The sequence below is a fragment of the Triticum urartu genome, chromosome 7 (assembly GCF_003073215.2).
Source record: "Triticum urartu cultivar G1812 chromosome 7, Tu2.1, whole genome shotgun sequence".
NCBI classification, from domain to species: Eukaryota; Viridiplantae; Streptophyta; class Magnoliopsida; order Poales; family Poaceae; genus Triticum; species Triticum urartu.
In genome coordinates, this window is record NC_053028.1 from 221,721,276 (window position 1) to 221,793,364 (window position 72,089).

Sequence of the window (72,089 nt, forward strand, 5' to 3'; positions counted from 1 at the left end):
GATCGAAGACTCGATGGATGAGGTGAGAAGAGATGGGTGCTACCTTGGAGTGAGGACCGCGGAGGAAGACAGCGACCGGAGCAAATCAGGCAAGGGGTCGCGCCGGAGACTGCGGCGAGCAAAGTGAGGTGGCGTCGGCGAGGGGTGCGAGCGGCGAGCGAGGAACGAGCGGCCACGGTGAGGAAACAGGGGCGGCGGCGGCAGCGGGGAGCAAATAGATTTAGGGTAAAATGACCCAAACCGCACCCCGTGTTTTATATAGATGCCCGAGAAAGGCCCGGACGACCGGAGTCCTACGGACGTCTGGTGCCTGAGCCAGGAGAGGAATTAACGGACGACCGGTTATACCGGACGTCCGAACCGATGAAACAGAGAGCTTTCTACGGACGACCGGAGTCCTTCGGCCGTCCGGTGCCTGAGAAAGTCCCGGACGACCGCCGTACTACGGACGTCCGGTGCCCGAGCCAGGAAAGATTTAACGGACGACCGGATTTCTTCGGACGTCAAGGTACCAAAGAGTTTTTTATGGACGTCCGGACAGAATCGGACGACCGACACACAAAAATTTTCTGTAAAATTTTAGATGATGACTAGGGGGGGAGATGATGATGACAATGATGAATTGGTATAATATCAAGTACTGAGTAACCTATAACAATACAACAATAGCACCAAAACACATACTGCTCATATATTGTTCTAGTGACAAGAGTAGTGGCTACGGCCACCATGTATGAGTATACGTGACATGGCTCCGCAAAGAATGGAACTTTGGGTGCATAATCACTACTCCATCATAGAAAGCTCCATAGTTAGAATAACATGATAGCTTTGAGAGTGTTTGTTATTTTTATGCATTTCATAGGGTGAGAGTACTCATTAGTTGAGTGTCTCCCCCTAAATATATGACTACATCGAGACAATACATTATGACAATGCATGCATGGGTACTAGTTTTCACATAATGTTGTCAAGCTCCAAGATACCAAGTTCACGCCTAAGTTGACAAAACCTTGCTTCATCCAATGGCTTCGTGAAAATATCTGCAAGTTGCATATATGTCCCAACATGAGCAATATCAATATCCCCTTTCCACATGATCTCTCAAGAAGTGATACCTAATATCGATGTGCTTGGTGCGGGTATGATCTTTGGGCACATGTCTATAGGTGATACCGTAATCCTTCAAAGTTTGCCTCATCCATAGTAATTGAGTTGCACAACTGGCGGTTGCAATGTATTCAGCTTCTGCGGTGGAGAGAGCAACACAATTTTGTTTCTTCGAGGACCAACTTACCAAGGAGCGTCCAAGAATCTGACAAGCACCGGAGGTTGACTTACGATCCACTTTGTCGCCAGCCCAGTCCGCATCCGTGTACCCAATGAGATCAAACTTAGCATCCTTGGGGTACCATAGACCCAACTTTGGGGTGTGAACAAGGTATCTAAGAATATGCTTAACCGCCTTATGATGACTTTCCCTAGGAGAAGCTTGAAATCTAGCACACATGCATACACTAAACATGATGTCTGGTCTAGATGCACAAAGATAAAGCAATGAACCAATCATAGAGCGGTAAGTAGATGGGTCGAAAGGAATACCATTTGTGTCTTCAGTGAGTGCAATTTTGGTTGGCATGGGTGTCTTACATGGACTAGCATCAGACATGCCAAACTTCTCTAAGATATCCTTGAGGTATTTTGCTTGAGACAAGAAAATTCCTTCTTGAAATTGTTGAATTTGAAATCCGAGGAAGAACTCCAAATCTGCATTGAGTGACATTTCAAAATTCTTGGTCATTGATGCCACAAACTTCTTGCATAAATGAATGTTAGGAGAACCAAAAATGATATCATCTACATAGATTTGGCATAAGATCAAATCACCTTTGTCCCTCTTAGTAAAAAGAGTGGGATCGATCACCCCTCTCACAAAGCCATCATCGAGTAAAAACTTCTTAAGATGATCATACCAAGCACGAGGTGCTTGTTTGAGGCCATACAAAGCCTTATGAAGTTTATACACATAGTCTTTGTGATCGGGGTCAACGAACCCAGGTGGTTGTGATACATATACTTCTTCTTGTAGAGGACCGTTAAGGAAAGCACTCTTCACATCCATTTGATGTAATGTAAAGCCATTGAAAGCAGCATAAGAAAGTAAGATGCGAATGGATTCAAGACGGGCAACAGGGGCAAAGGTCTCACCAAAGTCCAAACCTTCAACTTGTGAGTACCCTTGTGCCACTAACCTTGCCTTGTTGCGGATGATTACACCATTCTCATCTTGCTTGTTCTTGAAAATCCAATTTGTTCCAATGACGTTGTGTTCCGTAGTTGGCCTCTTAACTAATGACCACACTTGATTGCGCTCAAAACTATTCAACTCTTCTTGCATAGCAATGAGCCAATCGTTGTCTATCAACGCATCTTGTACCTTGAGAGGCTCAACACTAGACACAAAAGAGAAGTGAGCACAAAAGTTCGTCAATTGTTTACGAGTGACTCTACCTTCCGATATGCCGGTGAGGACTTTATCGACATCAACACGACCGGCCACTCGAGGCATGATGGAGGTTAAGGTTTCGCGAGGTTCAACTTCATGTCCATCATCCACGTCCTCAACATATGGATCATTAATGTGTGGTGGAAAATCTTCTTCTTATTCTTGCATTTGTTGAGGTTCATTGTCAATGATTGCACTTTCTTGTACTTGCCCTTGAGGATGATCTTGTTCTTGATGATTATCATGAAGAGGAACTTGATCATCATCTTGTACTTGGACTATGGGCATTGGTTGAACAATAGGAGCTTGAGGTGGTATGGGTGTTGAAGTAATTTGATGATGCGTGAAGCTTCCATCTTATTCTTCATCATCATGAGGTTCTTGCTCCATTGGAAGAAGTGCACCAACACCCATGGTCAAGATATCTTGAGAAAAATCTTCTTCACCTACATCACTTAGATCAACTTGCTCCCCATGAAAGCCATTAAATTCATCAAACACCACGTCACAAGTTTCTACAACACATCCATTTGATTTGTTGTAGACTCTATAGGCGTGAGAGTTTGATCCATAGCCAACAAATATGCCCTCAATGGTTTTGGATTGAAATTTTCCTAACTGTTCTCTTTTGTTGAGAATGAAACATTTGCACCCAAATACTCAAAAGTACTTGACATTCGGCGTGTTCCCAGTTAGAAGCTCATATGGAGTCTTTTCCAATATAGTGCGGAGAAAGAGTCGGTTTGATGCATGGCAAGCAGTGTTGACCGCCTCGGCCCAAAAACTATGTGGTGACTTGTATTCATCCAACATGGACCTTGCCATCTCCACAAGTGTATGGTTCTTTCTCTCTGCTACACCGTTTTGTTGGGGAGTGTATGGAGCTGAATATTGATGTTCAATCCCTTCATCACTAAGAAATTATTCCAAGGTGTAGTTCTTGAACTCGGAGCCATTATCACTTCTTATTGCCAAGATTTCTTTGTCAAACTTGCATTGTGCTTGCTTGGCAAAATCAATGAAGGTGATCTTCGTCTCGTCCTTGGACTTGAGGAAGAAAACCCATGTATACCTTGAGTAATCATCAACAATAACAAGTCCATACTTTTTCCCACCAAGACTATCCCATGAAGGAGGCCCAAAAAGATCCACATGAAGGAGCTCTAAAGGCCTTGAGGTAGACACAATATTCTTGGGTGGTTGCTTTGATTGATGTTGCTTCCCAGCTATGCATGCACTACACACACAACCTTTCTCAAAAGATACATTAGTTAGTCCAAGGATGTGATTACCCTTTAAGAGATCTTGAAGATTTCTCATGCCGACATGGGCTAGCCGGCGATGCCATAGCCACCCCTTGTCGGCATTGGCCATTAGACAAGTTGCATGGAATGTGCTCTCTTTCGAGAAGTCAACCGTGTAAAGGTTTCCATCCAACTCTCCAACAAAGGCCACTTCGAGAGTATCTCTCTTAAAGACTTTCACATCCGTCAGTCCAAAGAGTGTATCATAACCAATAGAAGCCAATTGGCGAACAGAAAGCAAGTGGTATTTAAGGGATTGGACAAGCATGACATTTGCAAGCGACATGCCATTTGAGATAGCCACCTTGCCCAACCCGAGTACATGTCCTTTTGATCCTCCACCAAACATAATGGTCATAAATGGTTGAATAGCTTCCATGAAATCATAGAGCAACTTGCTATCTCTGGTCATATGATTGGTACATCCACTGTCAATCACCCATTTTACTCCGCCGGAGAAAGCAACCTACACACAATTATGACTTGGTTAGAGGCACCCATTTTGCAATGGGACCTCTCAAGTTAGTCACAAGGGTCTTAGGGACCCAAATAGCATAAAACCGGAATGCATTTCGAGGACCAACAAACTTTGCATAAACCTCTCCATCCTTAGCCTTACGAAGTACATAGGATGGAGGCATGAACTCTTTTGGCTTGTTGAGAGTGGGCATGCCCCTCGTGGCCTTCCCACTAACAACCTACCTTTCTCCTTGTGCCCTTGTCGTACAAAAGTTTCTTTTAGAGGGGTGGTGCACAGGATGTCTTCTTCTTGCTTGTGCTAGGGTCAAACCCGAGTCCCTCTTTGGCGAGCACTCCATTGTGTTGGCTCGATACCTCATCAAGGTTCTTTTGCCCTTGAGCACACGTCATGAGACCTTTCTCGATTTGAGCCTTGAGAAAGCAATTTTCCTCAAGAATAGATGCTAGATCACTACCAGAGTTAGTAGTACAAGCATCAACATTGATAATAGGAGAAGAGTAAGCCTTGGCTAGAGTTTCAAGATAAGTAAGCTTGAGTGTCTCAAAACTCTTTGTAAGAAGGGTGAGCCCTTCTTGATTAGTCTTAAGGGACACGGATAGGAGCTCACAATCCTTAGAAAGAGAAGCATTCGACTTCACAAGCTTACTTTTATCATTCATCAACTCTTCGCAAGAGTCATTAGCCTTTTTCAAGGAGGCAAGATCTTTAGTATGAATATCAATGTTTGCACCAATTTTAAAGCATAGTTCATCATTTCGTGTTTCCTCATATTGGACTTTCCGCTCAAGGATTTCATATTTTTCCTTTTCCTCGGTGACGAGGGTTTCGAGTTCCTTAATGGTGATGGTGTGCTTACTCACCATCTCCATAAGCATACGAAACATAGTGAGCTTCTTTCCTTTGAGGGAGCACATGAACTTATTTAGTTTAGCAAGCATAGGATCATCTATATCATCATCCTCATGACTATCCTCCGCATCAAGATACTCATCACTAGGAGTAGGAGGAGTGAAAAGAGGAGGATTTGATCGTGGAGTTACCTTGACCTTGTCGAGAGAGCTTTGGTCATTTCCTTCTTCTACCACGGCCTTTGCCATTAAGCACTTGTGAGCGTTGCCCTTGTAGTCCTTCATATAGTTGTAGGTGACAACATCACCACTCTTGTTGACTAGCCTCAACGTGTTATGAGAATCTTGAGCAACTCCGGCAACACCACTAACATCATCCGGATCGGATTCTTCTTGAGCAACCATTGCTTTCCCATCTCTCTTCTTGATCTTGGAGTTCAAAGGATTTGGCAACTTCTTCTTGGGAAAGGTCTTGGGAAACCTTGATTTATCCTCCCTCTTCTCATAAGGACACTCATTGGAGAAGTGGTTGGTTTCTTCATAGTTGTAGCATTTTCTTACTTTCTTGTTTTGAAATCTTCCCTTGAATTTTCCCGCGCTAAACTTCTTGACAAAGAGAGCCATGTCTTCATATGAAGGGCCCTCATCGGATTCAACCTCATCACCATCTTCATCATCTTCTTCTTCTTCTTCTTCACTTTTCTCATCTTCACATACATGCTTGGCCTTCAATGCAAGATTGATCTTTGATGTTGGAGTACCATGCATGGCAAGATGTTTTGTGGCATTTGCCTTTGACTCTTCAAATAGTTGGAAGGTGGATATGATGTCATCTGTAGTCATTTCCTTGAAGGCATGGTGTTGTCTTATGTCCCACACCATTTGGTGGTGATATGGGGCAAGAGCATGAAGCAACTTGTCCACAAGAAATCGCTTAGTCATGTTTAATCCATCTTGTGTCTTGTCACACTCACACGACTCAATGTCAGCAGTGAGAGTCATGAGACGCTCAAGGAGTTGATTGGGAGTTTCACCTTTCTCCATACAAAAGTTTTGCAATTTCCCCCTTGGCAATTTCATATTGAGCACTCTGGAGGGTGGAGGTACCGATTTTGGATCTTATAATACTTTCCCATAGTTCCTTTGCACTTGTGATGTGTATGAAAGGTCTCCTTTGCTTTTCAACCATACCTCTCCTTATACACATGGTTGTAGTGTCATTGAGATTCTTGTCATAAATTTCTCTTGGTGTAGGATTCTTTGGATCAACCACATGGTAACCATACTCCAAGATATCCAGCATCCCATCATTTCCATATCGAAGATGATCCTACATAGCAACTCTCCACAAGGCAAAATCGGCAGTGGCATCAAGTAAAGGAGGTTTGCCTTGAGGATTATATTTTGGTTTCTCAACTTGGGGTCTTGCATAAAGCCAAGGAACACTGGAGTGATCATTGTTAGGAGGTTGTTGACCAAGTGACGGAGTAGGCACAGTTGGCCTTGAAGCCGCACCACCAGAAAGCGGTGCATGCACCATGGACAATGTGGCTAGTCTCATTTGGACCAAGGCCTCAAGAGAAGCATCATGCTCCTCTTTTTTCTTAGCAAGGGCCCGTTCCAGATCCTCAGAAGTAAAGGACTTGACTTCTGAAGAAGCCTCACCTTTATCTTTCAGATCTGTAACAAGGGGAGTCCCATCGGGGTTCATCTCGCTCTAGGGCGGTTAAGCCACAAGAATAGAGCATGAGGCTCTGATACCAATTGAAAGGATTGAGATGGACCTAGAGGGGGGTGAATAGGTCCGATTACAAATTTTAATTATTACTTAGCAATTTTAGGCAATAATGCGGAATATGAAGATGAGCCTAACAATTGCAAGTGTAGTACAAGGAGCTAAGCAGGATAAACAAGTATCACAAGTATGTAAGTAAGCAAGCACAAGATGATACAAGTAAGTGCTAAGAGACAAGTAACCACAAGTGGAGAGTTAGGGTTAGGAATAACCGCAACTCCGGGAGACGAGGATGTATGCCGATGTTCACTTCCTTGGAGGGAAGCTACGTCACCATTAGAGAGGTGGATGTTACCACGAAGGCACACCAACGCCACGAAGGCTCACCCTATTCTCTCTTTGAGACAACACCGCGAAGGCGTTTCTCAATCACTAGTGGCAGACCTTGAGGTGGTCTCCAAACCCTCACAAACTTTTCCGGGGGGTAATCACAATGGTCGATTCCTCTCCGAAAGACTCCTACCGCTTAGGAGTATCCAACCTCCAAGAGTAACAAGAACGATGGGGAAAAGCTCAAGACTTACTCAAATCACGAATTCCTTTGGTGCAAAGAAGGGGAAGGAGTGGATCTATCAATTGATTGGAGAACTTCTCTCAAGTGCTCTCAAATCCCTTGGGGATCTAAGATTTTGTGTGGAAGAGTGAGAGAGTGAGTGAAATGTGTTATTAGCAAGCTCAAAGTGAATGGTCAGCCTCATCCCGTGAGGGGGAGAAGGCTATATATAGTGGAAGTGGGAAAAGTAACCGTTTGAGCAACACAAGTGCAGGAGGCGTCGGACGTCCGGACAAGACCGGACGTCCGGTGGCACAGATAGTCCGGACGTCCGACAGACGTCGGTCGTCCGGTCGCTGGAGAAACACAAGCCATGAATTAGCATACAGCTAACGGACGTCCGGACCGTTTTGGTCGTCCGGTGACCGGACATCCGTAGAGGACCGGATATCCGTAAAAACTGTTCTGTTGAGTAAGTGTCGGACGTCCGGAGCAGAACGGACGTCCGTGGACCAGACGTCCAGAGAAGGTCGGACATCCGTGAATTTTGTCGTGTGAAGAAACACCGGACGACCGACGGGAGCCGGAAGACCGGTCAGCTGAAAGGGATCGGACGTCAGTAACGTACCGGACGTCCGGAGGAAAATGGAGTTGTGGGTTTTGAGCAAATCTTTCACTAGATCCATCGATCCCCTCTTAATAGTGTGGGATCCCTATACTCAAGAACAAACCGTAAACAAAGCCAACGCTATTGTCTTGTATCTCCAATCTTGAGCTATATGCATTTGTCTTTAATCATGATCCACACACGGCCTGATACATAATCCTGAGATATAATTGATAAACATGATTAGTCCCATACATGCATGTTGTCATCAACATCAAAATAAGATTAAGGGCATGATTGCACTTTCAGGCGGCTCGTGTGCTAGGGCAGGCTCCTGGGCACTGGCGATCTCGCAGACGAATATTAGAAAAAAAGGTGAGTTTTTTTGCTGGTAAAAAAAGAAGAAGGTGAGGTTGTATCTTGTTAGGTGGGTTTCCATTGGCCGTGGAAATCATACCTGGCCGATCTAATGGGGCTGCCTGCAGCTTCAAACTCGAGCAGATTGCTGCATAATAATCTTGTTGTAGCCTGGCTGATCTGTGAATATTTGATTGTAGGTGAAGGAGGGACGGCCGCCCACTCGATGATGTTGATCAGGGCGGCGAGGGAGCCCAACAGGGAGGCATCGATGCGGTGTAGGGCAGCCATGATCCGATGCAAGGATCAAGTTCGCCATGCAGGGCTGACGAGGAAAGGCAAGGAGAGGAGCGAAGGACACGATTAGGTTCAGTTTCCTTATTTACGAGTTGGTTAGATGGTTAGATTAGCGTGATTTTGAGGGGCTTCATAGGCGGGACGGAGAGTTTCATATTTTCATCTGGTGGAATACAGTCAGTCTATGTAAACTACTAGGCGCACACCAGATCTCGAATAAATTAATGATGACTATTAGATGATGTCGTGCGGGCTTCATCCCATGGTGGTGACGTGGGTGATGTGGTTGTGGACATTTTTCGGGATGCACGTAAGAAAGTTCTTATTTGATTGTTTAATAGTAGTGGAGATATACCATTCAGCACACTGGGAGTTCATGGGCCGGCCCACTATGGGCAGCCGTGTGCCCAGTTTGCTTTGGCGGCGCTAAAGGCGCCGATTAGGAGCACCCGACGCAATTAGCGTCCAATATGAAATTCCAGCATAATGTTCACGCAATTTATGTAAGTGTTTATTGAATTTAATAATGTTCATTAATTTGAAAAAAAGTGCTCACACGTTTAAAATTTGTCCATCACATTTTTCTAAAATGTTCATGAAAATGTACAAAGTTTTCACGTAATTTGTAGAAATTGTTCAGATCACTTATAAAATTGTCCAGGATCCTGAAAAAACATGCATTTAGTTTTGTTTCGTGAAATTTAAAAAAATATGCAATGTGCATTTTGCAAATGTTCAACATGTACCCAGATAAGAATGTTCAAAATGTATTAAAAAATATACAATGTATATCTGAAAATATAGGATATGTATATGAAAATGTTAATATATATGAAAAAGGTTGGCATGTATTTTAAAAATATAAAGAAAAGAAAAAAATGAAAATAAAATGTTATAAAGAAAAACACACAAAAATGAGTGGAACCTTCCCGAAACAGGTGGAAGGTTCCACGAACTGGTCTTGGAAGCTTCCAACGTCTCCAACGTATCTATAAATTTTTACTGTTTCATGCTATTATATTATTTGTTTTGGATGTTTTATATGAATTAATATGTTATTTTATATTATTTTTTGGACTAACTTATTAACTCAGAGCCCAGTGCCAATTTCTGCTTTTTTTCCTTGTTTTTTAGTTTAGCAAAAAAGGAATATCAAACGGAATAAAATTTTACGATGATTTTTCTTGGACCAGAAGACACACATAGGACTTGAGAACCAAGTCAGAAGAGTCCTGACGCTGCGGCAGGGTGCAGGACACGCCCTGGGGGGGGGGAGGGGCTCGGAGCTCCTCTAACCCTAAATTCTCAAATATTCCCAAACCCTCATAAGCATCCACGAAAATACTTTTCCGCCGCCGCAACCTTCTGTTCCCATAAGATCCCATCTTGGGGCCTTTTCGGGCGATCTGCGGGAGGGGGATTCGATTACGGAGGGCATCTACATCAACCCTATTGCCATTCCGATGAAACGTGAGTAGTTTACCTCAGACCTACAGGTCCATAGCTAGTAGCTAGATGGCTTCTTCTCTCTCTTTGTTCTTTTATACCATGTTCTCCTTGATGTTCTTGGAGTTCTATCCGATGTAATCTTCTTTTGCGGTGTGTTTGTCGAGATCCGATGAATTGTGGATTTATGATCAGATTATCTATAAATATTATTTAAATCTTCTCTGAATTCTTATATGCATGATTTGATATCTTTGTATTTCTCTTTGAAATATCGGTTTGGTTTGGCCAACTAGATTGCTATTTCTTGCAATGGGAGAGGTGCTTAGTTTTGGCCTTTTGGGTTCAACCTTGCGTGATTTCACCCAGTGACAAAGTAGGGATAGCGAGACACGTATTGTATTGTTGCCATCAAGGATAAAAAGATGAGGTTTTCATCATATTGCTTGATTTTATCCCTAGATGCATGTTGGATAGCGGTCGATGTGTGGAGTAATAGTAGTAGATGCAGGCAGGAGTCGGTCTACTTGACATGGACGTGATGCCTATATGCATAATCCTTGCCTTGGATATCGTCATAACTTTGTGTTTTTTATCAATTGCTCAACAGTAATTTGTTCACACATCGTATTATTTGCCTTCAGGAGAGAAGTCTCTAGTGAAATCTATGCTCCCGGGTCTATTTTCCATCATATATTTTCAGATATATAAACCCCAAAACCCAAGAATACCTTGTTGCAATTTATTTACTTTTATTTAGTTTTACATTTTAGTAATCTTTTATACATATTTCTATCAGATCACCATTGCAATTGACCGAAGGGATTGACAACCCCTTTATCGCGTTGGGTGCAAGTGTTTGATTGTTTGTGCAGGTGCATAGATTGGAGATTTGCTTGTACCTCCTACTGGTTTGATACATTGGTTCTTTAACTGAGGGAAATACTTATCTCTATTTTGCTGCATCACCCTTTCCTCTTCAAGAAAAAAACAATGCAAGCTCAAGAAGTAGCAACAGAGCCGACCCACTTTTCTCTATTTGTGTAATCGAGACATAGCCTTTGCACTTATGTTCCTTGTATAGTGAGTAGACCGACGAGAAGCGCGTGTCACCTCGTGTTGACTGATGAAAAAGCGATAAAGAAAAAAGTGTACGCGCACACGCGTTTGTGTGTTCTATATCAGCAGCTAGGTGTGCTTGTGAGACTTCAAAGCTTGAATTAACTAAGAAGTTTGTACGGATCCGAAGATCACCAATTTCGTAAATATCTACCTGAGTAAGGCTAGACCTTCATGATCATATGCAATAGTGGAATATGTTGATGTTGGTTCCTCCTTCGTGGAACCTCCCTGCGTATTGTCGTCCGTGGACCTTGCAGCCGAGATCTCCATAATCTTATAATCCTTGTGCTTTGAAGCCTCCATTAATGTTGAGCCTCTCCGTGTTGCGTTATCCTAACCCTTCCTATTTACTTTTGCAAATTATTTTTCGTTGCTTTACTCTTTGTCGACTTGCATGTATAGGAAGTCCTAGTCAACCGGTAGCTAAACTTAAAATTGTAAAGCATTTAAATCTTAAATGAAGTTCCTGTATGTTGTGATTTTAGTCTATTCACCCCTCCCCCTCTAGACATATTAAATGATCTAGTGTGGTGATCCTTCTTCTTGCTCTTTGGCCACAATGTCACCATATCATAATCACAAAAAGCTCGGGGCGATGCATGGATTGACTGATGTTCCTTCATCCGTCTTCACACAGGTCCCACACTATGGTTTTTAATGCCTTGAGTTTATCGCTTGTTTTTAGGTGGACAAGTGGATTTGCATAGCCATCGTCACTCGACGAATGCTGTGACAGGGGAGTGATGAAGTTCAAGGTTATCAACTATGATGGTAGAGCCGTGGACCTTTAGTTATCCTTTTGCTTTCCATCAGACAATCATCCACGATTGTATCCTTGTCGTATTTGTATCAGCTTCCTTAACATTTAACTAGTACAATGCCCGTGCGTTGCCACGGACTTTTGAAATATTTTGCTGGAGTAATATAAACATAATGCATGTTAAACTTCACATGCTAGAGAAAAGATAACACGGACACAATCAGGTAATAATTGAAGTACACTTTACATGCAATGTAAATTGATAACAGAAAGGCAATTTGAAGATGTATACATATGACTGATTATTCAACTAAAAATCTTTACAAATTAAGATCTACTTGATGTGCTTAAGAAATTCTCACAATATCAAAAATATTGTTTTTAGCACCATTCGCATAATATTTGAGTAAGTATAATAAAAACTTCTTCCTCGAATCATACCCATTTCACACAAGCAATATATGTAGTTAGAACAAATACTTCACGTCAAATGTCTTAAAATATGTAATAGAGAGTACTCACGGTACAAACCGGACGAACAATTCTTTACCATCCCACCATAGCATAAAATAAAAAGTAAAATAGCCGGACACATCCCTGCCATTTCCTAAATTAATTTTATCTTGAATATAGTGATAAAAAATGCCTGTATTTTGAATGTTATGATAATGAAATATATAAACTTACCAGTCTATACTCGTTGGAATACCAAGCGGAAATAACGCTGTCATCTAGATACATCTGAATGCACGTGCGTTGCCATGGAACAACAAGTTTAATACATTAATAAAAAATCATTTTAATTCACAACATGTCACTTGCAGCTTATGATTTCTTTGGAACAAATATCATTATGTATTACTGTTAGACAAAATCATGATTACTCTTAAGACAAAATCCATGACTGCATTCAAATTTGAGGTGGTATAATTTTATGACACATAACACGTATATTATCAATTAAATTTGGTGGTCAAAGTTAAATCACACAGAGAGTATATACACGCTACTTTTCTTACAAAATTTGATCTATGAATACATCTTCTCTTCCCCCTTGCAATCCATCTCCTCAGCTTTGCCGCAAGCTTTTTTTGCAATAAAAGCCACACTTTAATAAGAAAATGAGAAGTACAGCATTTGGTAATAACCACACATTCAACAATGGACTTGAATGTCACTAACTCTGCTCTGCACTACAACAGGATCTGCCTTTGCCATACACGACGCTTCCAGCAACATCACAACAAATGCTCTGTCAGCTAACAATCATAGAAACATCTGTCATAATGGTTAAATGGTGCTTTTGTTGACACTTGTATACATATCGTCGACATATTTCAATGGGCATACACTACTTGCCATGTGTTACATCAAAATATATGACCACAACATCTGCTCTCCTTCCCCTCCTTCCGTCTGCCACCGAGACAGGGACCTAGACTTTGTGCTGCTCTTATTGATTTAATGAAAAACGTTATTTATCTCGGTTAGAACACAAATGCTTAGATAGCATCTGCATGTCAGGTAAGGATAATGTGGCTTGGATAGCATCTGCAAGTTAGGGAAGAATTATGCGACCGTGTAATATTTGGACAGGAACAAAAGTCATGAAAACCTAAAAGTAAAGTTCATGAAGACACAAACGATAGTCTTATCACTTCTCAGGTTTTAACTTTCTTATTAGTGTACCAAATTGGCTCAAATATCTACCTATAGTCTGAAAAATAAGAATGAACGAGATCACGCAATCAAGATGGAGGTTGTCATGCATTTTTCTCTGTGCAGATCATCAACATGAATAAACAGGTACATAAACAGAAAAATGATGAAATGGAACTTATTCAGCCGATTGGTCTTAGAGCATTGTATAAAATTGATACTCCCTCTGATCCATACTACTTGTCTCAAACAGATGTATCTAGCATTGATATACGTCTAGATACATCCGTTTTAGCGACAACTAATATGGATCAGTGGGAGTAATAGATCATGCAGTCAAGTGAACAATGGACAAAGCACTAAACATTCCTTGGGTGCTCACACACTCGACAAGTGGACAGTACTCTTAAATAACTATGATAAAGGGATTTCATCCAAAAATACTATGTTGCAGAAGATGTTCTGGAATATATCAATCTAAAGGAGCTAAATTATCAAAGCTATAGAATGATTGGCTCGGTATCTTGTCTACAATTTAAGATTAACAATTATTTGATAGTTTCTCATCAAGCGGGGCTTTACATACTGACCGTTCCATTCTTGACGTGGAGTTCAAACGGCGCAGTGAGAATTTATACTCAAAAATTAAGATGACGTACTGACATGCAAGTTCAATTTAAAGGTTAACTTCAATGCCAACCATAAATCGACTGGAAGTGCATCTACGCATGGATGTTATGGAGCTTTCAGGTAGTAACAATAAAGTGCAGAGATAATAGTGTACCTCTAAATGTAAGACCATCCAAGTAACAATATTTTTGTTGTCAGTACAAATGCAGTTGAAGTTGCCAAAATAATTCATCTTCTTGGTCCATAAAAGAGGAGAAACTTAACACCAAAACATCTTATCATAAGTGATCCAAGTTGTTTTCTTGCGAGAGTGGGAATTCTTGGAATATCCTTTAACCAAATAGTGTGAAATGTACATCACTTTATTCAGGGGGTTCGTTTGATGGAATTTACCTTTTCACATAGCAGGAGCAGAAATCTGTGAGGATGAATGTCTCCATGATTTGTGACAGGAGAACTATAGCCCGCCAGCACGAAGCCAACATACAGCCACGAGTAAGCAAAACCTACAGAAGACATTTTAGTAGTTTAACGATCAAAGCTGCCACAAAAAAGTCTATGACATCCCAGCTTTTTTATTCTTATAAAAGAAAAGTACCAGGAACACCTGCGTTTTACAGGGCAAACTAATGGCAGAGGTAAAAACAAATCCCCACGGATCAACACAACAGCCTGCTGGGAACAAAAGAGCATGGAGCAGGCGCACACATAAAAAAATAGAAGTGCAGTCCATCATATATAGACTTGGTTTTTGTCTTGAACAACTCAAGCAGCTTCCAAGTGGACACATGTACACCTGTATTTGGAATTTAGAATTCCTTGAGATGCCATCATGAGCAAGTATCAGTTTTGATCCATAAAACACATGGTCTCTCTTTTTCTAATCATTATACATCCTATAACATCATTAAATGTTATCAATCTATATCTATAAAAGATGCAAAATATCAATCAAATTACGATCTCAAATTTGGAATGAAAGTGAAATCGAGTCATGATATCTCGCTGAATTCGACATTGCATATGTTGTCCAACTTGAGTTCAAGTAGTCACCAGCAAGACCCTGCTAACTAACCTCGTACAAAACCTTTATCTCTAGATCTAAATTGGCGAACTTGCACGGAAATTGGAACTAATTTTTAGCATAGAGGGAAAGGGGAGAGGAGCACTCACCTGCCATGTTGCATGACCTTCATCGACCCAGCAGCATTCCAAGCCAAGATATGCCCTCAGTGTTCTAAAAATCTGCAGAACATCCTGTAAAAAACATTAAGTGTATCCTACATACAGAACAGGAGCAAGATCGATGCATGCCTCTAAAATCAAGAACCACTAAATCTGATTCATACACAAAAGAACATGGGAGAGCTTATGACATCCTGCTAGGCTACATCCAGCACCACCCCTCCACCACGACCTCCTCGTCAGTCCCGTGACCAGTAGCCACATTAACGTGAGGAGACGCGGGGGTGCAGACCGGCGAATATAAACGATGCATGTAACAGTTGAGATATAGAAAAATAAAGAGAATCACTCAAACTGGGAGGGCCAGGATGTTGTTCTGTAGGCGATAATGGATTAGTGAAATAAAGCCCGGGGGGACCCTATTTCATCATAATGGATCCGTGAAATCTGTGGACAAGAAAAGAGATTCACCACGGGTGACTTTCATGTTAACTGAAACTACACAGTAACTGGCAAGCTTTATAAAAGATGCAAGCCTTAGTATTCGTTCAAGATCATAATAAGAAATTGTAATTTAAGGTAAAGACGTCTCAGCAAGTTCATGAGTTGGCCTCACCTCGGAGCATCCCAACAGAAGCCAACCCACAGCCAGGCGCATCAGCACGATCAAATGCGTGTACGACGGTGGACGTCTCATACACGGTTGTCTGATAACCGATGGACAAAGGAGGAGAGCCTCATCAGTAGCATCATGGTGGATTTCACACCTTGTGCTCCGCCCAACGAACATGGACGCCGCCGGCGGCGGCCCGATGGAGCTCGAACCCGAGAGACTCTGCTGCTTGCTAGGAGGGGTCAGGGAGGGTCGGAGCACATGAGCATTGACGTGAAGAGAGAGTATACAACTCAAGTGTGCAATCAAGCAGTATTCAACTCAAAGTCATTAGCCAACAAATTCCCTGTACCAAGCGATACGGTTTCTTAGGCTCAGACTTGCTTTCCCCAGCGTGTGTGGCGGTTGAGACATCAAACTTTTTGGAGGAAGGCCATTGTCACTGCGAGAAGACGGAGCTAGTCATGCCTCCTTTTGGCTTCTCTGGCCAGTGGCGCCATAATACGACCAAGAGTGTTATACCCAGCAGGAGCAGTCATCTCGTCCTCCAAAAACAAAGCCAATATTTATATACAATTTACAGAGATACAAAACCAAGCTTGGAGTAACTTTTATAACACATGCACTAACGATGAACAAAAAATAAAAGAAAAAAGTATATTTTTCATCCCTCAATTCTTCGTGAAGTCTAAATTTGGTCCCTTAACTCCAAAACCGGACAACATGCACCCTTAACTACTGAAACGGGACAAGATTCATCCCTGGTCACGGTTTTGACCGGTTTTGGTGTTGTCACACCCCGGTTTTGACCGTGCCGACTCAAATCCGCGTACATTTTCTAATTCCGCTTAATGTTTTCAAATTCGGGTACTTTTTCAAATACGTGAACTTTTAAAAAAATTGTGTACCTTTTCCAAATCCGCGTACTTTTTTCAAGTACACATATTTTTTTAATCCACGTACTTTTTTAAAGTTCATGTGGTTTTTTCAAATTCATGTAATTTTTTAAAATTGATGTACTTATTCATATTCGCGTACATTTTTTTGGATTTGAAAATTTTATGCGAACTTGAAAACGTACGCGGATTTGAATTTCTTTCACGCAAAATAGAAAAAAAATGTGTGGAGTTGAAAAATTATGTCAACTTGAAACAACTATCTGAATTTCAAACAAAGTTCATGGATTGGAAAAGGAACATGGATTAAAAAACTACACCAACTTTACAAAGTATGCGGATTTGAAACAAGTACGTGAATTTCAAAAACACTTCATAGATTTGAAAAAAAACTTGGATTTGATAAAATTACACGAACTTGAAAAATACACTGATTTGAAAAAAGTACACAAATTTCAAAAAGTTCATGGATATGAAAAAATTAGACGAATTTGAGTCAGCACCGGTCAAAACCGGGGTCAGTCAACACTAAAACCGGTCAAAATCGAGAGCAGGGACGAACCTTGTCCAGTTTCGTTAGTTGGGGGTGCAAGTTGTCCGGTTTCGAAGTTGAGGGACCAAATCTAGACTTCACGCAAAGTTGAGGGACGAAAAGTATACTTTTTCAAAATAAAATAACCTGCTGCAGTAGAAGTAGAACGTTGTTGTCACCGTGAAATGTAGACTGGACATCAGATTCAGCTTTGAAAACTCAGTCTTCAAACCTTGGCCACCACAGGCCTCACGAAACTACTGATAAAAGTGAAAGAAAATCCAGTGAGAACCACCGATCCGTGTAGAAAAAGATATACTCAATTATTTTAACATTTTCACAATACCTGAATTGTGGTCATATTCTGCCAGGTTAGTGTAGCTTTCAGAGCACTTGAGTAAACGTGTATCGCCTAACTAATTTAAGGTGTTCTCTTCACGTCCATATTTTCCTGAATGCATAAAGGTTATATAATTAATGTTCTGGCTGAAATTGAACTTCTCCTATTGGGTTCACCTACATTTTTTTTTGAGAAAGTTCTTTCCATTTTTCTCTCCTCTCTAATTTTTTTTGATATATTATGCTGCAAATTTCTTGATTATTCTTTGCTGCAAAATGTCAGGCTCACTTAGTTGTAACAGGATTTGGGAAAAACTGCTTATAGTGGTATTTAATCAATCTGCTTTGTTTCTTCTATGGATTTATAGCATGAAGAATCAATATGAGAAAATAGATATAACTAAATCCCATGATTTCTTCGGAAAATGAATGTTTACAAACTGCAATTCACATGTATAGGACATCATCAGACAATGTTATACTTACAGTTCTAATACCTAGTACATAGATCACGCCAAGGATCTGACAAATATTACTGGAGAAGGGCAGAAGGTGGTCATGAAAATCTAGCGTGATTGCTCAAGCAGTTCGTATCTATACACAATTTAATTTATATATGTGCTAGGAGGATCGATGCACCAGCGTGATTGCTGAAGCAACAACAATGCAGTAGGCTAGGTAAGAAATGGTGTGATGTGATTCCTGAATTTTCCTTACCGATCGGAGAGGCTCTGCTCTGTGCTGCTACAACTATGATTACACAGTACTGTAATCTGAATTCCCCTGCATTAATATGACCAAAACCAAATATTGTACAATAGCCAACTAAATACAGTTGTTTTCATTCAAATGCAGGTCCATTAATTGACGACAGGGAAGTTGTGCGAACCTGAAGAAAATGTGTCTGCCCGTGGTCGGATTGCCGGAAAGTTGTGGAGTTTGGTGCGTCCGTCCAGAGCAAGGGACGTGCAGGCCGGGACGTGGAGCAGGGGACGGGCAGGCCGACGTGTCAGTGTCCCGGCGTGGAGGGCGGTCTCGTTTGGCCGGCATGGAACATGCATGGAGTTCGACCCAGCTGGCCGCCCGCAGCTGACAATGGGCTAGGCAGACCGGCGGCGCGCGACGGTTGGTGACGTCGGTAGCCTACGGGACTCACCGGCTGTGTGAGTGGCCATGGCGAGGACCTCAATCAGTCGTCTGGCAAGCCCGTAGAGCTTGGGGATGTGGGGATTCCTCCGGCCAGGGAGGAGAGAGGAGCGGCTCTAAAAATTGTATGGAAAATCTCTACATACATAATGCAAACCCCTTTTGCAGGGACATGAAAAGGCTGATAGTAGTTCTATAGTGGCATATATCAAATAGCTTTACTGGCACAACCGTACATGCCCTAAATACAGCAGAATTCTTTCAGTCTTGAGCACATGACGAAAAAACAAACTTGCGATGGGGCTTGTGGAGTTGTGGTGGAGGTTGTTAATTACCTGATGCAGTGGCCACACGCGCGCTAGTTGAGGGCTCACGGTGCACGTTGGATTGGCGACCTGGACCTCGAGGGCCTTGGCTCTGTCAGGAGGAGGTCCCGAGTTCCTGCCGAGGACAGCCTGACGGGGGAGACGCACGGCCGCTCGTGCTGCCCGCAACGTGACCACGCCCTGCCCTAGGGTTCCGCGACGGCGGCAGCGTCGTCCACAGCCACACCCTCCCTGAGTCCTGCCCTGAACTGGGGTTGTGAGATGGCGGCAGTGGCGGAGGTCTCTGAGGTTGGAGAGGGGCAAGATGTAGGACGGCGGATGCTGGAGCTATGGCGGCGACGGCGTCATCCCACAATCACGACCTAGGAAAAGGATTGAGGAGGGATTGGATCGAGAGAGCAGTTGGATTGGCGGCGTCGTCTTCCCTGTGAGGTCCGCGGCGGCGAGATCGCCCCTCCCCTGTCAGGTTCGCGGCGGCGAGATCGCCCCTCCCCTGTCAGGTCCGCGGCGACGAGATCGCGTCTTTCCTGTGAGGTCAGCGGCGGCTAGATCGCCCCTCCCCTGTCAGGTCTGTTGGAAATATGCCCTAGTGGCAATAATAAATTAGTTATTATTATTATATTTCATTGTTCATGATAATCGTTTATTATCCATGCTAGAATTGTATTGATAGGAAACTCAGATACATGTGTGGATACATAGACAACAACATGTCCCTAGTAAGCCTTCTAGTTGACTAGCTCGTTGATCAATAGATGGTTATGGTTTCCTGACCATGGACATTGGATGTCGTTGATAACGGGATCACATCATTAGGAGAATGATGTGATGGACAAGACCCAATCCTAAGCCTAGCACAAAGATCGTGTAGTTCATTTGCTAAAGCTTTTCTAATGTCAAGTATCATTTCCTTAGACCATGAGATTGTGCAACTCCCGGATACCGTAGGAGTGCTTTGGGTGTGCCAAACGTCACAACGTAACTGGGTGGCTATAAAGGTCCACTACAGGTATCTCCGAAAGTGTCTGTTGGGTTGGCACGAATCGAGACTGGGATTTGTCACTCCGTGTAAACGGAGAGGTATCTCTGGGCCCACTCGGTAGGACATCATCATAATGTGCACAATGTGATCAAGGAGTTGATCACGGGATGATGTGTTACGGAACGAGTAAAGAGACTTGCCGGTAACGAGATTGAACAAGGTATCGGGATACCGACGATCGAATCTCGGGCAAGTATCATACCGATGGACAAAGGGAATTGTATACGGGATTGATTAAGTCCTTGACATCGTGGTTCATCCGATGAGATCATCGTGGAACATGTGGGAGCCAACATGGGTATCTAGATCCCGCTGTTGGTTATTGACCAGAGAGTTGTCTCGGTCATGTCTGCATGGTTCCCGAACCCGTAGGGTCTACACACTTAAGGTTCGATGACGCTGGGGTTATAGAGAAAGTATGTACGCGGTTACCTAATGTTGTTCGGAGTCCCGGATGAGATCCCGGACGTCACGAGGAGTTCCGGAATGGTCCGGAGGTAAAGATTGATATATAGGAAGTATGGTTTTGGCCACCGGAAGTGTTCCGGGCATCACCGATAGTGTACCGGGACCACCGGGAGGGTTCCGGTGGTCCACCAAGTGGGGCCACCAGCCCTGGAGGGCTGCATGGGCCAAGTGTGGGAGAGGACCAGCCCCAGGTGGGCTGGTGCGCCCCCCACCAAGGCCCAAGGCGCAAGGGGGAGTGGAAGGGGGCAAACCCTAGGCTTAGATGGGCCTAAGGCCCACCTAGTGGTGCGCCCCCCTCTCTCCCCCCTTGGCCCCCCTAGATGGGATCTAGGGCTGGCCGCCACTCCTAGGGGTGGAAACCTAGGTGGGGGCGCAACCCCTCCCCTCCCCTATATATACTTAAGGTTTTGGGCTGCCATAGAGACGATTTAATCTCCTTCTTGGCGCAGCCCTACCCCTCTCCCTCCTCGTCTCTTGCGGTGCTTGGCGAAGCCCTGCTGGAGTACCACGCTCCTCCACTACCACCACGCCGTCGTGCTGCTGCTGGATGGAGTCCCGTCGTGCTGCTGCTGGATGGAGTCTTCCCTAACCTCTCCTTCTCCCCTTGCTGGATCAAGGCGTAGGAGACGTCACCGGGCTGTACGTGTGTTGAACACGGAGGTGCCGTCCGTTCGCCACTAGGATCATCGGTGATTTGGATCACGACGAGTACGACTCCATCAACCCCGTTCACTTGAACGCTTCCGCTTAGTGATCTACAAGGGTATGTAGATGCACTCTCCTTCCCCTCGTTGCTAGATTACTCCATAGATTGATCTTGGTGATGCGTAGAAAATTTTGAATTTCTGCTACGTTCCCCAACAGTGGCATCATGAGCCAGGTTTATGCGTAGTTTCTATGCACGAGTAGAACACAAAGCAGTTGTGGGCGTCGATATTGTCAATTTACTTGCCGTTACTAGTCTTATCTTGATTCGGCGGCATCGTGGATGAAGCGGCCCGGACCGACCTTACACGTACTCTTACGTGAGACTGGTTCCACTGACTGACATGCACTAGTTGCATAAGGTGGCTAGCAGGTGTCTGTCTCTCCCACTTTAGTCGGATCGGATTCGATGAAAAGGGTCCTTATGAAGGGTAAATAGAAATTGGCATATCATGTTGTGGTTTTGCCGTAGGTAAGAAACGTTCTTGCTAGAAACCTATAGCAGCCACGTAAAAACTTGCAACAACAATTAGAGGACGTCTAACTTGTTTTTGCAGCATATGCCTTGTGATGTGATATGGCCAAAAGGTTGTGATGAATGATATATGTGATGTATGAGATTGATCATGTTCTTGTAATAGGAATCATGACTTGCATGTCGATGAGTATGACAACCGGCAGGAGCCATAGGAGTTGTCTTAATTTATTTATGACCTGCGTGTCAACTTAAACGTCATGTAGTTACTTTACTTTATTGTTAAAGCGTTAGCCATAGTAGTAGAAGTAATAGATGACGAGACAACTTCAAGAAGACACAATGATGGAGATCATGGTGTCATGTCGGTGACAACGATGATCATGGAGCCCCGAAGATGGAGATCAAAAGGAGCAAAATGATATTGGCCATATCATGTCACTATTTGATTGCATGTGATGTTTATCATGTTTTACATCTTATTTGCTTAGAACGACGGTAGCTTAAATAAGATGATCCCTCACTAAAATTTCAAGAAAAGTGTTCCCCCTAACTGTGCACCGTTGGGAAGGTTCGTTGTTTTGAAGCACCACGTGATGATCGGGTGTGATAGATTCTAACGTTCGAATACAATGGGTGTAAGCCAGATTTACACAGCAAAAACACTTAGGTTGACTTGACGAGCCTAGCATGTACAGACATGGCCTCGGAACACGGAAGACCGAAAGGTCGAGCATGAGTCGTATAGAAGATACGATCAACATGAAGATGTTCACCGATGTTGACTAGTCCGTCTCACGTGATGATCGGACACGGCCTAGTTGACTCGGATCATGTTTCACTTAGATGACTAGAGGGATGTCTATCTGAGTGGGAGTTCATTAAATAATTTGATTAGATGAACTCAATTATCATGAACATAGTCTAAATTGTCTTTGCAAATATGTTGTAGATAAATAGCTCACGTTGTAGCTCCCTGTTTCAATACGTTCCTAGAGAAAGACCAAGTTGAAAGATATTGTAAGCACTGATGCGGACTAGGTCCGTAGTCTGAGGAGTGTCCTCATTGCTACACAGAAGTCTTACGTCTTTGATGCACCGCTCGATGTGCAAACCCCTACAACGTCGTCTGTGGATGTTGTGAACACCTGACAGACACGTCCTGATGACTACTTGATAGTTTAGTGCACCATACTTTATGGCTTAGAATCGGGATTCCAATGACGTTTTGAACGCCATAGAACATTCGAGATGTTCCAAGAGCTGAAATTGGGATTTCAGGCTCATGCCCGTTTTGAGAGGTATGAGACCTCTGCCAAGTTCTTTTACCAACAAGATGGAGGAGAATAGCTCAGCGAGTGAGCATGTGCTCAGAATGTCTGGGTGCTACAATCACTTAAATCAAGTGGGAGTTAAACTTCCAGATAAGATAGTGATTGATAGAGTTCTCTAGCCACTATCACTAAGCTGCTAGATCTTCGTGATGAACTATGACATGCAAGGGATGGAGTTGATCCCGAAGCTGTTCGCGGTGCTTAAGACCGCAAAAGGTAGAAATCAAGAAGGAGCATCAAGTGTTGATGGTTTAACAAGACCACTGGTTTCAAGAAGGGCAAGGGTGTAACGCCACGAGACCGATGTGCCAGGTGTCCGCCAGTTATTCGCTGTTGTTGCCTTGTCATTTGCTTGCGTGTCATGCATCTCATATCATGTCATCATGTGCATTGCATTTGCATACGTGTTCGTCTCATGCATCCGAGCATTTTCCCCGTTGTCCGTTTTACAATCCGGCGCTTCGTTCTCCTCCGGTGGTCATTTCTACCTTTCTTTCATGTGTGGGGATTAAACATTTCCGGAATGGACCGAGACTTGCCAAGCGGCCTTGGTTTACTACCGGTAGACCGCCTGTCAAGTTTCGTACCATTTGAACTTCGTTTGATACTCCAACGGTTAACCGAGGGACCGAGAAGGCCTCGTGTGTGTTGCAGCCCAACACCCTTCCAATTTGGCCCAAAACCCACCTAACTCTGCTCCATCATCTCGGTCGTTCGATCACGATCGCGTGGCCGAAAACCGCACCTCATTTGGACTCTCTTAGCTCCCTCTATGCCTATATATACACCCCCCCTCCGAAATTCGCGGTTCATTCTTCCCCTAACCCTAAAAATTCTTAGATCCGCGCCGCCGGACATTTCTCCCACCACCGGCCGGACATGTCCGCTGCCTCCGCCACCTCTCTCCGCCCAATGAGAGCGCGACACGTCACCCCGCCGCCGCTTCCCCTCCACTCACCGCGCGCCACGTCAGCGCCCAGCCTCCCCACTTCGCCGTCGGGCCCGGAAAGCCCGCAACCGGCCCGCGCGGGTCCATCTCCTCGCGCCGCCGCCCGGGAGGCGCCGCCTTCGTCCTTCTCGACGCCGTCCGCCGCCCGCCGCCTGTCTCCACCGCGCTTCGACCCCGCCGTACTTCTCCCGTGCCGCCACCTACCAAGCTCCCCGTTGGCCCCGTCTTGCCGCGTCATCGCCGGATCCGGGCCTTCCCTCGTCGGATCCGCCTCTCCCCATCCCCGCTGCTTCCCGTGCCGCAGCCGGGGAAGCCCCGCCGTCCCTCGCCGGCTTCACCATCGGGCGCCGCCGCCCCTGCCTCCCCGATCCGGTCGGGATCGAGGGAGACGAGCCCCTCCTCGTGGGCCTCCGCACCAGCCCAGCTCGCCCGCGCCCCCGCGAAGGCCCAGCTCCCCGCGGTCCAGCCTCCCACGCCTCCAGGCCCAGATCGCCCGCGCCCGAGTGGGCCACCTCCTCCGAACCGGGCCAGATCCATCTCCCACCGGCCTGCTTCCCCAGCGCGAGCGCCCCAAGGCCCAGCTCCAGCCGGCCTCGCCTCGGCCTCCGTCCTCTTCATTTTGGGCCGCGCCTCCAAGGCCCAGGGTGAGCAGCCCCCGATTTTCCTTTGATTGGGCTTCATGATCTAGATGCAGCCCGATGACGTTTTTTTTTCAGATATGTGAATTTGTCCAATTATCCGCAGGATTGCAGTTTTACAGAAAAGACCCTCATGTTCATGCATATTATAACTCACAATTCGTGCATCGGATTAAAATGAATTTTATATGAAACTTGCTCAGAATTTTGTGTAGATTAATAGTATCCAACTTTAATCTATGTTTAAAATGATTAAAATGTTGTTTGCATTAATTTGCTCCTATGCCATGTTAAAATGATTTAATTCATAACTAATTAACCGTAGCTCCGAATTAAACAAACTTTATATGTAAATGGGGTAGAAAAATGCCTAGTTTAACGTGGTGGCATCATCTTGCATGTTTAACAACTCTAAAATATTGTTTAGGGCAGAACAGTACCAAACCTAATTTATGCTCATGAGGAGTTTCCGGATTTGTTGTTCGTTGCTTCCGGCCTCATTTAACCTTGACTAGATAGGTAGTTTTCATTTGCTTCACCATCTTGCCATGCTTAACAACATTTAATATTGTTGGGTACATAAACGAGAGAGAACTAAATAATTGATGTGGTGTTTTGTCAATATGCATCCCGATGCATATTGAGCTTCCACTTAATTTGTAGTTTTGCTTGTGCACTTTGCCATGCCATGCATATTTAAATCGGACATGCATCATACTCGATTGTGCATCATGCCATGTTGATGTGTTGGTTGTTTACCATGTTGTTTGCTCTTTTCCGGTGATTGCTTCTTCGGGTTGGTTCCGTTAACGTCGTGATTGTGAGGATCCGTTCGACTACGTCCGTTTGTCTTCTTCATGGACTCGTTCTTCTTCCTTGCGGGATTTCAGGCAAGATGATCATACCCTCGAAATCACTACTATCTTTGCTATGCTAGTTTGCTCGCTCTTTGCTATGCCAATGCTACGATGCCTACCTTTTGCTTGTCAGCCTCCCAAATTGCCATGTCAAACCTCTAACCCACCATGTCCTAGCAAACCGTTGATTGGCTATGTTACCGCTTTGCTCAGCCCCTCTTATAGCGTTGTTAGTTGCAGGTGAAGATTGAAGTGTGTTCCTTGTTGGAACATGGAGATGTTGTTCCTTGTGGGAACATGTTTACTTGTTGGGATATCATAATATATCTTTTTAATTAATGCATCTATATACTTGGTAAAGGGTGGAAGGCTCGGCCTTATGCCTGGTGTTTTGTTCCACTCTTGCCGCCCTAGTTTCCGTCATATCGGTGTTATGTTCCCGGATTTTGCGTCCCTTACGCGGTTGGGCTATAATGGGAACCCCTTGACAGTTCGCCTTAAGTAAAGCTCTTCCAGCAATGCCCAACATTGGTTTTACCATTTGCCACCTAGCCTTTTCTTTTCCCTTGGGAGTCGCGCTCCCGAGGGTCATCATTATTTTACCCCCCGGGCCAGTGCTCCTCTGAGTGTTGGTCCAACTTGTCAGCTGCCGGTGGCCACCAGGGGCAACTCTGGGCTGGCCTACCGGAAGTTTGGACGATCCGGTGTGCCCTGAGAAAGAGATATGTGCAGCTCCTATCGGGATTTGTCGGCACATTCGGGCGGTGGTGCTGGTTTAGTTTTACCCTGTCGAAATGTCTTGTTGTACCGGGATACTGAGTCTGATCGGAACGTCTCGGGTGGAGGTCTATTCCTTCGTTGACCGTGAGAGCTTGTTATGGGCTAAGTTGGGACACCCTGCAGGGATTTGAACTTTCGAAAGTCGTGCCTGCGGTTATGGGCAGATGGGAATTTGTTAACGTCCGGTTGTAGAAAACCTAAACTTGACCTTAATTAAAATGAATCAACAGCGTGTGTAACCGTGATGGTCTCTTTCCGGCGGAGTCCGGGAAGTGAACACGGTTGTTGGAGTTATGCTTGACGTAGGTAGTCCAGGATCACTTCTTGATCATACTTTTATCGACCGTGCTTTGCCTTCTCTTCTCGCTCTCATTTGCGTATGTTAGCCACCATATGTGCTAGTCGCTTGCTGCAGCTCCACCTCATACTTTTACCTTACCCATAAGCTTATATAGTCTTGATCGCGAGGGTGCGAGATTGCTGAGTCCCCGTGGCTCACAGATACTTCCAAAACCAGCTTACAGGTGCCGATGAGTCCGTGCAGATGACGCAACCAAGCTCAGGAGGAGCCCGATGAAAATCTTGTCCTTTGTGTTATTTCGTTCTAGTTGATCAGTAGTGGAGCCCAGTTGGGGTCGATCGGGGACCTTTGTCGCATTTGGGGTTCTTCTTTTATTTTGGTTCCGTAGTCGGACCATGAGTGTATTTGATTGATGTAATGTTTATTCATGTAATTGGGTGAAGTGGCGATTGTAAGCCAACTATGTATCTCTTTCCCTTATGTATTACATGGGTTGTGTGAAGATTACCTCACTTGCGACATATGCCTTCAATGCGATTATGCCTCTAAGTCGTGCCTCGACACGTGGGAGATATAGTCGCATCGAGGGTGTTACAAAGGGCTAGAAGGGAAACTTCATGGATGGCAAATCAGTTGCCGCTCCAGTGAAGGAACCCAAGGTTGAACCTAAACCCGAGACTGAGTGCTTCTATTGTAAGGGGAACGGTCACTGGTAGCGGAATTACCCCAAATGCATGGTAGATAAGAAGGCTGGCAACTTCAACAAAGTATATACGTGTTATTAATGTGTACCTCACTAGTACTCCTAGTAGCACCTGGGTATTGGATACTGATTCAGTTGCTATTATTGGTGACTTGAAGCAAAAGCTACGGACTAAACGGAGACTGGCTAAGGGCGAGGTGACGATGTGTGTTGGAAGTGTTTCCAAAGTTGATGAGATCACCATCGCACGCTCCATCTACCTTCGGGATTAGTATTGAACCTAGATAAATGTTATCAGGTGTCTACGTTGAGCATGAATATAATTAGATCATGTTCATTGCAATACGGTCATTCATTTAAGTTAGAGAATAATGGTTATTCTGTTTACATGAATGACACCTTTCATGGTCATGCACCCTATGTGAATGGTTCATTGAATCTAGGTCATGGTAATACACATGTTCACGCCAAAAGATGTAGAGTTAATAATGATAGTACCACTTTCTTGTGGCACTGCTGCTTAGGTCATATTGGCGTAAGATGCATGAAGAAACTCCATGCTGATGGATGTTTGAAGTCACTTGATTTTGAATCGCTTGACACATGCGAGCCATGTCTCATGGGCAGGATGACTAAGACCCTGTCTTCAGGTACAATGAAACGGGCAAGTGACTTGTTGGAATTCATACATGCTGATGCGTGTGATCCAATGAGAATTGAAGCGTGCGGTGGATATCGCTATTTTCTCATCTTCACTGACGATTTGAGTAGATATAGGTATATTTACTTAATGAAGCACAGGTCTGAAACATTTGAAAAGTTCAAGCGGTTTCAGAGTGAAGTTAAGAATCATCATAACAAAGAAGATCATGTTCCTACGATCTGATCAAAAGGGATTTTCTGAGTTATGAGTTTGGCAATCACTTAAGACATTGTGGAATTGTTTCATAGTTGAAGCCACCTGGAACACCGCAAGGTAATGGTGTGTCCGGACGTCGTAATCGAACCCTATGAGATATGGTGCGAACTATGGTGTCTCTTACCAATCTACCGTTTTCGTTTTGAGGTTATGCGTTAGAGACAGCTGCATTCACTTTAGATAGGACACCATCTAAGTCCGTTGAGACGACATCGTATGAACATTGGTTTGGCAAGAAACCAAAGTTGTCGTTTCTTAATGTTTGGGGCTGCAATGCTTAAGGCTTCAGCCAGAGAAGCTCGAACCCAAAGTGGACAAACACATCTTCATAGGATACCCAAAGGTGAAAGTAGGGTATACCTTCTATCTCAGATCCGAGGGAAAATTGTTTGTCGCTAAGAACGGGTCCTTTCTCGAGAAGGAGTTTCTCTCGAAAGAATTGAGTGGGAGGAAGATAGAACTTGATAAGGTTGTCAAACCTTTATTTCAACCAGAGAGTGATGCAACACAGAAAGATGTTTTCTGTGGAGCCTACATCTGTTGAATAAGAAGTTAATGATAGTGATCATGAAGCTTTGAATCAAGTTGCTATCGAACCCCGTAGGTCGACAAGGATATGTACTACTCCTAAGTGGTACGGTAATCCTGTATTAGATATCATGTTGTTAGACAACAATGAACCTACGAGCTATGGAGAAGCGATGGTGTACCCGTATTCCGACAAATGGTTAGAAGCCATGAAATCCGAGATAGGATCCATATATCAGAACAAAGTATGGACTTTGGTGGACTTGCCCGATGATCGGCAAGCCATTGAGATAAATGGATCTTTAAGAAGAAGATGGACGTGGGCGGTAATGTTACCATCTATGAAGCTCGACTTGTGGGAAAGAGTCTTTTCACAAGTTCAAGGAGTTGACTACGATGAGAATTTCTCACCCGTAGCGATGCTTAAGTCCGTCGGAATCATGATAGCATTAGCTGTATTTTTCGATTATGAAATCTTACAGATGGATGTCAAAATAAGTGTTCTTACCAGTTTTCGTAAGAAAAGTTGTATGTGATACAATCAAAGTTTTGTCAATCCCAAGGATGCTAAAAGGTATGCTGGCTCCAGCGATCCTTCTATGGACTAGAGCAAGCATCTCGGAATCGGAATATATGTTTTGATGGAGTGATAAAAGCTTTTAGGTTTATACAATATTTGTTAGAAACTTGTATTTACAAGAAACTGAGTGGGAGCACTACAACATTTCTGATAAGTATATGTGGATGACATATTGTTGATCCGAAATAATGTAGAATTTCTGGAAAGCATAAACGGTTTGTTTGAAGAGTGATTTTCAAAGGAAGACCTGGATAAAGCTGCTTACATATTGGGCATCAAGATCTATAGAGATAGATCAACACGCCTGATGATACTTTCAAAGAACGCACACCTTGACATGTTTTTGAAGGAGTTCAAAATAGATCAGTCAAGGAAGGGGTTCTTACCTGAGTTGTAAGGTGTGAAGTTGAGTAAGACTCAAAGATTAACCACGGCAGAAGAAAGAGGAAGGACGAAGGTCGTCCCCTATGCTTTTGTCATAGGCTCTATACGGTATGCCATGTTGAAGTACCGCGCCTGATGTGTGCCTTGCCACATGTCTGGCAAGAGGGTACAAAGGTGATCTAGGAGTAGATCACCAGATAGCGGTCAAAATTATCCTTAGAGGAATAAGGAAATGTTTCTCGGTTATGGAGGTGATAAAGAGTTCGACGTAAAGAGTTACGTCGATGCAAGCTTAACACCTATCCGGATAGCTCTGAGTAGAGATACCGGATACATATAATGGAGCAACAATTTGGAATAGCTCCAAGTGGAATGTGGTAGCAGCATCTACGATATAAAGTTTTTGTGAAATACATAGGGATCTGAATATGGCAAGACCCGTTGACTACAACCTCTCTCACAAGCATAACATGATCAAACCCAGAACTCTGTGAGTGTTAATCACATGGCGATGTGAACTAGATTATTGACTCTAGTGCAAGTGGGAGACTGTTGGAAATATGCCCTAGAGGCAATAATAAATTAGTTATTATTATTATATTTCATTGTTCATGATAATCGTTTATTATCCATGCTAGAATTGTATTGATAGGAAACTCAGATACATGTGTGGATACATAGACAACAACATGTCCCTAGTAAGCCTCTAGTTGACTAGCTCGTTGATCAATAGATGGTTACGGTTTCCTGACCATGGACATTGGATGTCGTTGATAACGGGATCACATCATTAGGAGAATGATGTGATGGACAAGACCCAATCCTAAGCCTAGCACAAAGATCATGTAGTTCGTTTGCTAAAGCTTTTCTAATGTCAAGTATCATTTCCTTAGACCATGAGATTGTGCAACTCCCGGATACCGTAGGAGTGCTTTGGGTGTGCCAAACGTCACAACGTAACTGGGTGGCTATAAAGGTCCACTACAGGTATCTCCGAAAGTGTCTGTTGGGTTGGCACGAATCGAGACTGGGATTTGTCACTCCGTGTAAACGGAGAGGTATCTCTGGGCCCACTCGGTAGGACATCATCATAATGTGCACAATATGATCAAGGAGTTGATCACGGGATGATGTGTTACGAAACGAGTAAAGAGACTTGCCTGTAACGATATTGAACAAGGTATCGGGATACCGACGATCGAATCTCGGGCAAGTATCATACCGATGGACAAAGGGAATTGTATACGGGATTGATTAAGTCCTTGACATCGTGGTTCATCCGATGAGATCATCGTGGAACATGTGGGAGCCAACATGGGTATCCAGATCCCGCTATTGGTTATTGACCGGAGAGTTGTCTCGGTCATGTCTGCATGGTTCCCGAACCCGTAGGGTCTACACACTTAAGGTTCGACGATGCTAGGGTTATAGGGAAAGTATGTACGCGGTTACCGAATGTTGTTCGGAGTCCCGGATGAGATCCCGGACGTCACGAGGAGTTCCGGAATGGTCCGTAGGTAAAGATTAATATATAGGAAGTATGGTTTTGGCCACCGGAAGTGTTTCGGGCATCACCGATAGTGTACCGGGACCACCGGGAGGGTCCCGGTGGTCCACCAAGTGGGGCCACCAGCCCCGGAGGGCTGCATGGGCCAAGTGTGGGAGGGGACCAGCCCCAGGTGGGCTGGTGCGCCCCCCCACCAAGGCCCAAGGTGCAAGGAAGAGTGGAAGGGGGCAAACCCTAGGCTCAGATGGGCCTAAGGCCCACCTAGTGGTGCGCCCCCCTCTCTCCCCCCTTGGCCGCCCCCCTAGATGGGATCTAGGGCTGGCCGCCACCCCTAGGGGTGGAAACCTAGGTGGGGGAGCAGCCCCTCCCCTCCCCTATATATACTTGAGGTTTTGGGCTGCCATAGAGACGATTCAATCTCCTTCTTGGCGCAGTCCTACCCCTCTCCCTCCTCGTCTCTTGCGGTGCTTGGAGAAGCCCTGCTGGAGTACCATGCTCCTCCACCACCACCACACCGTCGTGCTGCTGCTGGATGGAGTCTTCCCCAACCTCTCCTTCCCCCCTTGCTAGATCAAGGCGTAGGAGACGTCACCGGGCTGTACGTGTGTTGAACACGGAGGTGCCGTCCGTTCGGCAGTAGGATCATCGGTGATTTGGATCACGACGAGTACGACTCCATCAACCCCGTTCACTTGAACGCTTCCGCTTAGCGATCTACAAGGGTATGTAGATGCACTCTCCTTCCCCTCGTTGCTAGATTACTCCATAGATTGATCTTGGTGATGTTGGGGAACGTATAATTTCAAAAAAATTCCTACGCACACGCAAGATCATGGTGATGCATAGCAACGAGAGGGGAGAGTGTGATCTACGTACCCTTGTAGATCGACAACGGAAGCATTTGGTTGATGTAGTCGTACGTCTCCACGGCCCGACCGATCAAGCATCGAAACTACGGCACCTCCGAGTTCTAGCACACATGCAGCTCGATGACGATCCCCGGACTCCGATCCAGCAAAGTGTCGGGGAAGAGTTCCGTCAGCACGACAGCGTGGTGACGATCTTGATGTACTACCGTCGCAGGGCTTCGCCTAAGTACCGCTAAATATTATCGAGGATTATGGTGGAAGGGGGCACCGCACACGGCTAAGAATATGATCACGTGGATCAACTTGTGTCTAGGGGTGCCCCCTGCCCCCGTATATAAAGGAGCAAGGGAGGAAGGCCGGCCGGCCCCTATAGGCGCGCCAGGAGGAGTCCTCCTCCTAGTAGGAGTAGGACTCCTACTAGGAGGGGGAAAAAGTGGGGAGGGAGAGGGAAAGGGGGGCGCGCCACCCCTCTCCTAGTCCAATTCGGACCAGGGGGAGGAGGCGCACGGACCACCCTGGCTGCCCCTCTCTCTCTCCACTAAGGCCCATATGGCCCATTACTTCTCCCGGGGGTTCCGGTAACCCTCCGGCTCTTCCTTCTCCGAAATCACCCGGAACACTTCCGGTGTCCGAATATAGCCGTCCAATATATCAATCTTTATGTCTCGACCATTTCGAGACTCCTCGTCATGTCCGTGATCACATCCGGGACTCCGAACTAACTTCGGTACATCAAAACTCATAAACTCATAATATAACTGTCATCGAAACCTTAAGCGTGCGGACCCTACGGGTTCGAGAACAATGTAGACATGACCGAGACACGTCTCCGGTCAATAACCAATAGCGGAACCTGGATGCTCATATTGGCTCCTACATATTCTACGAAGACCTTTATCGGTCAGACCGCATAACAACATACGTTGTTCCCTTTGTCATCGGTATGTTACTTGCCCGAGATTCGATCGTCGGTATCTCAATACCTAGTTCAATCTCGTTACCGGCAAGTCTCTTTACTCGTTCCGTAATACATCATCTCGCAACTAACTCATTAGTTGCAATGCTTGCAAGGCTTATGTGATGTGCATTACCGAGAGGGCCCAGAGATACCTCTCCGACAATCGGAGTGACAAATCCTAATCTCGAAATACGCCAACCCAACATGTACCTTTGGAGACACCTGTAGAGCACCTTTATAATCACCCATTACGGTTGTGACGTTTGGTAGCACACAAAGTGTTCCTCCGGCAAACGGGAGTTGCATAATCTCATAGTCATAGGAACATGTATAAGTCCTGAAGAAAGCAATAGCAACATACTAAACGATCGGGTGCTAAGCTAATGGAATGGGTCATGTAAATCAGATCATTCACCTAATGATGTGATCCCGTTAATCAAATAACAACTCTTTGTTCATGGTTAGGAAACATAACCATCTTTGATTAACGAGCTAGTCAAGTAGAGGCATACTAGTGACACTCTGTTTGTCTATGTATTCACACATGTATTATGTTTCCGGTTAATACAATTCTAGCATGAATAATAAACATTTATCATGATATAAGGAAATAAATAATAACTTTATTATTGCCTCTAGGGCATATTTCCTTCAGTCTCCCACTTGCACTAGAGTCAATAATCTAGATTACACAGTAATGATTCTAACACCCATGGAGCCTTGGTGCTGATCATGTTTTGCTCGTGGAAAAGGCTTAGTCAACGGGTCTGCAACATTCAGATCCGTAGGTATCTTGCAAATCTCTATGTCTCCCACCTGGACTAGATCCCGGATGGAATTGAAGCGTCTCTTGATGTGCTTGGTTCTCTTCTAAAATTTGGATTCCTTTGCCAAGGCAATTGCACCAGTATTGTCACAAAAGATTTTCATTGGACCCGATGCACTAGGTATGACACCTAGATCGGATATGAACTCCTTCATCCAGACTCCTTCATTTGCTGCTTCCGAAGCAGCTATGTACTCCGCTTCACATGTAGATCCCGCCACAACGCTTTGTTTAGAACTGCACCAACTGACAGCTCCACCGTTTAATGTAAACACGTATCCGGTTTGCGATTTAGAATCGTCCGGATCAGTGTCAAAGCTTGCATCAACATAACCTTTTACGATGAGCTCTTTGTCACCTCCATATATGAGAAACATATCCTTAGTCCTTTTCAGGTATTTCAGGATGTTCTTGACCGCTGTCCAGTGATCCACTCCTGGATCACTTTGGTACCTCCCTGCTAGACTTATAGCAAGGCACACATCAGGTCTGGTACACAGCATCGCATACATGATAGAGCCTATGGCTGAAGCATAGGGAACATCTTTCATTTTCTCTCTATCTTCTGCAGTGGTCGGGCATTGAGTCTTACTCAATTTTACACCTTGTAACACAGGCAAGAACCCTTTCTTTGCTTGATCCATTTTGAACTTCTTCAAAACTTTGTCAAGGTATGTGCTTTGTGAAAGTCTAATTAAGCGTCTTGATCTATCTCTATAGATCTTAATGCCTAATATGTAAGCAGCTTCACCGAGGTCTTTCATTGAAAACTCCAATTAGTAATATGTCATCCACATATAATATCAGAAATGCTACAGAGCTCCCACTCACTTTCTTGTAAATACAGGCTTCTCCAAAAGTCTGTATAAAACCAAATGCTTTGATCACACTATCAAAGCGTTTATTCCAACTCCGAGAGGATTGCACCAGTCCATAAATGGATTGCTGGAGCTTGCACACTTTGTTAGCTCCCTTTGGATTGACAAAACCTTCTGGTTGCATCATATACAACTCTTCTTCCAGAAATCCATTCAGGAATGCAGTTTTGACATCCATCTGCCAAATTTCATAATCATAAAATGCGGCAATTGCTAACATGATTCGGACAGACTTAAGCATCGCTACGGGTGAGAAGGTCTCATCGTAGTCAATCCCTTGAACTTGCCGAAAACCTTTTGCGACAAGTCGAGCTTTGTAGACAGTAATATTACCGTCAGCGTCAGTCTTCTTCTTGAAGATCCATTTATTCTCAATTGCTTGTCGATCATCGGGCAAGTCAACCAAAGTCCATACTTTGTTCTCATACATGGATCCCATCTCAGATTTCACGGCTTCAAGCCATTTTGCGGAATCTGGGCTCACCATCGCTTCTTCATAGTTCGTAGGTTCATCATGATCTAGTAGCATGACTTCCAGAACAGGATTACCGTACCACTCTGGCGCGGATCTCACTCTGGTTGATCTACGAGGTTCAGTAGTATCTTGTTCTGAAGTTTCATGATCATCATCATTAGCTTCCTCACTAACTGGTGTAGGTGTCACAGAAACAGGTTTTTGTGATGTACTACTTTCCAATAAGGGAGTAGGTACAGTTACCTCGTCAAGTTCTACTTTCCTCCCACTCACTTCTTTCGAGAGAAACTCCTTCTCCAGAAAGTTTCTGAATTTAGCAACAAAAGTCTTGCCTTCGGATCTGTGATAGAAGGTGTATCCAATAGTTTCCTTTGGATATCCTATGAAGACACATTTCTCCGATTTGGGTTCGAGCTTATCAGGTTGAAACTTTTTCACATAAGTATCGCAGCCCCAAACTTTCAGAAACGACAACTTTGGTTTCTTGCCAAACCACAGTTCATAAGGCGTCGTCTCAACGGATTTTGATGGTGCCCTATTTAACGTGAATGCGGCCGTCTCTATAGCGTATCTCCAAAACGATAGCGGTAAATCAGTAAGAGACATCATAGATCGCACCATATCTAGTAAAGTACGATTACGACGTTCGGACACACCATTACGCTGTGGTGTTCCGGGTGGCGTGAGTTGCGAAACTATTCCACAATTTTTCAAATGTACACCAAACTCGTAACTCAAATATTCTCCTCCACGATCAGATCGTAGGAATTTTATTTTCTTGTTACGATGATTTTCAACTTCACTCTGAAATTCTTTGAACTTTTCAAATGTTTCAGACTTGTGTTTCATTAAGTAGATATACCCATATCTGCTTAAGTCATCTGTGAAGGTGAGAAAATAACGATATCCGCCACGAGTCTCAACGTTCATCGGACCACATACATCTGTATGTATGATTTCTAACAAATCTGTTGCTCTCTCCATAGTATCGGAGAACGGTGTTTTTGTCATCTTACCCATAAGGCACGGTTCGCAAGTACCAAGTGATTCATAATCAAGTGGTTCCAAAAGCCCATCAGTATGGAGTTTCTTCATGCGCTTTATACCGATATGACCCAAACGGCAGTGCCACAAATAAGTTGCACTATCATTATCAACTCTGCATCTTTTGGCTTCAACACTATGAATATGTGTGTCACTACTATCGAGATTCAATAAAAATAGACCACTCTTTAAGGGTGCATGACCATAAAAGATATTACTCATATAAATAGAACAACCATTATTCTCAGATTTAAATGAATAACCGTCTCGCATCAAACAAGATCCAGATATAATGTTCATGCTTAATGCTGGCACCAAATAACAATTATTTAGGTCTAATATTAATCCCGAAGGTAGATGTAGAGGTAGCGTGCCGACTGCGATCACATCAACTTTGGAACCGTTTCCCACACGCATCGTCACCTCATCCTTAGCCAATATTCGCTTAATCCGTAGTCCCTGTTTCGAGTTGCAAATATTAGCAACAGAACCAGTATCAAATACCCAGGTGCTACTGCGAGCATTAGTAAGGTACACATCAATAACATGTATATCACATATACCTTTGTTCACCTTGCCATCCTTCTTATCTGCCAAATACTTGGGGCAGTTCCGCTTCCAGTGACCAGTCTTCTTGCAGTAGAAGCACTCAGTTTCAGGCTTAGGTCCAGGTTTGGGTTTCTTCTCTTGAGTAGCAACTTGCTTGCTGTTCTTTTTGAAGTTCCCCTTCTTCTTCCCTTTGCCCTTTTTCTTGAAACTAGTGGTCCTGTTGACCATCAACACTTGATGCTCCTTCTTGATTTCTACCTCGGTAGCTTTCAGCATTGCGAAGAGCTCGGGAATAGTCTTATTCATCCCTTGCATATTATAGTTCATCATGAAGCTCTTGTAGCTTGGTGGCCGTGATTGGAGAATTCTGTCAATGACGCAATCATCTGGAAGATTAACTCCCAATTGAATCAAGTGATTATTATACCCAGACATTTTGAGTATATGCTCACTGACAGAACTGTTCTCCTCCATCTTGCAGCTATAGAACTTATTGGAGACTTCATATCTCTCAATCCGGGCATTTGCTTGAAATATTAACTTCAAATCCTGGAACATCTCATATGCTCCATGACGTTCAAAACGTCGTTGAAGTCCCGATTCTAAGCCGTAAAGCATGGCACACTGAACTATCGAGTAGTCATTAGCTTTGCTCTGCCAGACGTTCATAATATCTGGTGTTGCTCCAGCAGCAGGCCTGGCACCCAGCGGTGCTTCCAGGACGTAATTCTTCTGTGCAGCAATCAGGATAATCCTCAAGTTACGGACCCAGTCCGTGTAATTGCTACCATCATCTTTCAACTTTGCTTTCTCAAGGAACGCATTAAAATTCAATGGAACAACAGCACGAGCCATCTATCTACAATCAAGCATAAACAAGCAAGATACTATCAGGTACTAAGTTTCATGATAAATTTAGGTTCAATTAATTTACTTAAAGAACTCCCACTTAGATAGACATCCCTCTAATCCTCTAAGTGATTACTTGATCCAAATCAACTAAACCATGTCCGATCATCACGTGAGATGGAGTAGTTTCATTGGTGAACATCACTATGTTGATCATATCTACTATATGATTCACGCTCGACCTTTCGGTCTCCGTGTTCCGAGGCCATATCTGTATATGCTTGGCTCGTCAAGTATAACCTGAGTATTCCGCGTGTGCAACTGTTTTGCACCTGTTGTATTTGAACGTAGAGCCTATCACACCCGATCATCACGTGGTGTCTCAGCACGAAGAACTTTCGCAATGGTGCATACTCAGGGAGAACACTTCTTGATAATTAGTGAGAGATCATCTTATAATGCTACCGTCAATCAAAGCAAGATAAGATGCCTAAAAGATAAACATTACATGCAATCAATATAAGTGATATGATATGGCCATCATCATCTTGTGCTTGTGATCTCCATCTTCGAAGCACCGTCGTGATCACCATCGTCACCGGCGCGACACCTTGATCTCCATCGTAGCATCGTTGTCGTCTCGCCAATCTTATGCTTCCACGACTATCGCTACCGCTTAGTGATAAAGTAAAGCATTACAGCGCGATTGCATTGCATACAATAAAGCGACAACCATATGGCTCCTGCCAGTTGCCGATAACTCGGTTACAAAACATGATCATCTCATACAATAAAATTTAGCATCATGTCTTGACCATATCACATCACAACATGCCCTGCAAAAACAAGTTAGACGTCCTCTACTTTGTTGTTGCAAGTTTTACGTGGCTGCTACGGGCTTAAGCAAGAACCAATCTTACCTACGCATCAAAACCACAACGATAGTTTGTCAAGTTGGTGCTATTTTAACCTTCGCAAGGACCGGGCATAGCCATACTCGGTTCAACTAAAGTTGGAGAAACTGTCACCCGCAAGCCACCTATGTGCAAAGCACGTCGGGAGAACCGATCTCGCGTAAGCGTACGCGTAATGTCGGTCCGGGCCGCTTCGTCCAACAATACCGCCGAACCAAAGTATGACATGCTGGTAAGCAGTATGACTTATATCGCCCACACTCACTTGTGTTCTACTCGTGCATATAACATCAACATATAAAACTTAGGCTCGGATGCCACTGTTGGGGAACGTAGTAATTTCAAAAAAATTCCTACGTACACGCAAGATCATGGTGATGCATAGCAACGAGAGGGGAGAGTGTGATCTACGTACCCTTGTAGACCGACAGCGGAAGCGTTAGCACAACGCGGTTGATGTAGTCGTACGTCTTCATGGCACGACCGATCAAGCACCGAAACTACGACACCTCCGAGTTTTAGCACACGTTCAGCTTGATGACGATCCCCGGACTCCGATCTAGCAAAGTGTCGGGGAAGAGTTCCGTCAGCACGACAGCGTAGTGACGATCTTGATGTACTTCCGTCGCAGGGCTTCGCCTAAGCACCGCTACAATATTATCAAGGATTATGGTGGAAGGGGGCACCGCACACGGCTAAGAATATGATCACGTGGATCAACTTGTGTGTCTAGGGGTGCCCCCTGCCCCCGTATATAAAGGATCAAGGGGAGGAGGCCGGCCGGCCCCTATGGTGCGCCAAGGAGGAGTCCTCCTCCTAGTAGGAGTAGGACTCCTACTAGGAGGGGGAAAGAAGTTGGGAGGGAGAAGGAAAGGGGGGCGCCGCCCCCCTCTCCTAGTCCAATTTGGACCAGGGGGGAGGAGGCGTGCGGCCCACCTTTGGCTGCCCTTCTCTCTCTCCACTAAGGCCCATATGGCCCATTACTCCTCCCCGGGGGTTCCGGTAACCCTCTGGCTCTTCGGTTTTCTCTGAAATCATCCGGAACACTTCCGGTGTCCGAATATAGCCGTCCAATATATCAATCTTTATGTCTCGACCATTTCGAGACTCCTCGTCATGTCCGTGATCACATCCGGGACTCCAAACTAACTTCGGTACATCAAAACTCATAAACTCATAATATAACTGTCATCGAAACCTTAAGCGTGCGGACCCTACGGGTTCGAGAACAATGTAGACATGACCGAGACACGTCTCCGGTCAATAACCAATAGTGGAACCTGGATGCTCATATTGGCTCCTACATATTCTACGAAGATCTTTATCGGTCAGACCGCATAACAACATACGTTGTTCCCTTTGTCATCGGTATGTTACTTGCCCGAGATTCGATCGTCGGTATCTCAATACCTAGTTCAATCTCGTTACCGGCAAGTCTCTTTACTCGTTCCGTAATACATCATCTCGCAACTAACTCATTAGTTGCAATGCTTGCAAGGCTTATGTGATGTGCATTACCGAGAGGGCCCAGAGATACCTCTCCGACAATCGGAGTGACAAATCCTAATCTCGAAATACGCCAACCCAACATGTACCTTTGGAGACACCTGTAGAGCACCTTTATAATCACCCATTTACGTTGTGACGTTTGGTAGCACACAAAGTGTTCCTCCGGCAAACGGGAGTTGCATAATCTCATAGTCATAGGAACATGTATAAGTCATGAAGAAAGCAATAGCAACATACTAAACGATCGGGTGCTAAGCTAATGGAATGGGTCATGTCAATCAGATCATTCAACCTAATGATGTGATCCCGTTAATCAAATAACAACTCTTGTTCATGGTTAGGAAACATAACCATCTTTGATTAACGAGCTAGTCAAGTAGAGGCATACTAGTGACACTCTGTTTGTCTATGTATTCACACATGTATTATGTTTCCGGTTAATACAATTCTAGCATGAATAATAAACATTTATCATGATATAAGGAAATAAATAATAACTTTATTATTGCCTCTAGGGCATATTCCTTCAGGTGATGCGTAGAAAATTTTGAATTTCTGCTACGTTTCCCAACAAGGTCGTCGGCGGCGATCTCGTGCGCCCTGTGAGGTCGGCGACGAAGTTCTCGTGCGCCCTGCTGTAAGATCCGCGGCGGCGAGATCGCACCTCCCCTATCTCGTGCGTCTGCAGCGATCGTATGTCGAGGGGAATCGGGATCGAGAGGAGTCTACGTGGATTTTTTTAGCGCGTGGGTAGGAGGGAAGACGAAAAAAACCAGCGAAATAAAACCGACGAAAATGGTGGGACGAAAATAAATCCGAAACGGAGACTACCAACTGAGACATGTTTTCCTTGGGTTTTCGCGGCTGAGGGGGAGGTGGGAGGAAATACCAAAGAAGTAACAAAAAAGACCGGGTGGGACGAAAATAAAACCCGAAACACGGACTACCAACTGAGACATTAGGAGTAGAGATAAATAACATGTATTATTTATTAAATACCAAGGCTGGAGCTAGGGGCCGGTCGGCTGGGCCAAAATTTTGGTTGGTTGCATGTGAGCCATCCAGATCGAGTATTGTTGGTCGTCTGATCCTTTCCCCTTTCTTCCCAAACGTGCATTATATCTCGCACACGCTGCACGAGAAATCGCCGCCCAACTGGTGGGATCCTGAGGGTCGTTGCCTCTGTCATCCATCTCCATCGATATTTGCCCTCCTACAACACCCGTCTTCGACGGGCGTGCTCAGCCATGGCTGCTTGCAGCTCCTGCTGTGAATGGTCGGAGTTGTGCCAACGCTGACATGAAGCCTCGTCCGGCAACGATTTCAGCTCTGCTCAATGCAGTTGCAGCATCGGGTGCACAGCCCCTGTCGCACTCGCCGTTGACGCTCACCACACTGGTTGCAGCACAGATTGTGCGCTACTCGCCCAAAAGTATAACTCCCATTGATGTAGCAAAAATTTCAGCTGGTTCCAACAATTCTGCTTGCCAGTTGCAGCTTTTTGCCCTTGCCAGCGGTGTGGTCGATTCCATAAAAAATGCAGTCAATTCTAGAAAAAAATGTCGATTGCAGGAAAAACGACCTTGCTGGCTGGCTGGTTCCGGCAATAGTCGTGTGTGGTCGCAACTTCTCGTCCGCCAGTTCCAGCAAAATGACATGCCGGTTGCACATCGGTGGCCGGTAGCTACTGGTCGTTGTCGACTCATGCAACATGGGTACGGCCGGGTCCTAGGAACCATGGCCACCGGTCGCAACATCTGTAAATGACAATATTCCCTATTATTTCAATAAGTCTTCCGTTGGTTGTAACTAATCCCGCTGCTGTGGAATTCCTGGTCACCAATTTGTTGCCTCTGTCGAGGAGGCGGCGACCATGGAGGAGAGCTCGTATGGACGGGGCACGTCGAAGGGGTTGCGATTGCGGCGTGGCTGGGCTAGATCTGTGTGTGTGTGGGGGGGGGGGGGCTACCAGAGAGAGAGAGAAAATCGAGAGGAGGAAGAGATAATAGGGGTAAGGAGACGTGTTTGGGCCCGTAACTCACGTGAGCGAGCGCTTGGGCCGGTCGACAATCATTTACCAAAAAAAATTCACAGATTCCAACATCTAGTTTTGTTTCTATCATGACAAGAATGTGTGTACAACACAAACTATATCAATTAGTAACAGTAGCCGCCAGTGCAGTTAAGTCACCTAAGGCCACAGCCACCTTGTTATCCAAAACGAGTGGAAGAACATACAACTAGGCATGATGGCATATGCTCATCATAATCTCTAAAAAACATGCTCATGCTCACAGACACGAAGCATCTAGGAGTAGATTCTAGACGTACGTTTGACGATCCATGCAACAAAGTACTGCTAGTAGAGTAGTGCTAGTAACATAAAAGTAAAAGACCAGCATCAGTAGCACATCCTATCAATGCCCATTTGCTAAACCCACCGATCACACACTGACACTTACTCCCGCCTCGGCTGCCCGCCGGGGAGTAGAGTTCTTCCGGCGGCTTCCGTTTCGCCGGAACCCGTTCGATTTCGTCCTCACGTCGTCACCGTCTTTGTCGCCGACGTCCTCAACCGACTCGGAGCTTCGCTTCACCTGCAGACGCCGCTGGCGCCGCCGCGGCCTCTTCATCGCTCCGTCAGGAACTTTACCGCCAACCGTGCCGTCGGCACCCTTGGTTGGCACGACCGGTTTCACGCTGTCTGCGGCCTCCGCGACCTTGGCGATGTCCTCCACTTCTTCGCCGGCTCCGTCGTCCCCGAGAGGCTTCAGAGGACTGCCGCTCCTCTTGTGGTCGGTCGGAGCGGCCTCTTCGCTGCCACTGCCGTCGTCGTCGTCCCTCGCATCCTCAGCGGATTTCTTGGCCTTCCCTCTAGGCTTACCCATGGCAGGGCAGAGCGAAAAAACCAACTTGAGAAGGGGACTTGCTGGTTGGTCAGGGGCACTAGAACTGCAAAGTGGCCAAAGAAATCAAGTCAAGAGCAGGTGGAGACGTTTATCTGAACATGCCGAAGGAAGTGTCCTTTGATCAACCAGCTGGTTTCAGTGCCCATTCCAGCATTTAGCAGAGCATATATACTGAGATGCGAGAGCTGAAAGTGGAGCTACAGGATATGAATATCGACCCAATAATGAAGCTAAGAATCAACGGCACATCAATCCTAGAAGAGCGCAAGGACATGTACACCGAGAGAATCTCATAGCAAGGCACACCGGAGCAACAGGAACAAGAACACGGAACGCTGAGGTAAGAACAGACCTCTGTTTTACGATGCCCGAGTCCCAGGCGACATCAGCTTATCTCGAGAAGTCCCCGGCTCCGGTGGCTCCGAAACAATCCCGCACGGGCACAGCTACACGAAGACGGGGTGGATACTACTAGTACCAGTGGGAGATGGTGCGGTGAATCTTCAGGTTGGTGGGCATTGAGATATTGGCAGCAGCAGGTGAGAGGGAGAGCACGCAGGAAAGAGTGGCAAAGCAAACAAGCGGCGGCAGCGGGAGGGCGCACTGTTGTGGGTGAGGGAGTAGGTTCTCTTCACTCTTGAGCTCTCCCTACAACAGGTCCATGTCATCGGAAAGGCGAGGTGGCTCCCCCAGCCGGCAATCCCGCGACAAATCTCACCGGATTTTTAACCACTTGCTGCCGTACGCCCCCTTGCTGTTACGTACGCCGATCACTCACACTCACGCTCACAGGCAGCTGCGCTCGCTTCCGACACACGGAAAGGCAGAGCCCAGCGCGCGCGCGGCGACCGGGTCGTGCTCGTGCCTGGCCTGACCCCTTGTGGTATAGACTTCGCCGTCACTCCACCGGTCGCCGGTGCGCCACAACGACGCGTACTCACCGGTCAGTGTACAAGTGGCTTTGCTCTGCCGCTGTCAGAGTCGCCTCACCTGGCTGGCCAGCAGCGGGTGCTAGATGCTCGATCTCCGTCGTGCTTACACGAGAAGTTTGAGAGGGTGGAGGGTTTCAGTTGAGTTCACCGTGGACTGGAACGGGGGATGGGCAGGCCACGCGTTGTCTGCTGCTGTCGCCGACAGCCGCAGCAGCAGCAGAATCACGTAGCTTTGCTCTTTTCTCGTTCGTGATGCACTGATGCTACATTTTCAGACGGCCACACGTGCACGAAGGCGATATCTCGCTTTTCATTTTCAGCGTAGCGGATCGCGCACGCCAGCAGCGGTGGCAGAGGAACACGATGCCTGCCTTGGACGCGGCCCATTCGCCTGCGGCGCTGCCTCGTCCGGGACGCGGCCCATGAGAGGAGAGCCGGTACGGCAGGCAGGGTCGCTGCGTTTATGTCTTTTGTCCCACATCGGTTGGCGACCGAGGAAGGAGAGGTGGAGGAGGTGATAAGACCACGGGGTGGGCGCACGTTGGGAAGCATCTTTGCGCTTGGGGCAATGACGCAGTTAGTGAGGTTATACACAGGTGTGTCAATTGCTGGTTGAAAACTATTTCCAAACCCCCTCTTTGGCCCTTTGGGGCCATTGAGAATTTCTGAAAGGGCTCCTTTCCTTTGGGGAGGGTAAAGTCCTACAATCCTAAATTATAATATTTTAGGTGCTTTTGAATATATATTTTAACGATAAATTGCTGAAATCCAACTTCAGATTTTTTTTAGGCATGGCAAATCTAATGTTATTGATGTTTGATGATGACAAGTTTATATTGATGTGGGATGATGACAGGTTTAATTTGCAAGCATGATAATTTTCTGATAAAAATTAAAATAAACTGAAATAGATAGTCATGCTCATCAACTAAAATTGCCATAGTTTGTCATGAAAAACATTTGATTTGCCATGTCTTAAAATCTGACGTTTGCTGGATATTAGAGTCCTATTTAATAAAAGGTCTCTCAACCAGCAAATGTCAGCTGAGAAATATGGCAAATACAAACAATTTGCATGGCAAATTATGTCGGACGAAGATGACAAGCATGGCAAATTTGTTTCAGTTCATTTTCTTTGTTAGGATTCGATGTGCTCGCAAACCGAATTTGTCGTCCCGTGACAATATAAGGTGCCATAAAAATGTTCGATTTGCCATCCTCTCCCAACAAAAGTCAACTGAATAGCATTACTGTTCAATTAAATATATACAATGTTACACTTGGAAGAAACAAAATAAACATTGCACTTTGAGGTTCTCTGTTATCAATTGAGCACCACTCAAATAGAAAAACAACAGTTCCAGTGATGATAAATCACATTTATAAATAGAAAAATGACCAAATTCATGTTAATTTGCGAGCTCATGTCAATGCTTTGCCTCCAACCATAGTAAGCCAAAAGGGAAGGACATTTCGTCTCCTGGTGGAGCTTGTTCCGCCGTTACTAAGAGCTTGTAAGTACGGATGACAATTGTCTCGTTCCTGCAAAAACATCATGCAGTACAAAAAACGTTTTTTGTACTGCATGATGTTTCATGAATAGATACAAAGTGTTTCCCTAAAGAAAGGTATGAACATATTTGATCCTCGCAATCTAATGCGGGGATGGGGTTGGGAAGGTCTACCCCATCCCATCCCCTGCTATGCCCCAAAATCATACGTGTATATGTAATGTTGTCTCTAGCGCATTATTGTTTGTGATTTGGCGTATAAAAGTTATTTTATTTTTATTATGCTATGTATATGTTACAAAAGCCAGGTGTTTTTGCATGTCCAAAAGATCATGAAAATATCACAATGTTGTTTCAGTTTGTCTTCTGAATGGGAACCTAATCCCTGAACCTGATGGGGATGGGGACGAGAAAGAAAGTGTCCCTGATTGCTAAATGGGGATGGGGATGGGAAGGCACTCTCTGGTGGGGAGCAGCCCCGCTGCCATCCATACTTGTAAGTTTTATTCCCATTGTTCTTCGTGACTACGGGTTGGTTTTGGGTTATGTCCAAGAACGTTGCTCTGCGTCATCCTCAGTGACAACGTTGTTTTCTTCGGCAGTCCCTTCTTTCAAGCATTTACGAGAAAGATCATCGCCCTAGTGTGGCAATGCCGGTACAATTGCCTGTCTAGACTAGGGTGAAGATCTACTATTACAATACTTTAACGCGATTTAGTCATTACATATATTGTAGGTATTTCAGTGCATGAATTTCTCAACGTTGACTATCGTTGATGAGAGCTATGATTGTGCAAAGATGATGAGTTCAACTACAACTTTTGAGATTTTTTTAGCCCTGGAGTTTTTTTTTGGTGATTTCTACTTAGTTTAACATTATCTTTTTGTGATTTCTACCATATTGTTATCCGGCTGTAAGAGCAATTCTAGCATAAATTGTCGAATTGGGGGTCACTAAAAACAATATGCAGTGCGCTTCGCAACATTTGGGAAGTTGTAGGGCCTGTGTGTAAACACAAAATCATAAAACCACAAACTTTCTTTTGCATTTTCTTGAAATTTGAAGTTAACATTAAGCCATTCATACAGTGGCTACACCGAAAGCAAACACGGAAACTAAACTAGAAATAGGCAGATTTTCAATAGGGGCCGAAATGCCTTCTGTTTACATATAATTTGTGACTTAAAAATGTCGTTAGGTGGCATTTGAAAATACTAAACACATGCAAAGTCGTTATTCGACATTGCTAACTATATACTAAATCAAGGCGGTTGTACCCCTCCTCATCGTCGTCGTTGAGGAGCTCGTCTAGGTCAGTGGCGGAGCCAGGATTGGAGCAAGCCCCGGGCCAAAAAAAAGATTTTTGCCCAAAGTTAAAAACTTGACGTTTATAAGGCTTTTAGCTACCACAAAAGATACCCAGACAAAATATGGCTCAATTGCATGAAAAATTAAGAATTTTAGCTCAATGCTTAACGATACAACAAAATAGGTAAAAACACATGAAGAACTACAAAGAATAGTATGTGATAAAAAAGAGTATCGAATCGATGGTTTGCTTCATCAGTGCCTCACATAACCTCATCATCGGTGGAAGAAGGGCCAACACCTTCAAGACATTAAAAGCAAAATTTCATAAGAGAAGGAGTAAACATCAAGTGAAACAATTATGATTGATATAAATCTAAAAACTCACCCCCTCAGTTGCTTGATTCCCTCCATCTGAAAAGATAAGTGTAGACACACTCGTTCCGGAGACCGGTGAAAAAATCTTTTCATCTTCTCTTTCTACAATATGAAATGAAATGGGCAATTAGATTAATATGAGTTCAATAATACACTAGATATATGACTTGATACATACACATTATTGCAATTAAATTTTACTTTGGAGTGATACACACTAAGACAGATTTCACACCGACATTGTAGAACATGATACAAGTGGAAGCATGAGGGGAAACCATCAAAAAAATATCAAGGTAGGTATGGCAGTCAAGAAGCTAGGCGCGTCGGGCGATTGGGCGAACAGCGCAGAGCCACACAGGAGGGTGGTACGGCGGTGGCCGAGACGCCGGTGGACGGCGGCGTCGGCGCAAGCGCTGGAGTTTGGACTTTGCAGATTGATCTTGTGTGTGTCGCGTGCGAGTTAGGTCAGCGGCGGCTACGCGGTCGTTGGCGTCTCCTGACAGATTCATGTGGGTTTTTCTTTCTTTGAGAAATCGACAGGTTCGTGTTGTGCGTGCGTCCGTCAGTTTCCTATTTTCCTGTCACATGCGTGCGCGAGTGGGAGGTCTCCTCGTGCGTGCGTCCCTTGGCATGCGGTGAGACAGCCCATGACGCTCTGGCCCTTCATTTTACTGGGCTGTACCCCGGGCCTGCAGAGTATCATACATATATAATAGCCTAGCAGAAATTCCATGCCCCGGGCCTGGGCCCTGGGTGCCCGGGGCCCAGCTCCGCCCCTGGTCTAGGTCATCACTATAGTAGGTTCGTCAGCTTTTCAATGACAGTTGAGCTCTTTTCTCGTGCTCGGCCTCCCCAAAGGAGCGGAGTGTGACGATCTCAATCTACACCTTTCTCCCCAAGCTCGTCAACTGGGGGCGTGGCGCTCGTAGCAGCACTCTTTGCGGGTGGGGATCTCGAATAGGACCTTGATTGGGTCCTTGGGCTTAGGCTCGACCTCAATGGGAATGGGGAGAAGGGGGCGATGGCTTCCTCCTCCTAATTAGAGTGCCACAACACAGATGTAATGAATGGGGGGGGGGGTATGTCGACATGGACGATGGCGCCCGAAGCACCGATCCAGCGCACCCTGCGCCGTGAGAGCCCCAAATCTTGCGCGCCCACTGCCACAAAAGCCGCCAGCACCACACGAGCGACGACGGGATGCGGAACCTTAGGCATGACTGGTGCGCGTGAAGAAAGGTGACACCGTTGGTGGGTAGTGTCTACGGAGAAAGGTTTTGGTCGGCCAACACAGAGGCATTGTTGCAGAGAGGGGAGGTGGCGGGTAAAGGAGGAGGAGGCCACTATGGGGATGAAAGTGCAACTATCCCTGGGTGGTTTTGGTAATTCCTAACAACATATACCTCATTGAGCTAATGCTACTTGAAGATAAATATTTCAGAAAAAGCTCAATGATTGGCATGGCATGGATTAGAAAGTGGACCTATTAAAATGGTAAGGACAAAAGGATTGGCTCAAGCTCAAAGCAAAAGACTCTACATTTCATTTTTAGTGATCCAAGATCACATTGAGTCCATAGGAAAAGCCAGTACTATTAAGAGGGGGTGGAGTGTTGCTTAATGAGGTTCTTGCTCAAAATGCTTAGTGATATGCTCCACAACCCTCAACCACTTTCTCATATCCAAATATATCCCAAACCAAAAGTCAAACTCATCCCCACCGAAACTTTCTATCCGACGCCACCGAGTTCACTTGACATAGCCAGTGCCACAAACCCTAGTCTTTTCGGTCCTACCGATAGGGATCTCGGTCTCACCGAGATGGGATTGTAATCTCTCTGTTTCCCTTCGTAACGTTTCGGTCCAACCGAGATGAGCGATCGGTCCCACCGAGATTGCAATGCAAACTCTCTATTTCCCTTTCGTAACGTTTCGGTCCTACCGAAAGAGCGAATCGGTCCCACCGAGAATGCCTGACCAACTCTCTGGTTAGTCTATTACCAAAATCGGTCTCACCGAGTTTGCGTAATCGGTCTCACCGAGATTACGTTATGCCCTAACCCTAATGATATCGGTCCCACCGAGTTGACATGTCGGTCCCACCGAAAACCCTAACGGTCACATTATGAACTAAATCGGTCTGACCGAGTTGTATGATTTGGTCCCACCGAGTTTGGTGATTTGTGTGTAACGGATAGATTTTGTGTCGAGGCTATATATACCCCTCCACCCACTCTTCATTAGTAGAGAGAGCCATCCGAACATGCCTACACTTCCAACATACATTTTCTGAGAGAGCCATCAGAACATGCCTACACTTCCAACATACATTTTCTGAGAGAGAACCACCTACACTTGTGTTGAGGTCAAGATATTCCATTCCAGCCACATAAATCTTGATCTCTAGCCTTCCCCAAGTTGCTTTCCACTCAAATCATCTTTCTACCAAATCCAATCCTATGAGAGTGAGTTGAGTGTTGGGGAGACTATCATTTGAAGCACAAGAGCAAGGATTTCATCATCAACACACCATCTATTACCTTGTGGAGAGTGGCGTCTCCTAGATTGGTTAGGTGTCACTTGGGAGCCTCCGTCAAGATTGTGGAGTTGACCCAAGGAGTTTGTAGGGGCAAGGAGATCGCCTACTTCATGAAGATCTACCCTAGTGAGGCAAGTCCTTCGTGGGCGATGGCCATGGTGGGACAGACAAGGTTGCTTCTTCATGGACCCTTCATGGGTGGAGCCCTCCGTGAACTCGCGCAACCGTTATCCTTCGTGGGTTGAAGTCTCAATCAACGTGGATGTACGATAGCACCACCTATTGGAACAACGCCAAAAATCTTCGTGTCTACATTGCGTTTGCTCCTTCCAAACTCCTCCATTTACCTTCATATGCAATTTTTTTACATTCCGCTGCTATACTCTTAGAATTGGATGTGTAGGTTGTTTGCTTGACTTGTGCTAAGTTGCTTAAATCTACCAAGAATTAAAATTGGGAAAAGGCTAGATTTTTATTTGGTCAAGTAGTCTAATCACCCCCCCTCTAGACATACTTTCGATCCTACAAGTGGTATCAGAGCTTTGGTCTCCATTTGCCTTGATTTCCATAGCTTTGGTGATCATAGCCTTGGTTTCATAACCTAGGAGAGTATGGCATCTAGTGAGGGAAATTACCACCGTAGAGGTCCTTACTTTGATGGTAATAATTTTGCTAGTTGGAAGCATAAGATGAAAATGCATATTCTTGGACATAACCCCGCCGTTAGGGCTATTGTGTGTATTGGCTTGCAAGGTGAATTCTTTGACGGGAAGGAACCGAACCGTGAGGCTAGCGCGGAAGAGTTGAAGATGTTGCAATACAATGCTCAAGCTTATGATATTCTCTTCAATGGATTGTGCCCCGAAGAATTCAACAAAATCAGCCGTCTTGAGAATGCAAAGGAAATTTGGGATACTTTGATTGATATGCATGAAGGTACCGACTCCGTCAAGGAATCCAAATTGGATGTGCTTCAGAGTCAACTTGACAAGTTCAAAATGAAGGATGGTGAAGGTGTCGCTGAAATGTACTCTAGGCTAGCTCTCATCACAAATGAGATTGCCGGCTTAGGAAGTGAAGAGATGACCGATAGATTCATCATCAAGAAGATCCTAAGAGCCTTGGATGGAAAATATGATACCGTGTGCACATTGATCCAAATGATGCCCAATTACAAAGATCTCAAGCCAACGGAATTCATTGGAAGGATTGTTGCTCATGAGATGTCACTCAAGGATAAGGAAGAGCTTCACAACAAGTCAAGTGGTGCTTACAAAGCCTCATGTGATGCTACCACATAATCAAGTGAGAAACAAAACTTCAATGAAGAATTGAGCCTAATGGTGAAGAACTTCAGCAAGTTCTACAAGAGTAGAAGCAAGGAAAGAAGTTCCAAGTCAAGGTCCTACAATGACAAAAGATCTTCAAGTCATGAACGTAATTGCTACAATTGTGGAAGACCCTGGACACTACTCAAATGAGTGTACGGCTCCCTACAAAAGAAGAGAAGATTCCCCTAAAAGAAGAAGTAGGAGAGAAGAATCACCACCAAGAGAGAGAAGGATTAGAAATGACCGTTATGAATGAAGAACATCACGGAGAAGCAAGGATTCAGGAAGGAAGGAAGGACAATTCATCAAAGAGCTACACAAAACGAAGACATCAAGCTCACGTTGGTGAATGGGTATCAGGCTCCGACTCCGACGATCACTCCGAGAGAAGTTATCACCCCGACTCCGAATATACTCAAGATGAAGGTGTTGCCGGTCTAGTACTTGTGTCAACCAACTCCTATGACATATTTGAGTCACCAAATGAAGGAATTGGAAGATGCTTCATGGCTAAAGGCCCAAAGGTATCACACCCTGAGTATGTTGATTTCAATAGTGATGAAGATGACTTGCTAGGTGATGATGATTTACTTGTTGACAATTCTAGTGATGAAAACTATGATGAACTTGCTATTAATTATGCTAATCAAGACAAAACGGATGATGATGATAAGAAGGAGATTGAGCGTCTAACTAAAGAGCTAAACACTCTTAAGTTAGCTCATGAAACTACCTTGGAAAATCATCGAGAGCTTTTAAAGACTCATGAGAAGCTACGCTTTGAAAATCTCAACCTTGAGCAAGAGCATGAGTTCTTAAAGACAATAAATGATGATCTTCGCAAGAAAAGTTCCTCTTACATTGCCAAGCGTTTACTCTTGTCTACTTACATGCCACAAGTTAAATCTAGCAACAAGAACAAGAAAGATTCTTCTTCTAGTAGTAACAATAATCATGCTAAACCCAATGATGTTGCTTATAGTAGTTCTCTTGATTCCACTAATGATTCTCTTAGCCAAGTTACACTTGAGCAAGAAAATAGCTTATTGAAGGGAATTATAGAGAAAGGTGTTTACAAGAGCCTTGCCAGAAGTAAGCAATTTGAGGAAATTGTACACAAGTAAGGAAGACACGGGAGAATCAAGGTGTTGGTTTTGAACGAAAGTTCAATGCCAATGGAGTTGAGTGGGAAGAAGATCAATACCCCAAGACGAAATTTGTTCCTCAACAAGAGAAGTATGATCCTACTTATTTCCAAGGAACACAAGCTCAAGATGATCTTCCACCACAAGACCACAAGCAAAAAGGCAGGGACAAGCTTCAAGAGGAGATTGATGCATTTGAAGAAGATCGCAAAGCCTTGGTCAAGTGGGTTCCCAAGACTACATCAAGATCTACTTCATCAAGTACAACTACAACTCCAAGGATTCCCATCAAGATGGTGTGGATCCCGAAGAAGAAGAACTAGAGAGTTCTTGAGGGTGACTTCGCCAACACACTTCACTCATATCATTTTGGCGAGGACAAGTGCAAAAAAATCCCATATCTTGCACTAGTTCAAGGAGTAACAAACCCTCTTGTTGGTAAGACAAGGGACAAGGTAACCTAATGCATTCATAGACATCATCTCATGTGAACATCACTCTATGTCTACGGATATCCTTGTTTGTTCCTTGTGGGACTAACCCGTGTAGGTACTGAAAGTGCAACTCACTCCAATGGATTGCTCTGAATGATCTACGTCAACATTGAGCGTCCACATCTTCAACACGTACATCAAGTCATCATCGACAAAACCCAAGATTAGTTCATCCCTCTTAGGGGGGATATCACATCTAGGGGGAGCTTTACTCTAATCAATTGAGCTAAAGCAACTCTAATGGTGTGAACACAACAATGCTTTATGTAAAGTGGCAACCCCACTTATGCTTAAACAATGAGTATGACCTATGATCAAATGTTCTCATTTGACTCCTAAGTCAATATACTCATATATAGATGACCTAGTCATCGCCAAATTGCTTTATAGATGTTAGAGTGTTTGTGCATGCTTTGTCACATATTTCATTCGTCATCTTATTGTGTGAGCATGTTGGTTGCATATTTTACTCATTCGAGGACATCCATTTGTTGCTTTGATTGTTTGGTTTTTTTTCTCTTTTGCCAAATGGATGGACAAGAATGCCTAAGAACTCCATCTAGCTATCTATGCTTTCCTTGTCTCAAACTCTATTCATGCTACATCACAAAGTTTGATCAAGTCAGATTCGAACCACTCTGTGTGAGGAGCACTCGGAGTCCCCGATTCATCATAGACTTAAACTTCCAAAACCTCTTTGTGCATTTGGGTATGACCGAGTCATACATTTCGATCACACCGAGATCACTAAGTTGATCTAGGTTTTCAATCTCGGTGCAACCGATTAGAACTTTTCGGTCACACCGAGTTGCAGTTACCGCTTGCAGTTCTGCATCTCGGTGCCACCGAGTTGTTCCACTCGGTCACACCGGCAGGGTAAGGTTATATATACTGACGGGTCAAATTTTGGAATTTTTTTCCAAAACCTTTCACCCACGCGTGACCTGCTCTACCTCCTCGGGTCTCTGAATCGTCCTCTCGCCGCTGGTCTCCGCCACCGTCAACGGCAATCTGCCCTGCCGTTGCCGCCGTAGCAAGTTCACCGCCGAAGTAGGGTATGAACTTGCTCTTTGTGCTATTCCTTAACTCCGATTCGTAGCACATTGCTTTGCCATGATTCTTGCCACGTATGAAATTATCCTGTCCAGCGAAAGCATCCAGTAGATTAGATTTGATTTGAAAAATTAGGGTTAGGTCTCCGCCGAACTCATCTTGGACTGACCGGGTTGTAGAAATTGGTCTCGCCAATTTGGCTTAGGCCATTGTACATGCGTTTTCGGTCTGACCGAAAATTGCAAATCGGTGTGACCGAGTTCGATTCTCCGTGAAACCCTAGCAGTCTCGGTGCCACCAAACTGTGACTCGGTCTGATCGAGTTCACTAGTTTAGGTTCCAAAAGCTGCTTCAGTATCACCGAGTTTACAAATAGGTAGATCCGAAATGCTTTCTATGAAGAACTAAAACTGAGTTTTTTTAAGTCATCTGTTTTGCAAAAATTCTGCACTTTGTGATGCTCATCTACTCTACCTCATCTACAACCTATTCACAGGGTCTGTTGACAGTTTGCCTGCAAGATGTCTGATCAAAGTGACAGCCATAACAAGTCTGAGGAGCAGGTTCATATGAGTGAGGACACTAGTCCCTCTAGCACTTCTGATGAGGGCAGCAGGAGCACACCAAGCAACTTGCCCAAGGTAGCCACCAGAACAAGGAAGAAGAAGACCTCAGATTCTGAGGATGAGGATTATGTGGCTGTTGAGGAAGAAGTCAGCTCCAGGAAAAAGGTGCTGAAGAAAGAGTATGGCTCAGCTGCTATAACAAAGCCAGGGATGCACAAGAAGGCTCCAGCAAAGAGGATTCCCATGTCAAAGACCAGAGCCTCAACTACTGAAACCTCCAAGCCAACTGAAGAGGCAGTTGGAGAAGGAAAGAAAAGGAAGGAAAGGGTCAAGAAGACCAATGCTAGAGTACTTGGTAGATCCTCCATTATTAGAGATTCAGAAGAAGATGAGGATGAAGAGGATGCTGCACCAGCTCCTAAGGCTCAGAAGCTTATGGGAGATGCAATCAAGTCAGGGGCTGCTCCATCTAAGCCCAAGTCTGCTCCCAAAGCTGCTGCTCAGAAACCCCCGAAGCCCAAGAGGAACACCAGGAGTATACCTGCTGAGGAGAAGAACAAGGCCCCAATGCCTGAAGCTAAAGAAGAAGAAGATGATTCTCATGTTTTGAGGAAGTTGAAGCCCAAAATTCCTGACCATAATGATGCTCACCCAGTCGCTGAGGACATGCACATCAGGAAAGATGTAGGACTGAGGTTGTGGAGACAGTCTGATCCCTATGCTGTTAGGAGGAGGACTGCAGTTGACTACAGGTTCCATACAAAGGAACAACAAGATTTCTACGAGACTATTCTGCTTGACAAGAAGCCCATAGTGTGTGACATGAAATGGGTGGACTGTGAGTTCATCCGGGAGAATGAAGATCACTTCCCTGGAGTGTATGACAGCTTTAAGGCTTGTGGAGTAGATGAATTCATTGGGCAAAAGCTCACCAAATGGAATGATGAGTTGATCATGCTGTTCTACTCCACTGCCCACTTCTATCCAGATGGGAGGATAGTTTGGATGTCTGAGGGTACCAGGTACCAGTCCATAGTTGATGAATGGGCCAAGCTAATCAATGCCCCAGAGGAACATGAAGATGACTTGGATGTGTATGCCACCAAGAAGAAAGACCACAACTCAATGGCAAACATGTACAAGGAGATCCCTGATAAGGCTTTAGAAACTCACAAGCTTGCATGCCTGCAGGTCGACTCTAGAGGATCCCCGGGTACCGAGCTCGAATTCGCCCTATAGTGAGTCGTATTACAATTCACTGGCCGTCGTTTTACAACGTCGTGCAATTTTTTTATGTTCCCCAGAAGTTCAAAGTTATGAGCTTGATTGTAGAAACGATCAAAAGGACTGTTGCTGATCAAAAGAGGAGTTTTGGATATGCTTCACATATTCAGGAGCTCATCAACTCTAAGATGGGCATAGGGACTTACTTGCTGGACAAGGAGCATCTACCTATATATCCTGAGTTTGAAGACAACACTGAAAGTGCAACTATCCCTAGGTGGTTTTGGTAATTCCTAACAACATATAGTTCATTAAGCTAATGCTATTTCAAGATAAACATTTCAGGAAAGCTCAATGATTGGCATGGCATGGATGAGAAAAGTGGATCCCTCAAAATTCTAAGTACAAAGAATTGGCTCAAGCTCAAAGCTCAGGACTCTACATTTTTCATTTTAAGTGGTCCAAGATCACATTGAGTCCATAGGAAAAGCCAATACTATTAAGAGGGGATGAGGTGTTGCTTAATGAGTTTCTTGCTCAAAGTGCTTAGTGATATGCTCCAAAAGCCCTCAACTACTTTCTCACATCCACATATGTCCCAAACCAAAAGTCAAACTCGTCCCCACCGAAATTTTCTATCCGGGGCCACCGAGTTCAGTTGACATAGCCACTGACAGAAACCCTAGTCTTTTAGGTCTCACCGATAGGGATCTCGGTCTCACTGAGATGGGATTGTAATCTCTATGTTTCCCTTCGTAATTCGGTCAAACCGAGATGAGCGATCGGTCCCACCGAGATTGCAATGCAAACTCTCCATTTCCCTTTCGTAACGTTTCGGTCCAACCGAGATGAGCGAATCGGTCCCACCGAGTTTGCCTGGCCAACTCTCTGTTAGTCCATTACCAAAATCGGTCTCACCGAGTTTGTGTAATTGGTCTCGCCGATATTACGTTATGCCCTAACCCTAACGAAATCGGTCCCACCGAGTTGACATGTCGGTCCCACCGAGAATCCTAACGCTCACATTTTGAACTAAATCGATCTGACCGAGTTTCATGATTCGGTCCTACCAAGTTTGGTGATTTGTGTGTAACGGTTAGATTTCATGTGAAGGCTATTTATACCCCTCCACCCACTCTTCATTTATATAGAGAGCCATCAGAACATGCCTACACTTCCAACATACATTTTCTAAGAGAGAACCACCTACACTTGTGTTGAGGTCAAGACATTCCACTCCAACCACATAAATCTTGATCTCTAGCCTTCCCCAAGTTGCTTTCCACTCAAATCATCTTTCCACCAAATCCAAATCCTGTGAGAGAGAGTTGAGTGTTGGGGAGACTATCATTTGAAGCACAAGAGCAAGGAGTTCATCATCAACACACCATTTGTTAACTCTTGGAGAGTGGTGTCTCCTAGATTGGTTAGGTGTCACCTAGGAGCCTCCGTCAAGATTGTGGAGTTGAACCAAGGAGTTTGTAAGGGCAAGGAGATCGCCTACTTCGTGAAGATCTACCCAAGTGAGGCAAGTCCTTCGTGGGCAACGGCCATGGTGGGATAGACAAGGTTGCTTCTTCGTGGACCCTTCGTGGGTGGAGCCCTCCGTGGACTCGTGCAACAGCTACCCTTCATGGGTTGAAGTCTCCATCAACGTGGATGTACAATAGCACCACCTATCGGAACCACGCCAAAAATCTCCGTGTCTCCAATTGCGTTTGCACACTCCAAACTCCTCCCTTTACCTTCATATGCGATTGTTTTACTTTCCGCTGCTATACTCTTAGAATTGCATGTGTAGGTTGATTGCTTGACTTGTGCTAAGTTGCTAAAATCTGTCAAAAACTAAAATTGGGAAAATGCTAGATTTTTATTTGGTCAAGTAGTCTAATCACCCCCCTCTAGACATACTTTTGATCCTACAAGTGGTATCAGAGCTTTGGTCCCCATTTGCTTTCATTTCCATAGATTTTAGTGGTCATAGCCTTGGTTTCACAACCTAGGAGAGTATGGCGTCTAGTGAGGGAAATTACCACCATAGAGGTCCTTAGTTTGATGGTACAAGTTTTGCTAGTTGGAAGCATAAGATGAAAATGCATATTCTTGGACATAACCCCGCCGTTTGGGCTATTGTGTGTATTGGCTTGCAAGGTGAATTCTTCGATGGGAGAGAACCAAACCGTGAAGCTACCACGGAAGAGTTGAAGATGCTACAATACAATGCTCAAGCTTGTGATATTCTCTTCAACGGATTATGCCCCGAAGAATTCAACAAAATCAGCCGTCTTGAGAATGCAAAGGAAATTTGGGATACTTTGATTGATATGCATGAAGGTACCGAATCTGCCAAGGAATCGAAATTGGACGTGCTTCAAAGTCAGCTTGACAAGTTCAAAATGAAGGATGGTCAAGGCGTCGCTGAAATGTACTCTAGGCTTGCTCTCATCACAAATGAGATTGCCGGCTTAGGAAGTGAAGAGGTGACCTTCAAGTGAGAAGCAAACCTTCAATGAAGAATTGAGTCTAATTGTGAAGAACTTCAACAAGTTCTACAAGATTAGAAGCAAGGAAAGGAGTTCCAAGTCAAGGTCCTACAATGACAAAAGATATTCTAGTCATGAGCGTAATTGCTACAATTGTGGAAGACCCAGACACTACTCCAATGAATGTACGCCCCCCTACAAAAGAAGAGAAGATTCTTTGAAAAGAAGGAGTAGAAGAGAAGACTCGCCATTAAGAGAGAGGAGTAGAGATGATCATTATGAACGAAGACCCTCTCAAAGAGGCAAGGACACGGAAAGGAAGGACAAGTCATCAAGGAACTACACACAAAGAAGACATCAAGCTCATGTGGGTGAATGGGTATCCGGTTCCGACTCCGACAATCACTCCGAAAGAAGTTATCACTCTGACTCCGAATATACTCAAGATGAAGGTGTTGCCGGACTAGCACTCGTGACAACCAACTCCTTCGACATATTTGACTCACCAAATGAAGGAATTGGGAGATGCTTCATGGCTAAAGTTCCAAAGGTAACACACCCCGAGTATGTTGATTTCAATAGTGATGAAGATGATTTGCTAGGAGATGATGATTTAGTTGTTGACAACTCTAGTTATGAAAACTATGATGAGCTTGCTATTAATCATGATAATCAAGATAAAACGAATGATTTTGATAATAAGGAGATTGAGCACCTAACTAAAGAACTAAAAACTCTTAAGTTAGCTCATGAAACTACCTTGGAAAATCATCGAGAGCTTTTAAAGACTCATGATAAGCTACGCTTTGAAAAGCTCAACCTTGAGCAAGAACATGAGTTTTTAAAGGCAATCAATGATGATCTTCACAAGAAAAGCTCTTCTTACATTGCCAAGCGTTTACTCTTGTCTACTTACATGCCACAAGTTAAATCTAGCAACAAGAACAAGAAAGGTTCTTCATCTAGTAGTAACAAAAATCATGCTAAATTCAATGTTGTTGCTTCTAGTAGCTCTCTTGATTCCACTAATGATTCTCTTAGACAAGTTACACTTGAGCAAGAAAATAGCTTATTGAAGGGAATTATAGAGAAAGGTGTTTACAAGAGCCTTGCCGGAAGTAAGCAATTTGAGAAAATTGTACGCAAGGAAGGAAGACATCGGAAGAATCAAGGTGTTGGTTTTGAACGAAAGTTCAATGCCAATGGAGTTGAGTGGGAAGAAGATCAATACCCCAAGACGAAGTTTGTTCCTCAACAAGAGAAGTATGATCCTACTTCTTTCAAAGGAACACAATCTCAAGATGATCTTCCACCACAAGACCACAAGCAAAAAGGCAAGGACAAGCTTCAAGAGGAGATTGATGCATTCGAGGAAGCTCCCAAAGCCTTGGTCAAGCGGGTTCCCAAGACTACATTAAGTTCCACGTCATCAAGTACGACTACAACTCCAAGGATTCCCATCAACATGGTGTGGATCCCGAAGAAGAGGAACTAGAGAGTTCTTGAGGGTGACTCTGCTAACATACTTCACTCATATCATTTTGGCAAGGACAAGTGCAAACAACTTTCATATCTTGCACTAGTTCAAGGAGTCACAAACCCTCTTGTTGGTAAGACAAGGGACAAGGTAACCTAATGCTTCCATGGACATCATCTTGTGTACACATCACTCTATGTCTATGGATATCCTTGTTTGTTTCTTGTGGGACTAACCCGTGTAGGTATTGAAAGTGCAACTCACTCCAAAGGATTGCTCCGAATGATCTACATCAACATTGAGCATCCACATCTTCAACACCTACATGAAGTCATCATCGACAAAACCCAAGGTTAGTTGATCCCTCTTAGGGGGGATATCACATCTAGGGGGAGCTTTACTCTAATCAATTGAGCTAAAGCAACTCTAACGGTGTGAACATAACAATGCTTTATGAAAAAGTGGTAACCCCACTTGTGCTTAAACAATGAGTATGACCTATGATCAAATGTTCTCATTTGACTCCTAAGTCAATATACTCATATATAGATGACCTATTCATCGCCAATTGCTTGATAGATGCTAGAGTGTTTGTGCATGCTTTGTCACATATTTCATTTGCCATTTTAATTGTGTGAGCATGTTGGTTGCATGTTTTTCTCATTTGAGGACATCCATTTGTTGCTTTGATTGTTTGGCCTTTTCTATTTTTGCCAAATGGATGGACAAGAATGCCTAAGAACTCCCTCTAGCTATCTATGCTTTTCTCGTCCCAAACTCTATTCATGCTACATCACAAAGTTTGATCAAGTCAGATTTGAACCACTCTGTGCGAGGAGCACTCGGAGTTGCCGATTCATCATAGACTTAAACGTCCAAAACCTCTTTGTGTATTTCGGTCTGACCGATTCATCCTTTTCGGTCCTACCGAGATCACTTAGTTGATCTAGGTTTTCAATCTCGGTGCAACCGATTAGAACCTTTCGGTCACACCGAGTTGCAGTAACTGCCTGCAGCTTTGCATCTCGGTGCCACCGAGTTGTTCCACTCGGTCACACCGACAGGGTCATGTTATATATACCGATGGGTCAAATTTTGGAAATTTTTCTGAAACCTCTTCGCCCGTGCATAACCTACTCTGCCTCCTCGGGTCTCTGGATCATCCTCTCGTCGTCAGCGACCTCCCGCCGCTGGTCTCCACCGCCATCAATGGCAATCTGCCCCGCCGTTGCCGCCGTAGCAAGTTCTCCACCGAACTAGGGTACGAACTTGATATTTGTGCTAATCCATAACTCTGATTCTTAGCACATTGCTTTGCCATGATTCTTGCCACGATTGAGATCGTACTGTCCAGCGAAAATGTCCCGTAGATTAGTTTTGATTTGAAAATTTAGGATTAGGTCTCCGCTGAATTCATCTCGGACCGACCGAGTTGTAGAAATCGATCTCACCGATTTGGCTTAGGCCATTGCACATGCGTTTTCGGTCTGACCGAAAATTACGAATCGGTGTGACCGAGTTCAATTCTCTATGAAATGCTAGCAGTCTCGGTGCCACCGAACTGTGACTCGGTCTGACCGAGTTCACTAGTTTAGGTTCCAAAAGCTGCTTCGGTATCACCGAGTTTACAAATCGGTAGCCCCGAAATGCTTTCTGTGAAGAACTAAAACTAAGTTTTTAAGTCATCTGTTTTGCAAAACTCCTGTACTTTGTGATGCTCATCTACTCTACCTCATCTATAATCTATTCACAGGGTCTGCTGACAGTTTGCTTGCAAGATGTCTGACCAAAGTGACAGCTAGAACAAACCTGAAGAATAGGTCCAGATGAGTGAGGGCACTGGTCCCTCCAGTTCTTATGATGATGGCAGCAGGAGCACACCAAGCAACTTGCCCAAAGCAGACACCAGAACAAGGAAGAAGAGAATTTCTGATTCAGAGGATGAAGATTATGTGGCTGTTGAGGATGAGGCCACTTCAAAGAAAAAGGTGCTAAAAAGGAGTATGGCTTAGCTGCTAAAGTCAAGCCAGGGATGCATAAGAAGGCACTAGCAAAGAGAGTCCCCATGTCTAAGGCCAGAGCATCCACTCCACTGCTGAAACCTCCAAGCCATATGAAGAGGCAGTTGGAGAAGGCAAGAAAAGGAAGGAAATGGTCAAGAAGACCACTGCCAGAGTGCTTGGTAGATCATCAATTATGAGAGATGATGATGAAGAGGAAGAGGATGCTGCACCAGCTCCTAAGGCTCAAAAGCTCATGGGAGATGCAATTAGATCAGGGGCTGCTCCATCTAAGCCCAAAGTTGCTCCCAAGGCTACTGCTCCATCTCAGAAGCCTAAACCCAAGAGAAGCACTAGAAACATTCCTGCTGAGGAAAAGAACAAGGCCCCAGTGCTTGAAGCTGCTGAAGAAGATGAAACTCAGGTGCTAAGGAAGCTGAAACCCAAGATCCCTGACCACAATGATGCACATCCAGTTGCAGAAAATATGAAAATCAGGAAGGATGCACGATTGAGACTATGGAGACAGTCTGATCCATACGCTATCAGGATAAGACTGTTGTGGACTACAGGTTTCACACCAAAGAACAGCAAGATTTTTATGAGACAGTGTTGCTTGACAAGAAGCCCATCATGTGTGACATGAAATGGGTTGACTGCGAATACATCCAAGAGAATGAAGATCACTATCCAGGTGTCTATGACAGCTTCAAGGCATGTGGAGTTGATGCCTTTGTGGCCCAGAAGCTCACCAAGTGGAACGATGAGTTGATCATGCAGTTTTACTTCACTGCCCATTTCTATCCAGATGGGAAGATCGTTTGGATGTCTGAGGGTACCAGGTACCAATCTTCTGTTGATGAATGGGCTCAGTTGATCAAGGCCCAAAAGAAAGTGAGGATGACTTGGATATTTATGTTGAGAAGAAGAAAGACCACAACACAATGGCCAACATGTACAAAGAGATCCCAGATGCTGCTCTGGATGCTCATAAGTTTGGATCTGTCCACTACTTGTTGTCTGGTCTGCCTACCATAAACTGGATTCTAAGGCACACATTGCTACCCAAGTCAAGTGATCACAAGATTGATGGGGAACATAGTAATTACAAAAAAAATTCCCTACGCACACACAGGATCATGGTGATGCATAGCAACGAGAGGGGAGAGTGTGTCCACGTACCTTCATAGACCGAAAGCGGAAGCGTTAGCACAACGCGGTTGATGTAGTCATACGTCTTCACGATCCGACCGATCAAGTACCGAATGCACGACACCTCCGAGTTCTACACACATTCAACTCGATGACATCCCTCGAACTCCGATCCAGCCGAGCTTTGAGGGAGAGTTCCGTCAGCACGATGGCGTGGTGACGATGTTGATGTTCTACCATCGCAGGGCTTCGCTTAAGCACCGCTATAATATTATCAAGGTGGACTATGGTGGAGAGGGGCACCGCACACGGCTAAAAGATCCAAGAGATCAATTGTTGTGTCTCCAAGGGGTGCCTCCCTCCCCGTATATAAAGGAGCGGAGGAGGGGGAGGGGGCCGGCCACCCTAGGCGCGCCCCATGAGGAGTCCTACTCCCACCGGGAGTAGGACTCCCCCCTTCCATGTGGGAGTAGGAGAGGAGAGGGAAGGAGAGAGGGGGGGAAGGAAAGGGGGGCGCTATAACGCCCTCGATGCGGCTATAGCTCCCACGCGTCGAGGCACGACTTAGAGACATAACCGCATTGAAAGCAATGTCGCAAGTTAGACAATCTTCACAACATCCCATGTAATATAAATAATAAAGGGGATATACATAGTTGGCTTACACTCGCCACGTCAATCAAAGTGCATAAATAACATTACAACATTCAAACACTCATGGCCCGACTACGGCGCCAAAATAAAAGATAACCCAACATGCGACACGGTCCCGATCACCCCCAACTGGGCACCACTACTGATCATCAGGGAAAGACATGTAGTATCGTTGAGAGCCCTCGTCGAACTCCCACTCGAGCTCAAGCGCGAGATCTGGAGCGGAATCATCCGGCCCTGCATCTGGTTTGGAAGTAATCTGTGAGCCACAGGGACTCAGCAATCTCGCACCCTCGCGATCAAGACTATTTAAGCTTAAAGGTAAGGCAAGGTAAATATGTGGAGCTGCAGCAAGTGACTAGCATATATGGTGGCTATCCTGTTCGCAAAAGAGAGCGAGAAGAGAGGAGGCAAAGTGCGAATGAGAAACTAGAGAACAACCTACGCAAGCATTACTCCAACACCGTGTTCACTTCCCGGACTCCGCCGAGAATAGACCATCATGGCAACTCACATAGTTGATTCATTAATTAAATTAAGGTTCAAGTTATCTACAACCGGACATTAACAAATTCCCATCTGCCCATAACCGCGGGCACGGCTTTCGGAAGTTCAAATCCCTGCAGGGGAGTCCCAACTTAGCCCATGACAAGCTCTCACGGTAAACGAAGGAATAGACCTCCTCCCGAGACGTTCCGATCAGACTCGGTATCCCGGTTCCTCGACACACTTCGACAAGTTAAAACAAAACCAGCAACACCGCCCGAATGTGCCGACAAATCCCGATAGGAGCTGCACATATCTCTTTCTCAGGGCACACTAAGATTGTCTTAGGTACGGGTAGGCCAGCCCAGAGTTGCCCCTGGTGGCCACTGGCAGCTGACAGGTGGACCAACACTCAGAGGAGCACTGGCCCCGGGGGGGGGTTTAAATAAGATGACCCTCGGGCTCCGGAAACCCAAGGGAAAAAGAGGCTAGGTGGCAAATGGTAAAACCAAGGTTGGGCATTGCTGGAAAAGCTTTAATCAAGGCGAACTATCAAGGGGTTCCCATTATTACCCAACAGCGTAAGGAACGCAAAATCCGGGAACATAACACCGATATGACGGAAACTAGGGCGGCAAGAGTGGAACAAAACACTAGGCGAGAGGCCGAGCCTTCCACCCTTTACCAAGTATATAGATGCATTAAGATAACATGGCAATATAATGATATCCCAACAAGTAAAATAATGTTCCAACAAGGAACGGTCTCCAATCTTCACCTGCAACTAGCAACGCTATAAGAGGGGCTGAGCAAAGCGGTAACATAGCCAATCAACGGTTTGCTAGGACATGGTGGGTTAGAGGTTTGACATGGCAATTTGGGAGGCATGATAAGCAAGTGGTAGGCACCGTAGCATAGGCATAGCAAAAGAGCGAGCATCTAGCAAAGCAAAGATAGTAGTGATTTCGAGCGTATGATCATCTTGCCTGCAAAGTTGTCAGAGTTGACTGGATCCTCGAAAGCAAACTCAACGGGCTCCTCGTTAGCGAACTTGTCTCCCGGATCTACCCAAACAAGACAAACAAGCAACAAGGACACAATCAACCACGTGCAAACTCAAACAACATGATGCAAAGATGGTATGCTATGCGGGATGCAATATGTGATGCATATGCAAGATTTGGCAAGGTATGAATGAACCTGCCTCAACATGGAAATCAAAGTGTGCCACTAGAAAGGTTAGATGAAATCGCTTGAAAACGATATAAAGAACGCCGGAATCGGAGTTACGGTTTGGAAACGGCAAGCAATTCAAATATGACAACGTTCTGCGATTTACAGCAAGTAGCCATCTAAATGCAACAAGATGAACATGCTACAGCAGCCAAACATGGCATCAAAATACATGGCAGGGATCCACTCAAGATGCTTAACAAAAGTCTAGCACTGAGCTACGGCCAAATCATCCATTAACAGGTCCAAACAAGCATGGCAAAAATGCATTTGGCAAACAGATTTCAGACTTAGTGAAATTAACACTTGCCTGGAATTTCAGATCAGATAGCACTCTTTGGGGCATGAAAACAATATGCTACAGGACCTGAACATGACAAAGTAAAGCATGGCATGGAGCTACTCATAGATCTTAACAAAATCCCCTTAGTTACCTTGAGCCAAAAGGGATCAAAAAATACAATTGCAAGCATGTGAACATGGCAAAAACATAATCAGTTCTCACACTTAGTGAAAACTGGAGCATGCTGAAAACAGATATCAAGTAGGCATGTTTACGAGCTCGATGCACTCACTATAGAGCAAGTCATGACAATCTAAGCATACAACCATCAAGAATACACAAAATACAAGCTAGACATGTCAAGAACAATAGCATAGCATGCACGGATCAACTACAACATCCTCGGCAAAATCGCTAACAAGTAGACAATCTGCCCAGATTCACGAAATAGCAAAAGTAGAGCTCGATTGACTCAAGCTAGGATGCTCCATAATTGAAAACAAAGACATGGATGGATAGAGCACTACAATATCAACAAAACACCCTTACTGATCATCCTCAAAAGAGGCACGGATCACTAGGAAACAACAAGAATATATGGCATATTGAGATAAACAGCTCAAGGACTTAGTGGAAATACTAAGTCCCTGAAATCAGCATTAACGAATACTCCACTTTGCAAGCTTGTGCTAGTCACCACACACATCACAAAAATACATGGGTTGCACCTCTGAATAGATGGCAAAACATATAACAAAACACATGTAGAGCTCATGGGCATATCATGCACACAATAATCATGGCAAAAATGACAAATATCTAATTGGAGCAGCAGATCTGACAATTATCTCAAATAGCACTCTTCTAACAGCATTTCAGGCATCCAGATGAACTCAAATGAAAATGATGCAATGAGATGAAATGATGTGCTCTCCGAGACGAACATTTTGATATGCTATATGCCCAAAACGGAGCTACGAATGAGGAGTTATGGCACAATGAACAAGGGCAAATAAATTAGGGTTAGGGACGGAAGTCAACCCCGAGATTCAAATCTCAGATCCAGATCGGGATCCGGGAGCGATTTACGAGGTCCGCCGGAGCTGTTCGCTGGAGACGACCGGAGAGGAAGAAGAAGACCGGGGGGCGGCCGGACCCGAGGTCGCCGATGAGACGCCGGCGGGGAGGAGGCGCACGCCGGCGCGGGGCGGACGGCGGCAGCTCGCCGGCGCATTGGACGGCGGGGAGGAGCGCCGGCGACGGCGCGCCCTGGTGGCGGCACTCACCGGCGACGGTGGTGTGGCGGCTTGGCCGAGCAGGCGCGGAGGAGGGAAGGCACCGGGCGGCGGCTGGGCGAGTGGGCCGCGGGGGCCGGAGATGGGCTTCCCCGGCCGGCAGCGCTGAGGCGGCGATGTGGGGCGCCGCTCGCCACGTGGCGCGCCCCGATTGGCAGCGGAGGCGGCGGACGTTGTCCGGCGCAGGCCGGACACGTCCGGTGCGGCGGATCTGGGATTTTTAGGGTTTGGACGGGGGAGAGATCCGGATTTTCGGAGGAGGACCTATTTATAGGCATAGAGGGAGCTAGGAGAGTCCAAATGAGGTGCGGTTTTCGGCCACGCGATCGTGATCGAACGCTCTAGATGATGGAGAGGGTTTTGGTGGGTTTTGGGCCAACTTGGAGGGGTGTTGGGCCGCAACACACACGAGGCCTTCTCGGTCCCTCGGTTAACCGTTGGAGTATCAAACGAAGTCCAAATGGTACGAAACTTGACAGGCGGTCTACCGGTAGTAAACCAAGGCCGCTTGGAAAGTCTCGGTCCAATCCGGAAATGTTTAATCCCCACACATGAAAGAAAGGTAGAAATGACCACCGGAGGAGAACGAAGCGCCGGAATGCAAAACGGACAACGGGGAAAATGCTCGAATGCATGAGATGAACACGTATGCAAATGCAATGCACATGATGACATGATATGAGATGCATGACAACGACAACAACACACGGAGACAAATCCCGAACCCGAGAAAATAAAATAACTTAACGCCGGAAACGGCAAGAGTTGGATTGCATATTGGGAAAATCATATCCGGGGTGTTACAACACTCCACCACTACGAAAGGATCTCGTCCCGAGATCTAGGACTGAAAAAACACCGGGTACTCAGAACGGAGGTGATCCTCGCGTTCCCAGGTAGCTTCACGGTCGGAATGGTGTGACCACTTGACTTTGAGGAATTTGATTGACTTGTTGCGAGTCTTGCGTTCAGTCTCTTCAAGAATAGCCACGGGGTGCTCACGGTAAGAGAGATCTTCTTGGAGCTCAATGTCCTCGAAGTTGACGGTGCGGTCAGGAGTCTTGAAGCACTTTCGGAGCTGAGAGACATGGAACACATCATGAACATTTGCAAAGTTTGAAGGAAGCTCGAGTTGATATGCGAGATCGCCTCTCTTGCTGACAATCTTGAAAGGTCCCACGTATCTAGGGGCAAGCTTCCCTTTGATACCGAAGCGACGAGTACCTTTCATTGGAGAGACGCGGAGGTAAACATGATCTCCGATCTCGAAAGCCAAATCACGGTGCTTACTATCATAGTAGCTCTTCTGGCGGGATTGGGCTGCTTTGAGGTTATCTCGAATGACTTTGCACATTTCCTCTGCCTCTGTGATTAAGTCATTACCCAAAAGATGACGTTCACCGGTTTCAGACTAGTTGTGAGGGGTACGGCACTTCCTGCCATACATAATTTCAAATGGGGCCTTGCCCGAACTTGCTTGAAAAATGTTGTTGTAGGAGAATTCATCATAAGGAAGACAATCCTCCCACTTCATGCCGAAGGAGATCACACAAGCCCTAAGCATATCTTCAAGAATCTGGTTGACACGCTCGACTTGAACGCTAGTTTGAGGATGGAAAGCTGTGCTGAAGCGGATGTTGGTTCCCATGGCCTTCTGAAAAGAATCCCAAAACTTGGAGGTAAAGATGCTGCCACGGTCTGAAGAGATCACCTGTGGAATGCCGTGCAGTGAGACAATCCGAGAGGTATACAGCTCCGCCAATTGAGCTGCAGTGATAGACTCTTTGATAGGCAGAAAGTGAGCCACTATGAGTTTGTCGATGACAATGAATATAGCATCATTGCCACGCTTGGACTTTGGAAACTCAGTCACGAAGTCCATCTCAATGTGGTCAAACTTCCATTCTGGAATGGCAAGAGGTTGGAGGAGACCAGCCGGCCTTTGGTGTTCTGCCTTCACTCTTCTGCAGACATCACACTCATTCACAAACTAAGCAATCTCGCGCTTCATTCGAGTCCACCAATAAGCCTGCTTGAGGCCCTGATACATCTTCGTGCTCCCAGGGTGGATGGAGAGGAGTGAATTGTGAGCCTCGTTCATGATAACCTTACAGAGGTCTCCTTTGGGCACAACAATACGATCCTCGAAGAAGAGAGTATCCTTGTCGTCAAGGCGGTCGCATTTGTACTTGGGTTGACTCTTGGCAATCCCAATCTTCACCTTCTTCACCATAGCATCAAGAAGTTGAGCTTGGCGAATCTGGTCTTCCAAGGTAGGAGAGACTTGAAGGTTGGCTAGGAAACCTTGAGGAACAATTTGCAGATTAAGTTTGCGGAAAGCTTCACAAAGCTCGGGTTGATAAGGCTTGAGAATAAGACTGTTGCAGTAAGCCTTCCTGCTCAATGCGTCAGCAATCACATTGGCCTTGCCTGGAGTATACTCGATACTTGGATTATACTCTTGAATCATTTCGACCCATCAAGTTTGCCTGAGATTGAGATTAGGCTGAGTGAAGATGTACTTGAGACTCTTGTCATCAGTGAAAATGTCCACTTTTCTTCCCAATAAGAGATGTCTCCAAGTCAAAAGAGCATGCACAACTGCTACCAATTCGAGATCATGGGTAGTTCTTCTCGTTGGGCTTCAACTGACGAGAGGTATAAGCAACAACTTTATTCTCTTGCATCAACACTGCGCCAAGACCTTGGAGAGAGGCATCGCAAAAGACCTCGTACGGTTTGGATTCATCAGGCGGAGTCAGAACTGGAGCGGTGACCAATTTCTCTTTCAAAGTGTTGAAAGCAATGTCACACTCCGGAGACCAAATGTACTTGACGTGCTTCTGGAGAAGATTTGAGAGAGGCTTTGCGATCTTAGAAAAAATTTCAACGAATCTTCGACAGTAGCTTGTGAGACCGAGGAAGCTACGGAGTTGCTTCACGTTCTGAGGAGGTTCCCAATTCACAATTGTAGACACCTTCTCAGGATTCACCGCAATGCCCTTGGCAGAGATGATATGACCAAGATAAAGAACCTCATCGAGCCAAAATTCGCACTTGGAGAACTTGGCGTAGAACTGGTGTTCTCTCAGCTTATCGAGTACCAAACGCAAGTGCTTGGCATGATCTTCCTTGTTCTTTGAGAAAACCAGAATGTCGTCGAGATAGACCAAAACGAAGTCATTGGTGTATGCGTTGAAGATGAAGTTCATCATGCGAGAGAAAGTCGGAGGAGCGTTGACGAGGCCAAAAGACATGACAGTGTATTCATATGAACCATAGCTTGTCCTGAAAGCTGTCTTGGGAATATCTTGCTCACGGATGCGAATCTGATGATAACCCATACGGAGATCAAGCTTGGAGAATACTTGGGCACCTTTGAGTTGTTCGAACAGCTCGTTGATGTTGGGAAGTGGGTATTTGTTCTTGATGGTCTTCTTGTTCAATGGACGGTAGTCAACACAAAGTCGGTCCGTTCCATCCTTCTTCTTCACAAAAAGAACACCACAACCCCACGGAGAAGAACTAGGCCGGATGAGACCCAGTCTCTCTTGAATATCGAGTTGCTTCTTCAGCTCCTTCAACTCTTCAGGTCCGAGCTTGTAAGGACGCTTGCACACTGGTTCCGTGCCAGGCTCAAGATCGATGACGAATTCAACTGGCCGGTGCGGAGGCATTCCTGGAAGCTCTTTTGGAAAGACGTATTGATATTCACAAATGACTAGAATTTGCGAGATAGCATCCAGTTCACCCTTCTCATTGAGAGAAAACAGACGGATGGTATTATCCCGAGCGGCAAAGACAATTACATCCTCAGACGAATGAGTCATTTGAATCTGCCTGGCAGCACAATCAAGATGCGCCTTGTGCTTAGAAAGCCAATCCATTCCGAGAATAAGATCAATATCCGAATCACCAAGAGCCGTTGGAGAAGATAGAAATTTGTAGTCACCCAAAGTGATAGTAACATCCGGAGCAATGGAGTTAGCATGCATGTGCCTACCGGGAGAGACAACTGCTAATGGACTAGGCAAAATTTGCAAAGCCAAACCATGCTTAGATGTAAACGGTCTCAAGATGAAACAATGCGATGCACCTGTGTCAAAAAGAACTTTTGCAGGGATATCGTTAAGAGGAAGGTTACCCATGATGACATCTGACGAGTCCTCTGCCTGAGCTGCATTCATCAAGTTGACCTTGGCGTGCTTGGGGTTATGCTTGACCACAGCTGTACTTGCCGATCTCACAGGAGGAGGAGGAGGAGGGAGGCGCCTCTGATTGAAGCATTTGTTGGCATAGTGACCCTTCTGTTGGCACTTGTTGCACATGACCTCTGAAAGCGGATGATGGTACAGAGCACTCGATCTTGGAGCTTGAGACGAAGTCTTGTTCTGAAAGCCGGGGTTGGGGGGGGGGGAAGATCCACTGCCACCTTTGCTCTTCTGATACGGCTGACGAAACAGAGGAGGAGGAAGCCAATACTTCTGCTGCTTGGCCACTTGAGTAGAGGAAGAAGGAGTAGTGTCTCTGACTCGCTTCTTGGAAGCATCACACCTCAGTTGAGCGGCCTCTTGTTTCAATGCCATGTTGTAGAACTCATCGTACCTCAAGGGCTCAAAGAGAACAAGAGCTAGCTGGATTTCTTCTCTGAGACCACCCCTGAACTGGTATATCATGCTCTTCTCGGTAGGGATGTCCTGCTTAGCAAAGCGGGCGAGCTTCTCGAACAACTTGTTGTAGTCATAGACAGACAAAGAGCCTTGCTTCAGGTTGCGGAATTCCTCACGCTTGCTTTCAACCACGCTCTGAGGGATATGGTGAGCTCTGAAATCTTGACAGAATTCATCCCAGGTAATAACACGTCCACCTCTGGAATCCTTGTACTGCTGGAACCATTCTGCAGCTTGATCTTTGAGTTGGAAGGAAACGAACTTGACGAAGTCCTTAGGCCTGACGTTACTGCACTCGAAATGCTTGCACAGATCCACAAGCCAATCGTCAGCATCAGTTGCTTCAACACAATTGCTGAAAGTCTTTGGCCCGTTAGCAAGGAACTGGTTGAGTGTAGCAAAGTGATTCTGATTGTTGCCTTGGTTGCCTTGGTTCGCTTGATTGCGCCCTTGAAGAATTTGCATGATCAACTGTGTGTTTGCATTGGTTGCGGCCATCACAGCTTGCCATGCCTCCGGAGAAGGTGGAGGTGGTGGCGGATCCTGATTCTGATTCTGATTGGTGCTCTTAGCGGGAGCC

General features: G+C 45.1%; 2 protein-coding genes, 1 long non-coding RNA gene and 1 other non-coding gene across 6 annotated transcripts; 1 reads left to right on the top strand and 3 right to left on the bottom strand.

The window, feature by feature from the left end:
* Positions 1-13,102: 13,102 nt before the first annotated feature.
* LOC125521334 lies at positions 13,103-16,573 on the bottom strand. Of its 3 annotated transcripts, none has more exons than XM_048686394.1 (4): positions 16,107-16,573; positions 15,479-15,562; positions 14,699-14,811; positions 13,103-13,567 (listed from the first exon to the last, which is right to left on the bottom strand). In XM_048686394.1, the coding sequence occupies exons 1-4, from the start codon at positions 16,278-16,280 to the stop codon at positions 13,537-13,539; spliced, it is 402 nt and encodes a 133-aa protein (XP_048542351.1). In that variant the 5' UTR covers positions 16,281-16,573; the 3' UTR covers positions 13,103-13,536. The 3 variants fall into 3 exon arrangements, with proteins under 3 accessions (XP_048542351.1, XP_048542350.1, XP_048542349.1); XM_048686393.1 differs by lacking the exon at positions 13,103-13,567 and adding an exon at positions 13,574-14,563; XM_048686392.1 differs by lacking the exons at positions 13,103-13,567; positions 14,699-14,811 and adding an exon at positions 14,837-15,101.
* A 7-nt stretch (positions 16,574-16,580) lies between these two features.
* On the bottom strand, positions 16,581-18,322 carry LOC125521335. Its single transcript, XR_007289209.1, has 3 exons — positions 17,878-18,322; positions 17,679-17,791; positions 16,581-16,648 (listed from the first exon to the last, which is right to left on the bottom strand). It is a non-coding gene; the product is annotated as an uncharacterized LOC125521335 (long non-coding RNA).
* Positions 18,323-42,492: 24,170 nt separating this feature from the next.
* Positions 42,493-43,987, bottom strand: LOC125522945. Its single transcript, XM_048687985.1, has 2 exons — positions 43,645-43,987; positions 42,493-43,335 (listed from the first exon to the last, which is right to left on the bottom strand). The coding sequence occupies exon 2, from the start codon at positions 43,269-43,271 to the stop codon at positions 42,828-42,830; it is 444 nt and encodes a 147-aa protein (XP_048543942.1). The 5' UTR covers positions 43,272-43,335; positions 43,645-43,987; the 3' UTR covers positions 42,493-42,827.
* Positions 43,988-44,774: 787 nt separating this feature from the next.
* On the top strand, positions 44,775-44,925 carry LOC125526072. Its single transcript, XR_007291539.1, has one exon. It is a non-coding gene; the product is annotated as a U4 spliceosomal RNA (small nuclear RNA).
* Positions 44,926-72,089: the final 27,164 nt, after the last annotated feature.

Excerpts from the sequence above, each read along its gene's own strand:
- LOC125521334 (XM_048686392.1), bottom strand. The coding sequence starts at position 16,280 with ATGTTCGTTGGGCGGAGCACAAGGTGTGAAATCCACCATGATGCTACT. Across the intron at positions 15,563-16,106 it reads TTCTGTTGGGATGCTCCGAG|GATGTTCTGCAGATTTTTAG; the intron begins GTGAGGCCAACT and ends TGTTTTTTACAG. Across the intron at positions 15,102-15,478 it reads AAGGTCATGCAACATGGCAG|GTGTACATGTGTCCACTTGG; the intron begins GTGAGTGCTCCT and ends TTCCAAATACAG.
- LOC125522945 (XM_048687985.1), bottom strand. The coding sequence starts at position 43,271 with ATGGGTAAGCCTAGAGGGAAGGCCAAGAAATCCGCTGAGGATGCGAGG.